Source organism: Dermacentor silvarum, chromosome 5, assembly GCF_013339745.2.
Source record: "Dermacentor silvarum isolate Dsil-2018 chromosome 5, BIME_Dsil_1.4, whole genome shotgun sequence".
Classification (NCBI taxonomy): Eukaryota; Metazoa; Arthropoda; class Arachnida; order Ixodida; family Ixodidae; genus Dermacentor; species Dermacentor silvarum.
The window spans coordinates 4,350,004-4,421,600 of NC_051158.1; the positions used below are offsets into that span (position 1 = coordinate 4,350,004).

Below are 71,597 nucleotides of genomic sequence, written 5' to 3' on the forward strand. Positions count from 1 at the left end.
TTGAGGAGGTAGAGCGACCACTCCGGAAAGGCGTTGGTACGGAGTACGAGCCCGGTCCAGGACGTAATAATTTCCTTCATAACCCGGAGCTTTCTTTCTGAGAGCCCCATTTGGGTTTTTTTTTGTAGCTTCATGCTGCAACTCGGGTGGACAGCAATGTTTCCCTGTCATTAATCTTACTGAATATGGCGGTCTTCCGCAGAATTAATTTGCCGTAATTTCTCGTATTCGGGCCAATATGGCGCAGTTAAAGAAGCTGTTCAAACTTGTTATGTTCAGCCTTTGAGTCCTTTAGAACACAATGTAGTACACATGTGCCGATAAAGAGAATAACTAGATCCAAACAGATTACGTACAACATTATGACGTCACGGCCTCGCTGGTGCATAACCTTCCAGGTGGCATCGTCACCCATCTTTTGTTTTTCGGCTTTTTTAGCATGGTAACCCTCCTTCAATGTCAATGCTGTTTTTTTTGGTGTTCTAGAAAGAGAATTTATTAATACAGCTCATGTTAATTTTTTTATTTAGTGCCCATTTAGGAACGGTAGCATACAAATGTATAAAGAAAAGGGCGGGAAACAGTCACGTGCTCTTTAATGAGCGTCTTGACTTACCCTCCTCTTTCGAGACTTGTTTATTAGTTCGTTTTGTCGAGCCATACGTAATAACAATAAAGCACGTCACGTGGCAACATGCCAACCACTCTGAAATTGCGACCACGAACAAATGAAACAAATTATGCGTATGTCTCAATGTCTCCCTTGTTTGATTCTTTTTCGCAGGAATCTGTGATCTCATCTTTCATAGATTTTATACTGGTGAGAAATCCTTTCTGTCTCTGCTAAGTAACACTGTGGTTGTGCATACAGGTACGACTGAAACGAACGTGTACCTGTTGGTTTTGTTTTAGCTGTATTCGATATCTTGGTAAAGTTCGTCAAATAACCCCAAAAAACGATTTACTCAGTTACATTCGTACTGCTCGGAGTAAACCTAATAAAACGAGTTACAGGCCTTCTCTGCTACGGAAGAAGGCACGCAATATGTATACTGGGTGTTTTAGAGACGACGTTAGAACTTTAGCCTGCGAGCTTTATGCAAAGACATGGACACACAGAACTCGGTTTTCTTGACGTGTGTTGAACTGAATTTGATTAGCTTTATTACTGGTTAAATGTCTTCAAAAGTTCAATGCAAATTCTTGAAACTTGTCAAAAAAATCGGGTGTCATGTTTACAACCTTAAAATCAGAAAGGGGGCTGACAGATGGAGTGGCCGACTGGTATAGAAGCTACATAAGTGGACCTGTCTTTGTCAAAGACGCTTGTAACTGAGCAATGACAGAGCAATCACAGTTTTGCAAACACCACCTACTAAGGCAATTACAGCGGACAAAAGTGATTCAATATACATCGCCCTGAAGTACACCACTAATTTGCACGGAGGACTTTTGCAAAGCCTTCGTAATCGTGCACCGTGGCCATCTCGCGTCAGTTATAAACTCCATATTAATTTTTTTCCTGCTTTAAGTGCTATAACAGAGGCAGTTTAGAGAACTGAGATATTTGTTTTCGATTCGTCAGCTCTGTGCTAGAATTGTTTTCAAATCTTAGCGATTTGCGGCGATGTTGAGAGAAACTGTCCGGCCACAAATCAAGCTGTTATGCTTGCTAAAGCATACAATTAAGGTTTCTCCCTTAAATGTAAAACATTATTGCAATCGGTACAGCGACTGTCTAACAAGTGCGTTTTTGCGTTTCCCTCGCATTTGAATAGAGAAATCGCAGTTCACCATGAGCTAAAGCTTCCTCTTAAGAAATAGGGGCAAACAAAATATCGATCTTTATCCGCGAGGTTGCGGAAAACTGCATTGTTGTTTTTCTTACTATGTTTTTTCAAAAAAGGCTCTGATTGCTTGCAATCGGGCTACACGCTGAGAACCGTTTACGCCTTTTGTGGTTTGTGTCGTCCCCTAACAATAATTGTCATCAATCTGGCATGCATTAACTTTCCTGAATGCTTTTGCGCCCAGTACTTCCAGGTCACGAAGGACATGTGTATATCAGCGGTTCATAGCGTTTCTTGACTGCAAAGTTGCAAGGGTAATTGCAGGAAATGCATGCGATTGATGACAATTATTGTTTGGGGACGAGATAAGCTTTAACGATGTTAATATTTTCTAGCGTTCAATTCCTGTCTTTCCAATGTTTGGCTTCAAGAAGGGGGCCGACCGATGGAGTGGCCCATAAGTTACATAAGCAAGGATAAAGCAGCTCATAAAGGATGACCAACGTTTTGATAGGTGGACCTATCTTTGTCAAAGGCGGCCTTGTCATTTTTTTCGGCGGGCTAATTTTAACGAGCTAGTGGAGTGACGTCATGTTCGGTCGTTGTCGATGGCAGCCAGCCCCCGCCAACGACCGAAAGTGACGTCACCCTACTAACCCGGTAAAACTAACCCACCGATGATGACAAGGCCGCCTTTGACAAAGATAGGTCCACCTATGGAAACGTTGACCGGCCTTTCTGAAGCACTGTAACCCTGGTTATGTGACCTTTACACCCCAATGCTCAGCTTGTCCATTTCTCTACTCGTCGCCTTGTCAAGTGCTTCAGCTTCGTATCTCCCCGGATTTCCTCTCCTCAGCAACTGCATCACTCCCGCAAGGCCTACATCTAACAGACACTACCGTGCGTTGAAAATATCCTCATTTATCCGCGCGCTAAGATTTCTAAACGCAGTTATTTTGTCCGCACTACAGAACACTGGGACGTTTTGTCACTCCATTTCATATCTTACCGCCGGCAGAATTTCCTTAGTAAATTTTGAACCACTAATGTTTTGTCATATCTTTTACTCTCCACTCCTTCACTAAGCCTTTTGGGGCTTCAATACGTTGACATAAATAAAATAAAAATTACTACGACTTACTGACGAATCCCCGATGCATGTCCTTTATCGGTGAACCGCCCCTTCTCATACACCTCTAGTTTTTGAAAACCACTGCTGTCTGCTTTCATAAACATTGTTTGAATGAATGTGATGACTTTGGAGAGAATGATAATAATAATAATAAAAAAGACTGATGAACGGGAGTCATCTAAGCAAGTTCTTCGGTCTTGCGTAAAGACATTGTGGACATCTTTTTCGTAGAAATCCAAGTTTCGTGTCTTTCAGTGCTGCCTCGCATTTAAGCCGGCTTATATAGGACGGAATTTTGACTGCCAATGTTGTGTCAGCGCGCGCACATTTTTTAGCGTCATAAAACAAGTCCTGTCATAATGTACACGATATCTAGTAACGTGGACCGATAGACACGTGTAAACAACACGGACCTCTTAGTGGAATAGCGCTTGACAGTGAACGGCTTCTTTGGTTTTCCTAATTTTCTTATCCTACCCCCTTCTTGGACCATTGAGTATGTGAAACTGGATCTGCGCCCATTCTTGTTCAATACCTCGGTGTAAGTATGTGCCAGTGTGACCCAAGGGTATAGAATACTTAAATGCGTTTACATATGTGTCGTTACGGCATTGCGCATGCGCCTCTCCTCTCCGCTGTTCCCTCGACCACCGTCATACATCGCCTTACTCTTCGCGACATCACTGCGTCGACGATAAACATAATTGTAAGCATCACATTTAGTTGCGCACCATTTAATTAAGCGCGTATCTAAAGCTCCGCTGCTCGCGGATTCCAATATGTGTGATGGATATGGATGGATGGATGGATGAAGAACTTTATTAGTGTCCTTTAGGGCGCGCGCTAGCGCGCAGCGGGCTGTTGCTCCCACGATGATGTGATGGATATGCAAAGTTTTATTTTGTCCGCATGAAACCCTCACCGGCAGTGTCTGCTGGATTACGTGCTGAGCTCAAGCGCTGCGGACGTATCTCGAGACACCCTGTGCGACCTCATCCAAGGTGCGCTCGCAATTCTGCCCAAGGCCCTGACGTCCGTTTGCAAACCGTTCCTGAACCTCATGTCATGTGAGTTCATTTTTGTGTCCGCACTTGAGTAACTCTAAAGGAATCGAAAGCTCGGCAGGTTGGTATATATTCATCATCAGAATAAAAGCACCAAACGACAAGGGGCGTAGTAAAGCAAACAAGAGCGCTACTCGCAAGCTAAAAAGCGTTGAAAGTCCCGTATTTACTAGTCTTGTTACTAGTCCTCTACCTTAAGTCCTGCAATCACTAGGCTCTACGGGAAATTTCCGCTGTGCCCCCTTAAGTCACGAATTATGATCGACTGTCGAAATGTGTCAAATTTACAGAATTTTATGCCAAGGTGTGGTAGACTCCATTAAGAGCAAGTCAAGGTGGTAGAACGACTCTTTCTGCATTTTATGATGAGTCACTGTAGTTACAGAGTGATTAAGTCTCTTATTATTGTGCACTCAGTAATGATACGTTTCTTCATAAAAAATGGCGCAGTTTCGCCCGAAAGGCGAAGCATCAATTGCGATAGCAAATTAGTAGAGAGCTAGCTATACGGAGTAAGGATAGTTGTTTTATCAGCTGTGTAAACTTGGACATGCAGCAGCACCAGCAACGCGCAGAACTGTTGTCGATGCCGTCGGCGTTTTGCCCGCGTTCGCACCGAACGCGCGCGGCGTTGGTGACTGTTGCCTGTGCCTCTGGGGGAGGCTTTTAGGTTTTCGACGAGTTCAGAACGGGACACTCGTCGAGCAGCGTCGGAAGATTTATTGCAATAGCAATAATATGTATACTCAAAAAGGATTTCTGCCGTCGTCGTCGCCGTCGCCGTGAGGTTCCGTATGACGTCAACAGTGATGAAATCGTCGCCGCGCGCCGCACGCTGTATGCGCGAGTGAAAGGGCGCGAGGGACGTGCGCTTTCACGGGGAGCGAATGCACGGCGGAGAACAAACGCGCGCTCTGCGCCGTGCTCCCTGCAGGGCCGCAGAATTAAGCTTATCTTTCCTCCTTTACAATCACCATATATACAGAACAAACGCGACATCTTCCGTCGCGCGAAGGCCGTGGGAGGACGGGAGGGAGGGAGGGAGGGGAGGCGACGTTTAGCTGCGGCACCAAGTGCCTATTTATATAAAAGCGTTGCGAGGCGAGAAGGTGGTAAAGATTTCCGATGCTGCTCGGCGAGTTTCTCGTTCTGATCTCGTCGAAAACCTCCGAGCCACCCCCAGAGGCACCGGAAACCGCCACCAACGCCGCGCGCGTTCGTTGCGAACGCGGGCAAAACGCCGACGGCCTCGACAACAGTTCTGCGCGTTGCCGGTGCTGCTGCATGTCCAAGTTTATACAGCTGATAAAACTACTATCTCTACTCCGAATAGCTCTCAACTAGTTTGCTATCGCAATAGATGCTTTGATTTTCAGGCGAAACTGCAACATTTTTACCACCTTCTCTACTCGCAACGTTTTTATATAATTACACTCTTGGTGCCGCAGCTAAACGTCGCCTCCCCCCTACTTCCCCCCCCCCCCCCCCCCCCCCCCCCCCCAATGGTCTTTCGCGCGACGGAAGAAGTCGCGTATGCTCTCTCTCTCTCTATATATATATATATGTATATATATATATATATATATATATATATATATATATATACATATATATTTATATATGATGATTGTAAAGTAGGAAAGAGACGCTTCATTCTGCAGCCTTTCAGGGAGCACGGCGCACAACGCGCGTTTGCTATCCGCCGTGCGTTCGCTTCCCGTGAAAGTGCGCGTCGCTCGCGCGCTTTCACTCGCACGTAAAGCATACGGCGGGCGGCGACGATTTCATCGCCGTTGACGTCAAACGGAACCTCACGGCGACGGCGACAGCGACGGCGACGCCGACGGCAGAAATCCGCTTTGAGTGTCCATATAATTGCTGTCGCAATAAAAGAATGGAATCACTAGTGCGAATTACTTGCACAAGTTTATTATTGCTTGCAAGCATCACTAGAAAGAGAAAAATTATTTCGCGATTGCTGCCGAAACGTTCTATGTCACACCTCCCGTCAAACACTGAAGTGCTTTCTCCAAAGCGATCTTCGGTAGCAATAGATTTCCCTCAGAAGTAAAATGAAGGTACTTGAGGTAAGCAGAACGTTCAATTTACCGTCTACTACAGAAAGCTTTAGCTAAGCGAAAGCTGTGTAATATGTCACACAGGTGGGGTCGGAGGTCGGGTCAGATTTGTGTCGCTAAACTACCTGTCGTATTGCGTGTCTGTGATATAGTGCATCTATAGACGAAGACCATTAAGTGATGTTTTGTTACCTTTCCCGTTTGCCCTTGCCCATTTTTTGCCATGTGTTTGTTCGATTATATAATTGCGTAATTTCATTGGTCCTCTTTCAATTCGCAGGTCGATAGGGCCAATGAATTCGTCACCGTTCGACCACCGGTGGCATCTCCATGCGAACGAGTCCTGCGAACAAGGTCTTTTGCGTGAGCCTTCTCCGCGGGTGACGCTGCCAACTGGACAATAGAAAAAACGCTTGATTTTATGCTATGCGCTCTTAATAATAATGTCCTCTCTGCTGAAAAAATAAATATACATTTTGCTTAACAACAAGCCATGATTCTCGCCTTCCCAGTTTAAGTGTGCAAGTGAAACGTAGAAATGCTTAGACGGCGCAGTCGAAGCGATTTCATGAAACATTATCTCGCTTAAAAAAAGTTAAATTCTAGTGAATACTGGACGTAACTATCTTATTCATGCCGTCTTAAAAAAAAGCCTCCAAAATTATAAAAAAGAAAGGTTGATGCGTCAGGCTTACTAATCTAGCACCGCATGCAAAACAAGATATAAGTGTCCTATCAATTGAATAAATTAGGAGAAGGAAGCGTTGGAAGTTGATGTATCATACTACATCCACGTGGAATGTCAAGGCACAATGAGTGCACAGCAACCGTCGTGCCATACCCGAAGGATCAAGGCGCATCCCTACCGGCATATTTATAACATACGTAATCCGTAAGGAGCAAACATTAAAGGCCTCGGAAGGAAGACGCACTAAGCTATTCGCCGTTTAAAGTCACACCAACCAGAACTTTACATAAGGCACCTTCCGCAGGGGAAACCGGAATTGCGCGTAACTCTTTCGGTACCGCGCCAATTGGGCGTGGTTAGCCCTCTATCGATAGTTTGAAACGCCGCTTTCGAGACCTTCCCCGCAGCTGACGGGCATACTGCGCTATCGGACGTGAAAGAGGAGAAACTATATTTTTGTTTTCTAAGCAGTTCGCTTTTTTCCTCACGAGGCGGTGATTTTTAAACGCGCTGCCAAGTTTTGGATCGTCAAAGCAGAACGCAAAATGTCCGGCTCCGGAAGCGGCGTGCGCGCTTCGGGAGATCGCAGATATCGCGACTCAGCTGCCTCTGCGGCTGATCTTATCGATACATCGAATAGCAGCGAGTCAGAAGACGCTGACTTTTCGTGGGACTTTGAGTCTGAAAGCGACGACGACGCCAACCAGCCCGGCACATCGGCGGCCGCAGCGCGGCACGCTCAACTGTAGTGCTTGCTAGTTAAATTTTTGTAGCGAAATACCTGTTCAATGACAAATTTTGATTTTTTTCGGAGATAGAGACTAATTGATGACAATTAGCTCTGTTTTTTCTTTTAAGCATGATTGTCTCTTTGTAATGCCCAGCTGCTATGCTCTCAACTGAGAGTGGCAGTATTGAAAATAAAATAATTTTGTATATCTCATAATTTTCGTAACATTTTTCTTAGTAGATACAAGCGTGTCTTCACAAACTTTGTTCAGTTGTGTCGCAAAATCTTGATTTTAACAATTGATATCTTTTTTATGACATACATCTCGTTAATAAAGCTTTTACGCTTGAAAAGTGAATTCATCTTGCTTTCTGTTTATGTATTACATTAAATATTGAGTTCAGTAGTTCCTTCAAAAAAAAAAAACATCTGCCATAGCATACAAAAAACACCCATTTTCCCCATGGTAGGGAAAGAGTTAAGGAGTGTTCGGGTTCAGTACGACGGAGGCTGTACGTCAGAGGTAAACAGCATAACAACAGAGGTCATACCAATCACGACTCGCGTTTTCCGCGAAGGCTACTGGACGCAATGCTGACGACACGAAAATAATCATCGACGATGGCGACACTGCCACCATCGCGATGAGCATGTTTTGAGGCCACCACAACAGTCATCGCAAGCCGCCCTGGTAGTGCAGTGCGCATGGTGCTACGCTGCTGAGCTGCAGGTCGCTGGTTAAAGCCCGGTGACGAAATGCGTTGGTGATGAAATACAAAAATGCTCATGTACTTTTATTTACTTTGCCCATTTGAGAACTACAGGTGGCCAATATTATTTCGTAGTCTCCCCCACTACGACATGGCGATATTGGCAAGTAAAATCTCAGAATTTAAATTTATCGTAACCACCGCCCCCAGCAACAAACGACCACGGAAACAATAATCCATGGAGCAAGCCTATGCTATAGTTTATCACCATCGACGACGACGACACCATCACTGCGAGCATACATGTTTTTAGTGGTTTATTTCTGATTGCGTTCTTGTGTATTGTACTTTTTTCCTCACACAATAATTTTAATTATAAGGTCCAACATCGAAAGTGTTAATTCGCCCATTAATCACTCGATTCATGAATCGAGTGGTTAATCGAGTGGCGCCACGACCACGCAGCTCAATACAACATCAGCAACATGTTTTGAGACGGCGACAACAACCATCAACAACGAGAGTAACAGCAACAAAATGGCGATGACAACAATAACATGCAGAAAGAACCGTAGCTGTAGTTCCTGATTATGTTTACCTGTCCGGCCCATCTCTTTTCAACTGTGCTTGAAAAAAGGAGAACAGGTCGTTCTTGACACACTAAAGCGACCTGAAGGAAGTGCACAAGGCAGCTTTGCTCGCAGGATCTGAGTTTAAAACACATGCACACAAGTGTTTACAAATTCAGCACTGATTTTGAAACGCTGTGTCACTGCCTAGTGGAAGAAACCTCACACAGCGGGGCAAAACAATGGCTGCCAACGTGACGTGTGCGGCTGACGTAGCAGGTACAAGGACTCGGCACGCTGGTCTTCGCTTCCCGGTTTGCTGACAAGGGCGCTCGAAGCGCCGCAAGACAGTCGCTTATTGGAATTTCACACGCACTGCTTGGTTAGCTCTCAAAGTTGTTCGAGTTCACCGCAAGGCCTAACGTAGCAGCCATGAATGTTCCGGGTGCTCTCAGCTGCCTCATTCTTGTTTCAGTACTCGCCCCCTCACGAGGTAAGTTGGTTGTTTGTTTCGGCTTGTATTGCCGACATTTCTCAACCTTTCCGAAACCTGAGCTTTTCACACTGAAATGATTAGCTTACATGCAATCGGGTGAGTCCTTCATTGGGAACTGTGCGAGTCGCGTTGTAGTCATCAAATCACCCTTTTTCGCATTGCATTTTCGTGTTGCTTTAACTTACGCTGTGTCAGCTGTTTCAGGGAATACTTGAATGCCTTAGACCAATGCTGTGGGGACACAGTTATAAAGTTTATGGGTAAACACAATTAACGCCTGCAGACGTTGGGGAATCTTGGATAAGTACTGGTTATCTCTTTAGTTACAAGCATACGCTAATGAAATATATAGATTTTTATTCTACGAATTATGTAATTGTGAAACCGATTACAGAAGTGATGTTCGGTTAGTAGGAATTTTCAGACTATATTACTACGCATCGAGCGATATCCGATATCGGTTTGAAAGGTTTGGGCGAAGTGCATTGACATTGCACCTGATGTTTTGGCACAAAACTTTGCTCAGGCTCTGCCAAACAACACTGCACTGGGTCCCGCTGCATTTGATGAACGATTTCGAGACTATTTAAGGATTCCTTCTAATCAGAGATAACTTGAGCGCTAATCGAAATTAATTTTTCAATTGGAACATTATGAATGAATTACATAACTAGCTTTAATTCATGAATTTTACGTACTGGCAGAAGCTTGAGAAAATGATTATTGCGCAAATTTTAATGCCTGCGAGTGTGAATAACATAGTCGCGGAAAACCTGACTGGAGATGTTTTCTAGAATCACCAAGCCTTCACCAAGACATCTTGTGCATTAGATCGAGATCTTGTCGAGCAACAACAGAAATAGTGTAAATATTTCTTATCTCCACATGTCGGGTTTCATTAACAGCTAATAACAGGCGCGCGACTGTAATCACGAAATGGTGAACTTGAATACTATTTCGGTTGTTCGTGGGATAATGATAATGATGCGATTGCTCCTGTGTGTCTCAGTAACCCAGCTGCGATTTTCTCTGTAGCGCAATGTGACAACGTCCTGTTGCCGAATGTTGGAGGCCTGTCACAGGTAAGGGCCGAGGCAACGTCATGACGTTCGACTAAAAACAAGAGTAACGCCGTTTGCTTTTCGTTCGCAGTGTCTCGATACGAGGTTAGGGGACTGTGGCACGAATGCTGTAAGTTTATGATCTGCTTTTTACTGCACATATCACTGGAGGATATTCAAAATTTCGCTGAAGATAACAATATTTTCTTCCTTTTTTTACAGGAAGGGTTAGGAGAAGACTTGGAGCAATTTTTCGATGTAAGTACACAATTATGATCTTGTTTCCAATTTACTTCAAACTTTCTCTCTTTCTTGTGTAGCCGATACCTTGATTTTGGTCCATCTGCGGACGCCTTGTAGCGTGAAGCGCAAGATTTAAATGTTTGCGCTTTTAGTTGGGGTCCACCAAATAATCACAGGATGATACACAGAACCTTGCTTTATTCTCTGTGTGGGGGACGTTTAGGTCATCATAATGCGTCCCAATTCATGAACCGTACATGGACACACGAAATGAGACATTTCCATAAAAGCCATATTAAATAGCCAGATATAATTATGCCAGTAGGGTATGAGATCGGTGCAGTTCATTTGTCATCTTGTAGTTGGGTTTTCGTCTTAAACAGCGCGAAACCAGACAAGGAAAGCAAAAAACAGAAGAAAAAAAAAGAAAGGGAGATCTGGGCAAGCGGTGGCTTCCAACGGTGCCGTATTGCACAGAAACTAGTTATAGCGCAATGTTGCGCCAAGACCCTAGCCGAAATTTATAAAACAGCTGTCGTTACGCTTGGTAAACAGGTATTGATAGAAGCCGGTCCCCGGCCGAAACGTATAAAATAAGTTTGCTTTGTTTTTCAACGTGGATCTCTTGAAAGAACTATTCAGTTGCTAGGAGCTTTCATTTTAAAACTATATACAGGGTGTTTCAGCGAACACTTTCAAAAATTCTTATAGGTTGCCTGGGGCAGATATCACAATTCTAGTTCATGAGTTAGTCTACTCGAAGAGGCGGACATTACTTGCACAACAAATTGAAATGCAAAATCGACTAATTGACAAAAATTCACTAATGAAGTTTTTTGAATGAATGAATGAATGAACTTTATTTTCTCGTTCAAACGAGGGGAGACTGGGACTAAAGGCACAGAGGCCTGACAAGAGGTCCCAGCCCCCACAGTTACAACAGCGGTGATAACATACATTTCTTCATTGTATTGAGTAAACAAAAAAAAAGCATTAGCACAAATGGTACCTATATGAACATTTTATGTCATACATGCATACGTACAGATGTGAAAGAAACCAAATATCAATAACTAGTGAAAGCAATATCTTCGGCGAGTAATAATGCACTAAGCTCTTTTTTGAACGAGCTTTCACAAGCGCTAAAATCTAACAGTTCTACTACCTTGTTCAATATTTCTGTCGATTTATATAAGAATGTTTGTTTTCCATAATTTGTTCTTGTTTTTGGAATGTGCCTGGTTTTCCGGCGTAGAGGGTAACGAGATATTTCATCATTGTCCGTTTTGGTGAATAATTTTTGTTTATGTATGGTGACCAGAAGCTTCTTATAGTATATTCTGTCTGCTCGAAGAAGGGAGTAGCGCTGAAATAACGGAGCTGTTTCAAGGTCTACGAAACAGCCATGGTGATTGCAGTACATACGAAGGATTCGTTTCTGTAAAAGAATTAATTTGTTGTAGTTTGTTTTTGAAGTTGTACCCCATACCAAGACTCCGTAGCAGAGTTTAGAGTAAAAAAGAGCATTGTATAACTGTTGTTTGAGCCAAAGCGGAATTAGATGTTTTATTCTATTAATGATACCGACAGATTTAGACAGGTCATTGCAAAGCATCCTTATATCTGAACCCCAGGATAAATGTTCATCAAACCATACGCCTAAGAATTTTTGTTCCTGGACATGGTTAATAGCCGTTTCATTGAAATAAATGTTAATCTCATTGGGTATGTTCTTGTTACGAGCTCTGAATAAAATGTATGTTGTCTTTGCAGTATTTAATTCTAGACTATTCTCTCTCAGCCAAACTGACAAGCGATTTAGATACGCGTTAACAATATTAGTAAGTTCGGAAGTGTCATTGGATGTAAAAAATACGTTGGTATCATCGGAATACATTGCCAAGTCGGGTGAGTCAGGTATTCGTACAATATCGTTTACATAAATTAAGAACAATAGTGGTCCCAGTTTCGAGCCCTGAAGTACACCCTGCTTTATAGGTAAAATGTCAGAGGCAACAGAATTTATCTGAACAAATTGGTTTCGATTTGTTAAATAACTTCTTATTAAATCATTAGCGACGCCACGTACCCCGTAGATTTCTAATTTATTTAATATTATTTTATGATCAATCGAGTCGAAAGCCTTCCGAAAATCTAAAAAAAGACCAAGTGTAACCTTCTGTTTTTCAATATTTTCAATTATTTTATCTTTGATATCGAGAAGGGCTTGCTCTGCTGACTTATTTTTTTGGAAACCATATTGGTACTTAGAGATTACGTTATGTTTGGTCAAGAAAGACCACAACCTGTCAACCACGACACTTTCAAAAAGTTTTGAAAATATATTTAAGACCGATATTGGCCGGTAATTTGAGACTTGATCTTTCGCCCCACCTTTATGGATTGGTGTTATTCGAGCGGTTTTTAGCGCATCAGGGAAAATTCCTGAAGATATTGACAAATTGACAATATAAGCTAGAACGACACTTATTTCGCCTGATGGCCCATATTGCAAGCTTAAGTTTAAGTTTTAAACTAATTACCTGATGGCCCATATTGCAATTTACAAATTGTAGCCGTGGAGTTCGCAAGGCGGATCCACTTGGAACGAATTCTCGGTATGACACCAGTTTCGAGATATTAATTCCCGAACTTTGAGGAGAAATGCATTGGCGTTCCAGTTAGGTTCTTAACAAAACGTCGCTTTATGCATTGAAGCACAAAATTAACTGGAACGCCAATGCATTTCTTCGCAAAGTTCGGGAATTAATATCTCGAAACTGGTGTCATCCCGAGAATTCGTTCCAAGTGGATCGGCCTTGCGAACTCCACGGCTACAATTTGTAAATTGCAATATGGGCCATCAGGTAATTAGTTAAAACGTAATTAGTGAATTTTTGTCAATTAGTCGATTTTGCATTTCAATTTTTTGTGCAAGTAATGTCCGCCTCTTCGAGGAGACCAGCTCATTAACTAGAATTGGGCTATCTGCCACAGACAGCCTTAAATAAATTTTGAAAGTGTTCGCTGAAACACCCTGTATATGCAGGGTATTCTTTTAGTGGCACCAAAGCTTCAAAAATCGACTGTGGCAGACAGCAAAATTCTAACCCTTGACATAACTTACTCAATAAGGCAGCCAATTATTGTACGAGAAATCGAACTGTTTAATTGAATAATGAACAAAATTGCGCAAATAACGTTGAAATTGTTTAATTTATGGGGCATATTTCAGTCTATGAATTGTAGCTAGTGAGTATTCAAGGCCTATCGACGGCGACATAGCGATGATGTGTTTCGCTGCAGGGAACGCATCTCGATAGGTTCGATCACGTTGTAACAGTGAAAAATTTTGCTTTGTTTTTTGAGTTTCACGAAGAGAAGCAAAGATGCGATATGAGGTGATGCATGCAGGACTGCTGGCTCATGACAATGGCCAAAAATATTTAGTCTTGCATGACGTTGAAGGTCAAACTGCTGACTTAATTTTGCAGTGCATGTTTGACGAGTTGCCACGCATCACTGATCCTGCCGCAGCGCTCTTTAATCTTGTGGACCTCTACCAAGCGGTGCTCTCCGAGCTTGAACTGCGTGAGTTACACTTCATTTCCGTCGCCATGTCTCGCCACCATTGATGAAAATAAGCAACCTGAATCAAAGTCGGAAGCACCTCGGACGCTAAAAATTACTTTTGCTTACTACTTTCATCAGCGCCCGGTCGCAAGATACGCATTTGGTGCCACAGCTAAACGTCGCTTCCCCTCCCTCCCGTCCCCCCACGGCCTTTCGCGCGACGGCAGAAGTGGCGTTTGCTCTCCGCCGTGCGTTCGCTCCCCGTGAAAGCGCGCGAGGGACGCGCGCTTTCACTCGCACATACAGCATACGGCCAATGAGAGTTTTTTGCTGCATCCGGACATGACTATCGAACACTGAGCCCTTAACAGCTTCGTTGTAAAATCTTTTACGGTAACAAAATTACTTGGACCGGAACCACATGTCTCACAAGCCCAGAAAGTGAAGCGTGCATTAGCGCAGTTCCTGAAGGTGAGACGTCCCATTGAGTGACTTATATCGACATGCACGTGCAGATAAAGTGACAGCCTCAGTATTTTCCTGCTTCTCTCTCTTCCCGCCTTAATCCCCTTCTTCCCTACAATACCACCATCCCCTACAATACCAAACCGCCCGTGTGCCTGGTTGACCTCTTCTATTTTCCTTCCCTTTTCTGCCTCTCGTTCATGGCCGGTCTGGCATGCTTGTTTAGGTTAGATTTCCTTGTTTCTTCACCTCACGCCCCTGATTATGAGCACGGGTGGTTCTCCAGCAGCCACTGTTGTTGTATAATAATACCAACACGACTACTTTGTCGAGCTGTTTCAGCAAACCAACGTTGCCACTAAACAGTTGCTTGTTTTCGCGTAACCACACGCTACGTTACATAACTTGAGTGGTCGGTCTAGCTGTCGAACAAATATTTGCCTCAGAATAACTTTAATATTTTCCCATTTTATTGTTAATAACGCTGAGGAATTACTTCACTTGTGGCGTGCACCTTTATTCTACAAAATCCAAACAACAGAGACATTCACAGGAAGATGGAGGCTTGAAGGGATGAACAGTTGTGGAACAAGTGATGTTTCCGGAGACCACGCCTGGACAAGTGGACTTGTATTCGCCAGGATCTCGCGAAGGAAAGTCCCCTTGTCGAAACATTGTCTTTGGAGACATTCCTTGTTCGACAGCTGTTGATCACATTAACCTATGAAATCGCACATTGCGCTCTTTGCCTCCGCGCCCTGATTAGCAAGGATCTCTGCCGTTGCTACGGTAACGATGCGGGTAACCGCGTGGACACGCTTTCCGATGCTCAAGTTCGCATCAACAGTCATCACAGTTAAATGAAATGAACGCTTGCTTCCATTGAGTTTACTAATAACTCTGGCGTGCAGTCGTAAAGCTACGATGGCAATGATTATTAGCACATGGATCTGTCCAGTCTTCGTGCTGGTGGCTTCAGTTGTTCTTGTGACCTTATTTGTTACGCTTTATCTGCCTTTATAGGTGATGTCTAAGCTGTGGCGGACATGAAATGTTTCCTGCTCCACAGTCACTTCCGGCGTATGCAGACAGCAAAAACATAGCCTTTGAGATCCGTTTATGTTTCCCGGAAACAACCGACGCTGGTGCATAAATTTGGAAGGCATCTATTGTCCCAATTTTCCGAGCAATCATAACTTTCTAAATGTATTCACATCGCGCATGCAGATGAATTTGGAATTGTAACACTTCTATCGCAATATTTTGTTGAATATGATGAACTTGAGTGGTCGAAAAGTCATATGAAGCCAGTAGGACGCAGATCAGACGTATCCATGTACTAGCGATCATTCCCATGGTGTACTGGCGCTCCCAAATAAATAAATAAATAAATAAATAAATAAATAAATAAATAATAAATAAATAAATAAATAAATAATAAATAAATAAATAAATAAATAAATAAATAAATAATACCATGGTGGCTGCTGCACAGTGTTTTGAGATCCCTGTAGATATTTTTATTTATTTATATGAATACATGAATACATTCAATGCCCGAAAGGTGTTACAGAAGGAAGCGGTAAAGTACATGTCATAAGCAGTTAGTACATAGAAAATCTTCAATGGCAGATTCAAACGTGGAAGCCTTGAGAATGGTGACGACGAGGTGGGCAAGCCGGTAAATTCATTGGCTGTATTCGGACACTAATGCGAGCCAGTAATGCCAGATTTCCCTGCTACTAAACTTTGACAGGAAATTCTCAGATTCCTTCTCTCCATCTCCGCAGCGGTCAACGTGAGTTCCGTGGCGACGCTCCTGTGCTACCGTCTCAACTTCTCCCTGGAGGCCTGCGCACAGCCGGCGGTGTCGGGAGACGCACGCTGCGGTTCTCTGCTGAGCGTGTTCTTTCCTGCGTCGTTCGCAGTGCGCCAGGCAAGACCAGCTTTGCATATGTTCATGTTGAGGAAGAAGATTTTGCTCCGGTTTGAAAGCCATGCCCATTTCAAATGCATGCGAAGCGACACAAAACCAACTTATAATTTCATTGAATAAACTTCTAAATAATTCTAAGTTGTAAGTGGCATAAATTAGATGGAAAGTTGCAGATTTAAATGAAGCTAGACGTTAAATATGAACGACAGCCACATAATCTCTATTTAGTTTGTCAAAGGTTCAGAAACACGGACGCGAATCACAACACCAAGAAAAAATATGGAGCGAGAAGCAGATCGAGATAAAATTTTTTGAAAACGCCGTTACTTCTGGATAGAAACCAGTTGCTACAGTGTTTAGAGCGTACGGATTTAGCTCATTGCATTTAGTTTTAAAGTAGGTAGTCAACAAGCGAATGGAACTTCTCGCAAATTGATTTAGCCGAACAAACAAATACAACCAGCCTGCACGGTGACATAGCGGGTTTATTCTTGCTGGACACTGTCAGTAAGCAGAAAATCGCAGCATCTAGGCACCAGCACATTTATTTCTTCTTAGTGTCACGGCGCGATGCTTAGCAGTGATATATGACATGCAAGAGTGAAACTAACACACAAAATACGAATGTTTTACCCATAACGACCCTGTTCAGCCTTACATCCTAACAAAATGTTCGAGTGGTCATATAGTAGTGCTGGTTTAAACCATCGACTTTATCTGTAATTCGGTGTTAAAGTGGTGACAGTATTCAGAGATGGCTGTGTAGCATTGTGTTGGAGGTAAATTTTAAGACTCATCAGGCAAGAGAGAAAATTGTTCTTGGTGGCATCCAGTCTCACCCAGCTTGAAAGGGCAGGCCCGCATCATCATCATAGTCATAAGACATCTTCCATTTTCTACCGCCAGGGTGTACCCTTGCCCTTTCTTCGCAGCCACAATATGAAAACTCCTCGCCAGTGACCTGCCAATTCGTGGGCAACCAGATTCTCTTGTACATATTAGCTCTGGGCGCAAACGAGGAGCCACATAGACGGCAACAATGCAATGCGCTGAGGGATAATAAGTACGAACCGCGCAAGCGTACACTTACTGCACTGTAAATTCGATTGTCCCTGCGGATGTAAATGTGGCTGCCATACTACCGTCATCCGAATTTCATTGAACCGCAAATCACGATGCACTGTAAATGAATGTGTGAAAGTTACGTAATTTATATTTCGAGGTACTGCAAACTCCACTGAAAGTGAATGCGGTCCTTCGTGCCCTTTTAAGCGAGTACTCGTAATTCAAGAGTAATTAAATGTATAGTTAGTGTACTGCCAATGACGTAGCACTCTTTCTTAAAATTATTTTGCACATGCGCAACTTAATTATTGGACGCAGGCATCGCTAGGAATTAAAAAAAATATGCCTGCGCTTTTGTCGATGAAACGCGGTATGTTGAACGTATTGAACGTCCCGTCAAATATGGTAGTGCATTCATTAAAGTGGTCGCGCGCAGCAATACTCTCCAGTCTGAAGAGAAATGGATTTACGCAATGTGAGCAGAGGGTTCAATTTATTGGTAGCAGAATGTCCATGGCTGTTCCCGTGAGACCCTCTGGACAGAACTGCCGAGAACAAGTTGCGTACACAAATGGATTTATTGTGAAAGTTGAGCTGCTTAGGTTGCAGACACAGCGACACTGACAGAAAACGGAATGTCTGTGTCCGTTTCGTGTTTATACGTCACTGCGTCTGTGTGTGCTCACCTAAGCAGCAAAGCTTATACCAGAATGTCATGCCATGATAACTGGCTCCCATCGACATCCTTCTGAACGTTACAGAAATGGGTACGCCTTGATTGAAGGTGGTATGGTGACGTTCGTATAATCGATTAGGTGGAATATACGATTACCCAATATAAAGGTGGCTGGTAGGGCAAACCTTGGTTACAGCAGCTATCGTGAAAACAACTGCACACAATTCTGTACGTCTTGTCTGGGGTATGTGGTCATGCTCGTAGAGTCTATTAGGAAAAAGATTTTGTTGACAGAAGTTTTTCTAATAGACCAACGAAACATGACGTTTTATGGAAGACCTACTCCGCCAACATCTTTATTACGCACGGAGCGGGAAAATGACGTTTGAAATGGACCGGGTGCATTTTGACAGTATCCTTCTCCTTGTTTTTTGCTGCCGAGTTCTGTGTATGATAGACATTTTTCTCCATCGCACATGCATTTTTATGGGCCTTAACTGAACGCACTTGCATTTACGAAAGCTTTTTTCGTTAACATGTTCATGTTGATGGACATTGCATGATTTTTCAGTGCGTCGACAGATCTTCTCTGATCTGCTTCGAAGGTGAACAACCCAAGGTAAATGCTCTTGTTTTTAGTTTGCTATACACTGAAATCCCACATAAAGCAAGCCTGGCTGCCCCACAAGAAAGACACCAAATTTGCATATGTTCTAAATATTATCTCATAATTAAATAACTGCTGTTGAACAATGTTGGACGAATTCATTGCTAGGTGACCACTCTCTGACCTGCACCAAGGCGGGCATAGATATTGGACCACTTTAATCTAAAATATGTTATTTATGCTCTTTATTTCTCACATATCAGCCTTGCTTTGATTCTACTAGGCTCTTTACAAGAAAGCATACATGTTTCCTTTGTTGTTGATTACAAGGAAACAGACGTAACTAGAATACGATCATGTACATTCTAGAGAAATACAATGTTTCAGCTGCCTTCACTAATTTCAAGCGAGCGAGCAGAAATGCAAGGAACATGGTCAGCCGAGTTTTCAGTACAGAAGTGTTCTACGAGAGAGTTTCTAAATCCACGATATTGTGAATTCAGCCATTTTCACTTTCTCGAGTCATTGAGACAGCGCGCAGCTGCCCTGTGATCCATTTAGATTACTCGAGATGGTGAATGTAGTGTGAGAGCTGAATTCGACAATGCCCAGAGTTGCACGTCATTTCGTTATTATCAGTTGCTGATTTGTCTGCTGGTATTGTTTATTATTTTGCTGTTAAAATGCCTCTTTTAAGAGAATTTCTTAAGGGAACATCATCCCCACGGAGCCAACTCCAATTGTCATATTGAATTAGGGGTGAAAAGCAGAAATACTCTCGTTTGTTATAAACCGCTGATGCGATTATCAGAAATAAACTTGATTCATTTAAGAGAAAAACCTGAATATACCAACTGTAGGACCAAAAATTTGATTATAGACCTGGTATGTTTCATAAAAATTGACAAAGCTTGACGACTAAAGAAAAAAGAACTGAAACACAAATTTCACAAATAGGTATCTCAATACCAAAAAGAGGTGAACTGTTCTGTAAACTCAATCTGGCAGAAAATGTGAAGCCGTAAAATGGGACATAAGTTTACATCTTACGAAAAACTGTTACGATATTTACAAGGGTATTGGAAAAGTCATTCTTCCATATGAGTGACATATTACACAGTTGCGTACAATATATTATTTTGGACGCTTTAGATACCTCCACAGCTGCGGATTACAGAGTTGTGATATCACTTTGCATTGGTCAGCTACAGAGTTGTGCACTTCCTGTTGATGATCTTTAATGTTTTTAGAATTCCAAGAATGTTTAATAGAACGTTGACAGAACTGGACTGGACTGGGAAAACTTTATGTTTGACAGAAACAAGAATGTTTAATAGAACGTTGACAGAACTGGACTGGACTGGGAAAACTTTATTTTTGACAGAACTATAATAAACATTTATTTTTATAGTCAGCAAAGTTAAATTGTTTTATTTAAATGTTACAAAACCCATCACGTTCGGCGTAGTAGACACTGATAAATACATGTAAAACTCAGAAATACGTTATGACACAACCACTGCACAAAGTTGAATGAAGTTTTGTTGCATTTGAGAGACAAAGTGAAATTTTAATGACAGCAGGCAGCACAATTTTGCTTCAAAGCATGGAATCTTCTACTAAAGTTTCCGAAAGTTGGTTAGTTATAAAGCATAAAGTTTACAAACTTGTAGCCCAGCACCAATAAGAGATATCACATTTTTGTAAACTATATCCGTTAGAGCATCTAAAGCGGACAAATGTGATAGATGAATTTACTGCTTACGTAAAATTTTTACAATGACTACGAGGGTTTTGGAAATGTTTTAGTGGCAACCTAGTGGTATACTTGGGAGCGGTATATAATATGTCTATTTTTTTCCACTTTAGATTTACTGTTAGGTGCAGTTTCCAGAAATGAGATATCGTTTTTTTAATGTTAAGTTATACGGTTCTAAACTTGACAGTCTACGTATTTAAAATTTTGTACTTTTGAAGAATATTTCCTAAAAATGGGACAGTGTGAATAAAAGTCTTGTTCCTAAGTTTATTAGGTTGTGTCTTTTTCTTTTATATGCAACAAATCTCATAGCAATTGTTGCCGTGGTAGCTGAGAAAAAAAACACCGCATGTCCACGGGGTGAATGATGATGAGTGGGCGAAGCTCCGGAGGGAATAATCGGTAAACCGTGAATCTTCCGTGTAATTCGCCCAGTCTCGCCGCACTAAATCGAACGATTGACTTCCACCAATGACACGCGCCATATGTGACGTCATTCCTATTTTATAACAGCGCCCTTCATTATAATTGCACCATCTCCCGCTTAAGGGGACACTAGCACAAACGCGTTAGAAACGTGCAGTACTCTCTAGTAAGGGGGAGAGGCCTCAGCGTCTTACGCAGCCGTTTACACATGCCGGAACGAGCACCGCGTTTGCCGACGCCATCACATGACTGCTGAGAGAGTATAACCCCCGTATTCATAAACGCTCCTCGACTTGAACTTGACTTGCCACCGCCTTCAACGCGTTTCGAACGCGCTGCCCAAGGCGGTGGCAAGTCAAGTTCAAGTCGAGGAGCGCTTATGAATACGGGGGTAAGGCGGAGAGGCCACAGCGTCTTACACCAGCTTCTTACACGGGCCGTAACGCGCTAGCACAAACGCGTTAGAAACGCGCAGTCTTTCGTTAATGTTGGGTATTTATTGCCATCGTGGTGCGTGTGTCTATGTGCGCTTCGTGGCGTAGTGGTTAGCGCCGCGCGTTCGGAAGCGAGGGGTCCCTGGTTCGATTCCGCGCTACGGACACAACTTTCGGAATTTTTTTTTCTCATAAAAGAAGACGTGGCTACCTACTACTACTACATACTACAGAGGAGGGACAGACCCACACCCTAAGGAGCTTCGCCCCTAAAATTAATTCTCAGTTACCCTGTATTTAGATATATGAGTGTCAGACGCAAAGCTTCCTCCTAAGCGTTGCTACTCTAGTTATTGCATTATGTTTAATCAAGTCCGTGCTATTTCTCTGTTTTTGCAGGTGGGGACGATAAAGGCGCTCTTCGATATGCTGACGGTATGTAAACGTTGCTCTTGATATGCGTCACTTTCAAAGCATGCCTAAGACAATTAAGTCAGATAAGTGCATCTGGTTCGCTTTTCTTTCTTGCAGTACAAGTTTACTTTCCAAGCAAACATCCTGGGATCCAGTTATCGATTACCCAGTGAACAGAAACGTTTATACTTTACGTTACATGCTTCATACTGCCAGAATACTAACTTTACCAAAGCTAGGGCATATGCCTTCTGGGGCTCCGCAAAAAGCTTTGAGCTCTAACGCAGGCCGTGTAATCTCGGGCCTTCGACACCTTGCCAAATTTGCAGGCTTAATATCACCAGGTGTCATCAGCAGTTGCTTGCGAGCTACTTCTATAAACTTTACTTCGATTGACGTTACCTTTGGACATGACTGAATATATCCAAGACATCAGAAGCAACGGGGCTGTGGATACTGTTTAAAATGAAAGCTCGGCTGTTAACTTCAAATGTCACAATGTGCACCGTTATATAAAGTTTACCAAGCAAAGGGGCTACCTACTACCGGCAATGAGCAAGACATGAAAACGGGGGGCTTCTCCCCGTCATGATTTTTAGTAAGCAACCTTCAGCAAAACCTTTTTATAATCAGTTACGCACTCACACCGGGACTGGTTTTGAGACCCGTAGCAAATACCTAAACAGTCTATCGGCAGTGTAATATCTGTTATAAGACACTTTACGAGACCACTACTAACGATTTACGCCTCAGCGGAGCTTCGAATCTGACGGTCATATTCTCATAAGGAACATCCACAATGTAGAAGTACTTACAATAACTAAAGGGCACGGAGAAGAAAGCAGCTTCCAAAACAAGACTCGAAACCGGCGATAGTTGGTGTTCCATGTTACTGGGAATTAAAGCGCACATTGGCCATTTCCTGTCTTTGTGCCGGTGCGCGCTGTAATTCACAGTCCAAAAGAAGGGTTGAATAGAACCATGCATATTATTTCTTCACACATTCATTTATTTCTGAACATGCGGTGCTTGGTGTTTCACAAGACGACGTCTTCATTCTTCCGGCATAATGAAGACGGGCTGTAGTGTCCCATGGCGAAGGTCCAGATTTCCTGTTGTGCGCAGCACCTCCACCAATTGTAAAGGTGGTTTATTCGGGTCGTAGAGCAACAGCGAGAAACGCAGCACCAGCAGGTAGGGCGTAGCCAGAGAGCGAACTGGGTACGAGCCACACGATGGCAACGAGGCTGTTCGGCGTGCCGATCTTCTTCCTCACAACGGGAACATGGAGATCTGAAGTAATCGACAGTGGAAGAACGAGGGAAGCCTGTAGTTGGGAACCAATGTTTCGAAAACAAGATATTTATTTGTTGTGATGACTTGTCCACATCATCGTTCTCAATGCAGTAACAAATTGGTGTTCGTCAGGACTCCAGTTTGACTCTTACTATGCTCATATGTTCATATGACTATGTTCATATACTATTCATTTATTTATTTGTGTATTTATTTAATCATTTATTATAGCTCAAAGACCTCACAGTGGGACCTCAGATGTGGGGTATTGCCCCACATGTGATGTAATGGGAGGTCAGACGGCGATGCAGTGTTTAAACAGAGAGTGGTCAGTCATGAGGGCAACGCTGTTTCTGTTATCATTTTCTTTGCAAAAGATGCACATAACCACCGTAGAGGATTGACCTAGAGTTCGGCGGTTTGCACAAAAGGCTTGGGCTGTGAGTGCGGCTGCTAATCACTTCTTTGTCTTTGTATTGTTTCTCTCTAATCGTGACAGTGATACCTTTTTCTTGGTTCTTCTGCAAAACTCTGAAGCGAGTCCTCAACCCTCGCAGTGCGTCTTCGAAGGTGCCCCTGAAAACGTCAGATCTCGACTGGCCCGCTCCCTGGCCTGTCCACTGGTCCAACTGCTAAGGCTCGCCCTGAAGCAGTTCGCCGAGGTGATTACGTGGCCCATCTTCGCCGAGCAGGTCCGGGACTCGGTAGAACAGCTGGCCACGCTGCTGCTCCACTTGGCCAACTGCCAGAACGGTGAGTAAAGGAATTTTCTAGCATGAAAGCTTCTTTCGTCCTGCCAATTTATCCGTTCCTAATTATTCCGTTCCGCTAAATAAAATTTGGGACTTTCTACGGACTCGTACTGCGAATCACGACCACTTTCAATGATGTAGGAACGCAAAGACACTCGGGAAATTAGATTTCAGCGAAAATATAAATAATAGCAAGTCTTACATTTCCTCTCCCTTACAGTCTTATAGTCCGCCCTCTCCCCACACATTTCCCTCCATGGCGTCGCCATGTTATAGGCCTGGCGTAGCGGTGATAACAATGTCGAAGCACCACCCACAACGCATTTCGTTACCAGTAGTCCGCAAACAAGCGTTTTGAGCAGCCTGCCAATACGACAACGCTTCACTCTAAAATTACTATAGCGAAATCGGTCGCTGCGATCGCTCAACCGGCGTAGATATCACGTAGGTTTTTACGATTTCACTGAGCTTCATTGGAAAGACGCAGGGCGGTTTCTTTATTATTGCGGTTGTCGTATCGCGCGATAAGTGTCCCACAGATAATTTGCACTTGTTTTTTCTAAGCTAAGGAATTTCCTTTAGGGGCGATAGGTTACAATCTGGACGCATTTTGCAGATTACATTTTCAGGATACCTGCTTTCTTACTCCTATTTTTCAAACAACGTCTCTGAATTATGCTAGAAGTTAAGTTCGCTTGGGTTCTTCAAGGTTTCTAAATCGCTAGGTCCTATAGAAATATGTGCCGGTAAACCGCAAGCGCTTCGTTAAGTCAAAGTTATTGCAATATCGAGTGTTCTTAAAGGGCCCTTCACCAGGTTTGCGCATTGCAAACTCAGGCGCTGGCGATCGTGTCAGCTAAGTAATAAATCATTGCAGGGCGCAATAAGAGTGGAAATTTCAAATGAAAGCATGGGATCCCACCCTATTTGAGAAGCCCCGCTTACTGCCGCAGAAACGAGGTCGCACGCACAAGGACCTCAACGTCAGACGAACTGCGTGCAACGTCACCGATTATGGCACGTGACTACGATTACTCAACCGCTGCAGAAGGCGAAAAACTGCTCCTAAGCTGCGAGCAACAAAAAAAAAGGAAGCGATGAAAAACAAGGAAACGGGGTTTGTTACGTGAACATGACGCGGCCCTTTACTCCGGTGTGGAAGAAGGCAGGGCATAAATCCGAAGCCACCCAGCTAACACGAGGACTGTACACTCTGCTATATGATGCCACGCTACTATAGGGCCGATTGCCACAGAATCTAATGGGAATACTGCCGAGTGATGCACGATGATTTTGACATCACCGTTTTCGTCACGCCGGGCTTTGCAATGGAAATTGCGGCCCATGCAAGTAGCATGACGTCATGAAGCAGGGTGCACAAGCCTTGTGATACCTAGATGGCGTTGAGGAATCTCGCTTGCGGGAGCTAGTCGAGGCAAAAGGAGAGAGTGCCAATGTAAAAAGTGAAGATCGCCTCCGGGCAGAATGTCGACGTGACAATGCAATTCCTCCTACGTATATCGTCTAATACTGAACTAATTTTATTATTCCTTGTGACCCAAACCTGTCCACGCACCATTTTACTACTTATGGTGTGTCGATGGTCGATAGTGCGTGATAGTCGATAGATGATGGTGAGGGGCCCTTTAAGTTGAACTAAAGTGATCGCTTGCCGCGCTGACTTAGCCGATATTTTTGTTGGCGTGCGCAGGCACTACCTTCAGATTTCGCTCTGGTAATCTAATTGCAAAATAGTACGTCAAATATTTTCTTCTGAATGGTCAATCATTCTCTATTTGTTATAGGCGGCGCGCGTGCTTCATCACCGTAGATCCTCAAACTACCGCACAAGCTACAGACATCGCCAACCAATAAGAAACGCCACGACCTACTGCGTTGCGATGACGAAACCCTTTCAGTCTACTTGTCATGTGACCGTTCTCAACCTCTCGACATAGCACCTGCCAGCCACCGATACCATGCCACCTATACAGTGTGAACGATGTTTAGTATCTAATGTAATACAACCGAATAAAAGATAACATAAATATAATAAATAAAGTCCAATAAAATCTAATAAACAACAAGAAACGTGTTGTCCCTTCTGAGCTCAACTTATTTTAATTAGAAAACCTGTCGAATTTTACTTCTGCCCGTAAGGCAGTAAACGTTCAATATATCCCATATTACGTTAGTGAAAACCCACGTCCACTGTCCTTTCTGTTAGGCAGGTTTTCGTGTATAAGTTATCGGCAAATAACTGAAATAAAGCTGGCTCGCGCATGCTTTTATCTTCAATTTTCATACAGATAGTAAAGGGGTAGGTCAACAAGGCACGCAGTGCTTGCTACCCATATTCATATTTGAAAAAAGAAAACTTGTTTTTTCTAAATAAATTAGGCAATAATGCACTTGGATCAACCCAGTTGTCCTGATGCAAGAACACATCAATGAGTGTCTGGTGTACGTACACAAAAATTAATGTTGAACAATAATGTTGACACTCAATACGAGGATTCTCTAAGAGACCACTGCCCCTTTGTTTATGATATAGCCACTGTGACGACTTTAATTAACGAGAAGAGCACGTGACCGACGCATTCCTTCCTCTCTTCTTTTTCATAGATATGGCTACCGTAACAAGTGGGAGTGGAAGCAGTATCGCTACTACATTACCAAATTCATCTACAACGGCAAACTCTGCCACAGCAACAGTGATTACCTCCCCCAACTCTCCGTATACCACTCCGGCTTCAAGCAGCACATCTAGAAACACGGAACTACTTACATCAAGCTCCGGTGAAGCAAATGCCATAAGCTCTAACATTACGACTCCGACGGGCGACCGTACGGGAACAATGATTTCGTCTGCTTCTGGATCAACTACCACTTCTCCCAGCCAAAGTCCACTCTTAACGGCATTGAGCAGCACGCCAACAACTTCGTCAACGGTGCTAACGTTTTCTGAAACCACAAACTCGGAGACAGCGTCTGCGACAGCTACAAGTCTGGAGGAAGGCTTGTCAACAACAAACATAGGAACACCTGCAACAAGTGCAGGAACTATGAATTTTTCCACGATCTCTGAAAGAACAAGCACCAACCCACCTAACGATGTTGCGGCCACGACTGCTTCCACACAGACGACGAGAGGATCATCTTCAGTCTACACAGACCAAGAGACGGTTTCGACAAACTCGAGCGAGTCGAACTTGGGAGTGATGACGGTGACTGCGCAGATGAGCACACTTTCTCCGGGTTCAAGCTCTGGCACGAACACTCTCTCTCCTACGACTTACGTCACTACAAACACCCCTGCAACGGTGTCCAGCGATCCAAACACAAGTACAACCTCTTCCACAGCGTTCTCAATTGAGCCTACCGCATCTTCTGAGCCGACGACAGGTAGTTCATCGCCAACGTTACCATCCCCTTTAATAACTTCATCATCAATGACATCAGCCGACGTCATCGCAAACGTTGTCGCCAACACCAACAGCCATCTGTCACGTCATCATCGTCACAGGCATCCAGGCCGACTTCAACGCAGGGTCCAAGCTCTGCCCCTGCAGAAGACGACGAGGCAGGCACCCCAGCTAGTGTTCCTACGTCCACAACTGCCCCCACGCAAACAGGAAATAACGCTTCAATTACATTTTCAACTATCATAAGCACATCTACGTCGCCTAGTCCTTCATCCGTTAGTGGTGACACCACATCGATACAGCCGACAGATATGGACCCACCATTTACGGTGACGCGCTCTCGAACAACAGAAGTCAGTGGTGACGCATCGAACACGACCACAACTGAAAGGCTTTTTACTACGCAGATGACCATTTTCACAAGCCTGACGATTGCAGACGTGAATGCTACATCTGATGCTACGACGCAGACTGGAACGGCCGTCACGCAAGCCAGCACATCAAGCATCCCTGCTTCTGTAACGACAGTTTCTCCACACTACATGACAACGACAGGTGAAACAACCCTGCCTCAAAATAGCAATACACCAATAAGGCTGACTACAATTTTCACGACGTCAAATGTCCCCACTGGTTTCACAGTCAGCGTTCCTTCCGGCAGCAGCAGCATTACTGGGACGTCTCCGAGTGACGGCCAAACTATCAGTCGTACGACACCGGCGAGCAATTCAAGCCCTGACGCCACTTCAGGGGGAACAAGCTTCTGGCCGTCGTTGCCCTCTCCCTCAAATACATTTAATCCCGAAACTTCTAGCACTGTTTCCGACCAAAGTTCAGCCAACAACTCGACACCTGTTACGACGTCGACTGCTCGTAGTACCACCATGGCGTCTGTTATGACATTATCATCCGCGACATCCACAGCAAGTCTTTCCACGAGTGCCTCGACGTTACAAAGTAGCAACGAAACGTCGGTAACCCACGTCTATTCTCTCAACGGCAGTGACATCTGTCAGCCCGACTACAGGCTCATCGGCATCATGTGTCAACATTACGCTGCCAAACATCTTCGGTCTCGACACGGTAAGCCGAGTTCTGTTATGCAGTTACCAGACATGGGTCATGCACGGTGGTTGACTTGCAGCTTTGCTACCCTTTTCCAGTGCCTTGGACGCACTCTTGACGCTTGCACTACTGACAACGTGAGTTGCGGTATGCCTCTTCTTGGTATGAGTCGCATGTTGCATATCGGTTTGCGAGCGTTTTTGGAACTTCGTGGGGATCATGCTGTATGCAGTTTCTTTCATTTTATTCCCTAGGATGTCTACGAGATCGCTGGAAGCGTGGTTACGGTAAGTGCCGTGATTTTACTAGCAGGAATAAACAAACATGTAAACGGGACGTACGAATCAAAGAAGCTTTAAAAATGGATTTTCCTTCAGTTTTGGAGGAGTTACATTAATGCCCTCGATGAGCTTAGAAGCGTGATCTTTCCCGCACGTTTCGCAAAGGAAAACCTCTAGAGATTACACAAGACAATATTTCTAACGCAAGAAAAGGCGTAATGTAAGAAGTAGCATCTGAAGCCTGTCACCTGAATATTCTGGTGCTGTTTGATTGTGATATACTTTTTTATTTGACAGAGATAAAATACTGCGTTGGTAACATGCTTGCGGAAACTGCACTGCGTTCTAGGTCTTATGTCTTTAGATTATCCCACGCGTTATTTTATCCAAGAAGTTCTCAAAACGCAAAATCTAAATAAAATGAAATCACTTTATTTCAACCTTACAATAACAAAAGTACAGATGTTAAGGGCGGTGGTCTAAAAGCTACAAAACGACTTGACGAGGCCCACAGTTCCTTCGGCTCGCTGCATTTGGGCAGGGACATAAGCGCAGAAGAAACATATGGGTAACTTTACAAACAAAACAAAACAAAGACAATAACAGCAAATAGGAGCTCGTAGTAATAAGAACGGTCACGTGGCACGTCAAATGCAGCACGAAATAAAAAAAGAAAAGAAGAAGTGTAAATTATGTTTTCTTCATTAAGAAGCTATTAAAAAGTGCATTGGAGAAATATAAACCCAAAATCCCCAACTGCACAACAAGCTGGACTCAGACACACATGCGAAACAATATTAGTTTACGTGCTGCGAATTTAGGGAAACAACGTAGAAGAATACCCGAATTACAAAACACTGCTTACGTGATGTGGTCGTCCGTCACATCGTTTAGCGTGAAAAAGGTGCTTGCTGTGTGCAGTGGTCTGTTGTTAACAGGTTAGGTCAAATAATGTTTTCTAACCTCACCTGTCAGGGCAGTAAATGAAGTTTTGATTTGAGTTAGCAGGCTATGTGCTGACCATGTGCGAGTGATACCGAGCCGCCGTTCTTGTTTCAGTGCACAATCCGGGTACTCAGCACATCCTTGAGCCTGCAATGTGTACTTGCTGCAGTTAAGGACATCATCGTGGCAGCGTTCACCAGATTTAGTTCAGAAGGTAATGTTTGCAACAATTTTTTTTTGTGCGCTAGAAGTAGCCTCACAACAGTGATAGCGTTTGCGTAAGCTAAGAACACCCCATCGGAAAACCGTCTAACCTACACGGCTCTCTTGAACAAGCATTTTCGTGCGCTAGAGTTTTCGTTCCCAAGATCGGGTATCAGGTAATGTCAATGTTAGAAATAATCATTAGCGATTGAGGCTGGCGAAACGCGAGCAGGACTTACGAACATAACTACTTTTGAATTCGGGTCACGATCGACTGCCATTTCCACTTACAAACAGTTGCAGCGCAGGAAAGCTTATGTGAATATACATGTCCAGAGGCCGAATTCACAGCAGTCAGTTGGTTCGTAAATGTTGTTTGCCACTGTGCAGTCGCCTACGCTAATACGTAATCATGATTTACTGACACTTACCCTCTAACAGGTCTAGCGTAAGAACGTTTTCTGTAAATACGGGCTGATACGTTATCGCGCGCACAAATGGGCCACTCCACGCTCGTCGTCACTCACAAATACATGATTTCTTTAACTCAGAGATCTAAGTAATATCTAAAGATAAAAGTTAGCATGCCGTATACCTTCTGGATGAAAGAATCTCCAAATAAGCACAATGCAGTATAGGAACTATGAACACATTTATCACAGCAATTTTTAAATAAAGAAGCACTGAAGTGAAAAGTTGGGAATCTCGAACAGCAAAAATCTAATTCTTTCTCGAATTCGTACTTTTTTAATAATTTCAGATACTCATCATTATAATCGTATACTAGTTATATTGCAGGAAAAGTTTTGCTCCAATTAGACGCTCCAGTATATCTTACAAGATTGCGGCATCTATTCTTGTTAAGGGGTTACACATTCGCAGACAACACGGTTTGTTCCTGTTGATTTTTCTGTTTATGTAATCTTTGTTAAAGTATTAAAACCCAATGTATTAAAAAGTTCTCATAACAAGCGCTAGAATACAAAATGCTTCCGTATATGCAGGGATTCAATTGCAATTGGTTCTTTGATTGAGGGGGGAAGGAGCGAGGTTATCATTTCGTGTAAACTTGTATTGCTAGAACGTCTATTTCAGTTGGCCGTTGAAAACATTTTCTGAGGCTTGAAGTGTCCAGGATAAATTAGTACTTTCACATGTGTGCCTTGTACAAATGCCTATCTTGCAGGAGACGACAGCCTCGTGAGTGTGCTGAGTCCATTCACATGCAATAGTATGGCTTTAGACGGGCTCTCCTGCAGCGGGAACTTGAGGCTGACATTTCCAAGAAGGTTTGCAAAGGTATGTCAGCAGAAAACAAGCGACTGAAAATGTGGCATTATTTTGCGATTCACAGGCATCATCAGCGCTATAAATTATCGCTATGTGCGCACGCGACTTTCGCACGATTGAGTAATCGCGTTTTTCTTCTACATATAATACAAAGTAAGGCGCCTGGATAGTAGGTGTTGCAAAGATATGAATGATAATAGTATAACATGTTTCGGTTGCATGCGGTTTTAGCAAGCGTACCCCTATGCTGACAAAACTCAAAGACGCTTTACATCAAAACGAATGGTTTTTCTGCGTGTGTACTACTAAACTGACTTTCTTTCCTCCGCAGTGCATGAACGGAAGCACTGAAGTCTGCAGAGGACAGGAACCTATTCAGGTGAGCAATTGTGCTACGATTCCTTTCGACAGGTTATTATGAAAGACGAAAAAAAAACTTTAAAAGCGAATTTAAAAAATCTAGAAAATTAAAAGTAGAGATTGGACTACTGAAGAGGATGATTTGCAGGGCCGGTTGGCATTCCATGCTTGAGGACAGCAGAAAAAAAAACAAGAAAAAAGAAGGGGGATCCACACTGTCACAAGATAGGTCTAAGAGAGTGCTGTTTCACTGTCAGCAGGAGATTTTTTTTAAATCACATAAGTACATCTACAGAAAAAATTCGGCAAGTTGGTTGGATTTATGGTTGAGGGAAACGCGTGGGACGAAGCTGGATAAAGCTAGACAACGAATACGGCGTCCGCAATATCAACTCAATGTTTATTGCTGAAAAAAGATAAATATAAGTACGCTGAGCGCGTCCCAAGATTCCCAGTCAAATAATCAGGGGCAAAAAGCTGCAATAAAATCAATGGGTGATGACAACTCAACTGACAACAATCGAAACAATGTATCGAAAATGCGGACGTAGCCAAATGGAAGGCACATAATGTGATAAACACATAATGCCACAAACAGATAGTCTATCTCGCAACTCTGCAGATGGACACAACTAGAAATACCTGTGTACCTCGCGTGTCGTCTCGTGTTGGTATCTGCAAATCAGTTTAGCAGCAGGAAACACCTAAAAGCAGCCGTAAAATTTACAATGCAGGAATAAAATGGCGGTAGCCCTTCAGAAAAAAATATAAAAACATGATTGTATCTTTTGGCATATTTCGCGTTTAGCTTCTGTAGATTGAAGCTTCTGGTACTTCCCTATATTCAGAAGTTATGTTATGCAGCTAAAGTTGCTCTAAAAATAACGAACCGTATTTTTGTATTGTAGTGAAGGAAAGTGAATTGCCATTTGGATGTTTCGATATTGTATGAGAACATGCCGGAGTGCACCGTGTATGAGACCAGCGTTGTCTCAATGTTAGGACATGTTATCCCATGCTGGCGCCTGCATAAGCCCCGATCCATGTGCTACTTGGGTAGATTTGGCGGTAGCGAGCAGCCTCGGCAAATTATGGTGATTATAATTATTCAACAGGGGCATATTCACTTATATCGAACGCCGTCTTGGCATCTCGATAGTTGGAGAGACATTAAACTGTTATACCACAGTGCAGTCCCGAGTTCTAACAGCATTATTGTTCGGCCAGCGAGGGCTTGACAGCAGGATCTAATTTAGTATGTGTATCTATGAACATGATATTTATATGAATCTATAAATGAAATTATTAAATCAATAAGGGTAGGTACTGATGCCTCCAGCTCTTTGTGTGTGACATCAAAAGATGAGTAATGATGTTTCTTTGCAGGAATTTCTGGTATCTTCTTTGATGAACCAAGTCAAGGTAAGCAGCTTGTTAAGAGAACCACATGTGCAATACGAAGTACCGTATCTTCCATTTAGATAGACAGAGAAAGACAGACTGATAATTTATTTACAGACAGGCAGTGTGTCGGCCTAAGACAGCACACTCAAGCCTGCTTCTCTGCCCTAGAGGAGGGGAAGACGTAGGGTAATTAAGAGTGTGATGCTAGAATGCGATGACCGAAGAGAAGGGTTCATATTCAAATACTTAAGGGAGTGAAACTTCTAAATGCGGGATTCCTGTAGCTTGCCGAAGTCTTTGCTGACAATGATGCACATCTAGTGCGGAACGAATTGCGAAGAACCCAAGGGATCTGTGGTGTCCGGCTATCGAGAACCAGTTCGACTCATGGTGGAGGCGGTAGGATTGCGGTGGGAGCGGTTAGGGAACACACTAATTGCCCAAATTTTGGGTGGTAGAAGTACCAGAAGGTCTGATTTTCAAAGGTGAAAATTAATGCTGAGCTTCCCACTACAGTGTTTCCCAGCAAGGGAGGGTCCTTGGGATTCAATACTCCCAACTATTTTTTGGCGCGAAGCTTTCTCGGCGCACTCCCTAACACATGCACTGTGTCACTTTTCCATTCTTGGCGATTCGTTCAGAATGGGTATGCGCCACTGTGACACAAGAGTTATAACACCGTTTATTCTAGCTAGGTATGTGTCATACTTGAATTTCAATTGAACGTTTATTTTTCATCTGTTGAACATGAAGGATGTCTGGAGTAAGAGCTGCACTCGAGCAGCTTGACCTGCTCCCTACCTAAATACTACCTACAGGGCTGCAAAGCAGTGACATCTTGTTTTGAAAAAAAAAAAACACAAAACAAAAACGGCATAAATGAAATACACCTATTGTTACAATAATACTCGAACAGCCCGATTAATAGACGCAAATTTCATCATCATCATCGTTATCATCATCATCATCGTCATCCTATCTTTATGCTCACTGCAGGACGAAGGCCTCTTCTTGCGATCTCCATTTACCCCTGTCTTGCGCTATCTGATTCTAATTTTGCGCCTGCAAATTTCCTAACTTCATCACCCCACCTAGTTTTCTGCCATCCTCGACTGCGCTTCCCTTCTCTTGGTATCCATTCTGTAACTCGAATGGTCCACCGGTTATCCATCCTACGTAATACATGGCCTGCCCAGCTCCCTTTTTTCTGTTAATGTCAACTAGAATATCAGCTATCCACGTTTGCTCTCTGATCCACACCGCTCTCTTGGTTTCTCTTAACGTTAGCACTAATATTTTTTCGTGCCATCGCTTTTGTGCGGTCCTTAACTTGTTCTAGTGCTTCTTTGTTAACCTCCAAGTTTCTGCCCCATAAGTTATCACCGGCAGACTGCAATAATTGTACACTTTTCTTTTCAACGACAGTGGTAAGCTCCCAGGCAGGATTTGGAAGTGCCTGTCGTATGCACTCCAATCTAGTTTTTTCTGCTGTAAAATTTAAACACAAATATTTAGCAGGTTACAATAGCTATCGACAAAACATCATGGAATTACAATAATGCCGAAACTCCGAACAATAATAAAAGTAAATACAAGCGTGTACATGCGAGACGCCTAATTGGACTACAGTGATATGATTTGGCAAATCACACCTATATGGCACAAATGAACATTAAAATTATTTAATAAAATTCAGAGCCATTTACCTCTCTAGAAAATTAGGGTAAGCGAAACTCGTGGCAATACGACGCTGTCGCAGCCGTTCCGCTTCGTTTGCCCTAAACTGAGGGTGGGCTGCTCTTCGCTGACATTTCGCCTGGGCTTCGGAAGCCCTCACGCTAGAATTGGCACGTTGACGACGAGCCCTTTACCGAGCGAGCTCGCGGCGCCGTTGCTCAAACGCAGCCTGTTCCTCGGCGGAATGCGCCACGCGCGGTCTTCCCAACCGGTCGCCGAAACTGATATGAGGCGAGGAAAGCCCGGCGGAGCGCGCACCAGTCCCCTTTACTTCCCTTTCCCTCCCCGCGACACACCAAATGACCCTGATTGGTCGGATTTCTTTCTTTCTTCCTTTCTTTCTTGCGCCTGGCTCATTGATTGTCCCTGGCTCATGGCCCACACGTAATTTTACTATTGTTAATTGTGACGCAACGAGCATGCCATGTTAATAATGTCATGACATATCAGACATGTTTGTCATACATTCGTACCCTTCCATGCCAATTTTGGTATATGCCAAGTGAACTAGACGCTAGTTTTCGACAGGTAGGATTTTAGCATTACACCACCACCGCCAACACTTGTGAGGCAATACAAGCTTCGCTTGAGAAACATTGTTGTGATGTTTGTGCATCGTCATGTCATTGGCATGATTCCCTCAACGAGCGCCATACATCTCGCTTGTCCACATGACATCACCACGTATACACACCTCACACCATGCATCCGCCTTGCGTGTTGTTTGAATTTAGGCTTAATTTGTGAACGGTGCAGTGCAGTGCATGAATGTGCAAATTTTATGAGACTAATGTTGACACCTTTTGCGGTGCATAAACCTAAATAACCGTAGCATGAGGCAACACGTTACGCGTCGTGGTTGCTTAGTGGTTATGGTGTTAGGCTACTAAGCACGAGGTCGCGGGACCGAATTCCGGCCACTGGCCGCGTTTCCATGGGGCGAAATGCAAAAACATCATGTACTTAGATTTAGGTGCACGGTAAAGAATCCCACGTAGTCCAAATTATTCCGGAGTCCTTAACTACGGCGTCATAACCCATAGTGTTTTTTTAGACTGCATGTTGCAGACGATGAAATTAAACACAATTGTGCGCATTGCCTTTTTTGCACAGCATTTCATTACGCGCTTCAATAAAGTTTCGCTTCACTTGCATTCGAACCTGAGCATCAGATTTGCATAATCTTTTTTTTTTCCCGGTGGCGTATATGGAAAATCTAGAAGGCACAGTGCCTAGCAACCGTGGTTGAAAGAGATTGGCGGAAACGCCGCCGGAGACGTTCTGATGTCACACCGTAGCAACGCGTCGCCATGCTCGCCCCGCGACGGATTGCGTTCCCAAACGTTAGGTTAGGTTAGGCGTTAGGCGGCGCGGCGTACGTGCTATCACAGCGGTTGCTAAGGGCGTGGCGGCGTCCATCGTCGCCGGCGGCGTTTCCGCCAATCGCTTTCAACCGCGTTTGTTAAGCGCTGTGGCTTCCAGATTTTCAATATACACTTCTTGGTATTTTCTATTAGCGCATTTCATCTGGAAAGCACCGCAATTGGGGAAATTTACTGCATGGCATCGATCAGGTATTTTTTTTACCACTTGCAGTGCATTTTGTTCACGATTATGGGTGACGCCCCTTCGAGCGTCCTCTCGAAAATCCTCTGCGAGGTGTCGTCCGTTCTGGCCGAGAAGGTCCGCCAACTGCCATACTTCGGATTCTTGCGTAACTTGCTCAAGCCGGTTCTGAAACTTCTCAGGAGGATCGTCGGATGTGAGTGCCACTCTGTGGGGGGGGGGGGGGGGGGGGGGGGGCGAGTGAAAGAAAAACAGATTTGTTCTTTAAGAATTGTTTCATTGGCCAGTTGGTACACAGTTTCTGAGTACGAGATAATTGCAGCGCGAACGAACGGGACAAGAAAGGAACAGGAAAGCGATGTAGACCGCACCTGTCTAGGTCACTTTCGCGTTCCTTTCTTGTCCAGTCCATTCGCGCTTGTAATATCTCGTAATGAATCTTCATTAATCTTGAATTTCGAACAGAGCAACACAGGACAAGGACAAAAGTAAAGGATGCACACAGCGCTGACTTCCAAAAGAAGGCCACAAATTATAACTGATGAGTAAATCATATCACCGACGGGAATCGCATTAAGAATACACGCACTGTCGTGAAAAGTCTGCAGAATCTGCGAACTAAAACACTGTGTGGGCCTTGATTTTCGACCTGGGCCCAGCACCTGTAGAAGCTCAACCGCCCGAGTTTGACCCGGTAGCTCAAAGGGAAACTCGGGTCTGGCCGAAGCCCGAACAAAAAAAATGCGCCTATCTGACCCTGCCCGGTGCGACCGCTAATCAGGCCTACCCGAGTCCCGAACGTGCCGTCGAGAGCAATGTGTTTGAAATAACCTTAATTGAGGCTTTGTTGGCGCATGCTTCAATAACAAGTACTTTAACCTTCAGTGATTTATTTTAGAAGAGGCCCCAGAGGGGAGAGAGATGACCAGACATAGAGGGTACGAGGAGCGTTTATTCAGCTGCGCCCTACTGTATTTAATTTTCTGCAAATACGATGGTGGGAATCGTTAAAAGCGTTTTGTAGCAGATATTGCAACAGGAAACATTATTTGTAGCCCCTGTCCTCACTTCATTAGCAGGTTGTCGTAGCAAGATACACCGAGGATGAAAGGCAAACTAATTGGCTTTGTTGCAGATGCAGTTGAACTTGGACACAAGGAACCGATATTTAACGAAGCTTTTTGTTTCTCAAGTTTTTCTCTATGGGATCTCATGCATCCCTCCTCCCCTCCCTCCCCAATTGTGATCTCAAATTGTGATATTTGTGATCTCAAATAGTTTTTGCCATCTTCTTGATTTAGCGAAGTAGTCGTGCGCCGCGTGCATTTGTGAAATTTCCAGCTATTCTTGCCGTTCGTTTCGAAGAAGTTATGCGAAACCAGCTCTACTAAGCTACTCGATGCCTACCGATTGGGTGCTTATGGTTCCGGGTAAGGGGACACCCCCTGCCACGGACGCCGCGTAACTGTCTCGTTCAAGCCAGATCTCTGGCTAAGAGAATATATTGCAGCACACGCCTCATTTAATGACGCTATATTCTTGCGTATTGCAACACTACTATACGGTGGTCCCATGAAGCTCTCGCAGCATGTAGTCGAATAAGCCTATTGCATGCGCTAACGTGGGCACGCGCGGAAGCGAGCTCCGAGTGTCCATCCAGTGCCCCATGACAACTGGGAGGCGCGATAGAGCCGTGGGAAAAAATATTCTTCTAGTGAATCTAAAAGGCTCCGCGCACACTTTTCGCTTCTGTGGATGGCGCCAGCGTTCACGAAAGTTCCCCGCTTTTGAACCCTCGCATCCCTCTTGCGGAGATAAACAATAAATATAATTTTTATATTACATTTATCAGTGCAATTATAAAATAATATTTGGAATATAAAATAATACGATAAATGCAAATAATAATACAGAAAAACAGCGAGATAGATGCTTTACTAGGATATTTTCGCTGTGAGAATAAAAATGTTAACTGGAGCGAGTGGCTGATCCACTTTCCTCTCTCCCTGCATGTCTACTCAAATCAAGCAGCAACAAGCCAAACAAATCTGGTATTCCAGATAAAACTTCTCCAAGGGATCTGTCCCACATAAAAACAACGCTTGTTTCTGATAAAATATCTGGAACATATATGTATGCGCAAACTGTGTGGAACCAGATTAAAGGTGCACCAAAGAACAAGCCAGACTCGACTCGTTCCTGCCGCCTCAAGCCCGAACCGAAGCCCAGAGCTTCAGGCCCGGGCCTGGCTCGAGCCCGGCCCAAGCCTGCCGTCAAGGCTACTTGACCGGGCCGGGAAAGGTTCGGGTTTTCGGATAGGCCCGAGCCCGTGCAGTGTTCTACTATGAACAACCTCTATCAAGTGTATCTGCGTGTCGAACTTTAATAGGAGCAAGTGCCAAAGTCTGGCGCTTGCCTCAGTGAATGAAAGTAAACTAGGACTAAGCTGAACGTTAATACCATATTTTTTGCAAAAAGAGATTTGGAAATGAATTATCCTGGCATATTGTCCTGGGAACCTTATGATAATCCTGAGGAGAGCACTCAATGCAAACAGATTAAGAAGCCCTGAAAATGAGAACGTCGACTAAACTCTGATGTCGGTCCTATACTGGCTCTGCTTCTTGTTCTTCCAGGGAAGATGTGCGTGCAGCAGCCAAGATGCAGTGTACATAACTGAGTAAATTAAATTAATTCAAAGCCCAGCAAAGTCCCTAAACAACAAACAGCCCCATTGCCTCCACACAGAATGAGGAGGTTCATTCCGGTGCAGACACTGAGGACATGGGAATTCGCGTTGGCATGTGTACAAGATTTACGCTAGAGGCATTCGCCGCAGCATTCCGGGAATACCCCTGTTGAATATGGCAGAACATCTCGTTACAAGTGTTCTCAATGTCACGTCAACATCACATTGTCTTAACATGCTAAACTATGCATAAAGTTTCTTGATTGCGCATTCATCTTCGCGTGTGACATTGCTTCTCGATTAAGACGTCATCACACGTGCGACAACGGACGACGCCACTGGTAATAAATGTATTAAGACGAGCCAACATACACCACATTCTTTGAGAAAGTCATTGGACAGATGACACTTCATCGTTGTCCTCTCTGCGTTGTATTAGAATGCCTAACTGGAGTGCGATGACTTGATATATAGTTCTGAACCCTCACGCTTTGTCGCTATAATGACGTCACATGTCGGAACAAGGGAACTTTTCCTGATTGATTAAATGCGTTATAAGAGCACACGCTTCTGAAGCAAGAAGCCAACTATAAGCTATTACTTTCCGACGTTTTAGCAAACGGTATAACTATGCTAAAGTCCTCCATTCTTGAAACTTAGAAGTTGTCTTGTCACACTTGATAGGAAACAATATCCACATAACGGAAACAAAGTTATTTTTGTCACTTTATATCATGTGTGTTCCCTACGCTGTCATCTATCCTGGCGGATTTGGGAAGTGTTTCATTAATATATTTGTTTGTTTCGTTGCAGGCGAGTGAAAACAACCGCATGTATTACACTACTGCCATTTCTTCACCTTGCATTGTACAGAGAAAAGATCACTTGCTGCACCAAGTGATTTCTTTGTCTGGATCTCATTAGGCAACATTAAAATTGGCTGTATCACGATTTGATTGTTATAATTGTTTTTCTGATTTGTGCTTCCAACCGGTTACACGAAACCACCAGATGCAATTGTGCACTCAAGTCTGTTACCTCGCGTAAAGAAAGGCATAGTTTTGCAGCAGTTTGTATTCTGTTCTATTCTATCTTATATATCCAAAGGCGACTATAGTTCAAAATGTAAATATTGTGACACAGATCCAGCCGAAAAGCATCAAATTCTATGGGGTTGCCGGAATAATCCTCCCCCAAGAAATTTCCTGCGGCAAGCTCCCTCGAAGGAGGCGTGGGACTCCGTACTAAAATCTACTAACCCTCAAACGTAAGCCGGGATGGCGGACTGGGTTGCGAAGCTCGCGGCCAGCTGGACGTCACCCTAGCCCTCTCCGCCTGATCTCGGCTCCCACGTCCCCTTCCTCTCGTCTTCAATAAAGTTTATCGCTTCCTTCCTCCAACCCCACAGCAGTCGGATAGTAAGCAATATGATGCCAAAATTGAAAATGCAACAGCATCACCACCAACAACAAGAGGTGCAATTGCTCTTTCCGTGAAATCTGTTAGTGTGGCAGAAGCATATAATCACAGTGGACGCCACTAAATCCTCAAGATCAACTTTATGATTGCGAAGCGCATAACTTCACCTTTGTCCGCTGCAGCCTCCGAAATACACGCCCGGACCCCGCCACCCCATTAGCTTGAGAGGCGCCCAAAACTACGGTCAAGTCATCAACGTCGCATATTGTGCGAAAGCTAAGTGTTAGTAAGTCCAGTTTCTTTTTGCAAATTGCTGAACGGAGAAGAGTTGGATGCGTAACGGTGGGCAATGTATATTTTTCTTCTATATATGGCCATATGGCTAAGGTGAACCGGTGGATCAGGATGTGGCTCGATGACGCTGACGGTGTAACAAAAAAGACAACTGTGCAAACACGGCCAATCTCTTGACGCTTTTTAACTAGTATAGCAGTACGTTTTACATGTCAACTCCCCCCCCCTTCGCCCTCTTCGCGGAAAGGTCAAGTTGTCAGTGCCGTGCATCAAACACACTTTCCAAGTATGCCAAGACTGTTTAGCTTATGCTATTTTTCGTGGTCTAGCAACTCTGGAAGCCAGTAAAAAGCCTCTCTTCGCGCCAACTATTAGTAAAGCATAGCGCTAACTAACATTCGGCAGAGGATGACCTCCGGTGTTTTCGTGCGCGCTTCCAAGGAGCTGTCATAGCGCTACTGGGTAAGTATGCTCTCCATAGTTACCGCTGTAAAAACCATTATCTGCGGCTCGGCAATTTTGTCCCGGGTTGAATTCAATTCAGAAATTTTGAAGTTGTTGAGAAACGTTAATTATTTTCCGATCCGCCTTGAGTCACAAGGTGTTTGCTACCACAGCTAGCAGATACCTGTTTTTACAGGCGACACAAGCGTAAGAAATATTTTGAAAATATAGCGTAAAAAATTCGCGAAAGTTTACTTCCTCAAGAAACGTTTGTTAATAATCTCCCGCATTAACTAACAATGTGTCCGCAATCGCTATAGGCTAGAACTCGTTCTTACTATTGCTTTTTCCTGGGCTACTTGATGCATATCCTTTCTGAAGACTATAATGGAGGCGAATTGAGGACGAAGACACAGGTAGAAGCACAAAGACAAGGCAAATGTTCACTTCCAATTATTTTATAGTGAAGACTGACGCTTTCTTTTATAAGGTATAAACAAAAGAAAACATAACTGTATTTATGTAAAGCCATCTAAAATGATATCTGTGGATTAGCAGCTAAGCGGCGCACCTAGCTTTTCATCGCCAAAATGGCGCGTGCCAATTATCTCTTTAGATGGTTAATGTTCAAGGCAAGACTGCAGGTAAAACCGCACGTGAAATTAGAAAAGCGTTCCATATCACTCAGAAAAGTCAGGATTATGTGAGAGACAAAATTTTTACTCCGCTTTATCTTATTGAAATAATGTTTTTATTGGTGGACAAAGTACAAACGCATAGATGCGAATTTTCAAAATAACATAGTAGTTGGAAGCGAGCATTTGTCTTGTGTAGGTATTAAATGCCATTCATTTCTTGGCGAACATTTGCCACTTTGATAGTATCTATCTATCTATCTATCTATCTATCTATCTATCTATCTATCTATCTATCTATCTATCTATCTATCTATCTATCTATCTATCTATCTATCTATCTATCTATCTATCTATCTATCTATCTATCTATCTATCTATCTATCTATCTATCTATCTATCTATCTATCTATCTATCTATCTATCTATCTATCTATCTATCTATCTATCTATCTATCTAGCTATCTATCTACTATCTATCTATCTATCTTATCTATCTATCTATCTATCTATTATCTATCTATCTATCTATCTATCTATCTATCTATCTATCTATCTATCTATCTATCTATCTATCTATCTATCTAGTAGCCTACGTCTTGGTGCCCTCATGGTCGTATCGTTAACTGGGTATTTACCAAAATTGGCATACTATGACAAGCGTGTATGACGAACGTAAATGATAGGTCATGACATGAATGTCATGACCTATCATTCATGACATGAATGTCATGACATGCGTATATACGTGTCATGTAGGTCATATAAGACATCCGCCTAAAATGACAATGAACCAGCGAAAAAAAACATTAACACTAAGAAAGCACTGAAATGGTTTCGGACGTGGGATCTAAGTGAAGGCAACACTAAAGTATGATGTACAAGTCATAGTCATCGGCTACTGCGAACAGACCTACCGTCAGAGCTTAATAGCGAATACTGGGCCAGCCTCAAGGTCACGAAGCTTTTGTTGCATGAAATCATTTTATAATGGGCCGGCTTCCTTCGCCAACAGGCATTGAGAGTGGATTGTGTCCACAGAAATTCGAGGCCGAGAACCAGGTCATGAGGGCAGTGGTCGAGCATGGTAACTGCAACACTGATCTGGTGGACGGTTACCACAACCAATCAGTCTGGTTCTGGTAACGAAGAGGGGCTGCAGTGCTCGTTGCATTGGTCCTCGATAAACAGAATGGAAGCAAAAGTCTCCGTTGTGTGCTTTCTATATCTGAAGCTACATCTAGTGGCTCTGACGGGAAGAGTCCGGGAGCTAGCAATTTGATACCTAAGAGCTGACTTTACGTACAGTCAGCGTCAAAAATATACAGGGTAAGGCTGCAGAAAAAATAATGGGCCCATATTCACAAAGAAGTACTTACGATACAAATGTTTTTTTGGACCACACGCCAGCAATCATAATTTTCGACATATTAACGTAGGAAGATCGCCCGTGGCAATCAGGGCTTATGAACGAAACGCTCCGTGATTTAGACCACTGAATACCTGAGTATTTATGTGCATGCTGCCAGTAATGTCGTACAACAATTTGTTGATCGAACATGCGACTGCCTCTCGATTTGAATTCATGTCTGCGCGCTAGGCTTCGTAAATGTACGGCTCTTTCACGCTATTCCCTGGCTCGTAAGCTTACGACACCGAGAGTGCATGACACTTTAGAATTCGAACGAGCGTGAACTGATTCCACAAACCTTTACAACCCTTTGCGTTCGTAAGAGTTATTCGCCATTGGCTAACCGTAGTCTCCAATAACATGTCCCATGCTACAACGGACTGTGGCATACTTTGCCTAATAGATCTAGCCTAGGAGGTATTTTGTGAATACGGGCGCACAGATATCGTCTCTTGGGCTTCGCATCAACGCCATTGCTTAATGCTAACCCTCACGATCTGCCATGACGTAAAATGGTCTTACATTGTAATGTTCCCGAGACTGTATTCACAAAACTTCTTTTACGTAAGAGCGTTTCGTCATAGGCCGGCGTTTGGTCGCCGGCCGCTGATGGTAACGATTGTCGTGTTAAAAGGAACGTTTGGGTGAGGTGCTCCTATCTTAATATATGAGAACGGAGACATCGTTTAGATGGGGATCAACTGCGCTGAATTTGATGAGGCTTCTTGCATCGAAAAGCAAATTGTAGTCTACATACTACAAGCAGTAGATTTGTTGATATTTTGCCTACTAAGCAAACTAAAACCGCTACAAGGTTTTGCTTTCTAGCTTCGTGCTGCAGTCGGGTGGATTACAATTTTCCCTTTCATGAACCTTTCTCGAACTTGTGGGCTTCCGCAGAATTGATTTGTCATATTTTGGACATCAATTTCGTACAAGAACTGTTGAAAGTCGCTAAATTGAAGAAAACTGAACCAGCGAGGTTACAGCTGTGTAACTAAGCAATAGCGAACAACACCACGAGTGATATCAAAGCTGGTGGGACGTTACACTGATGTTTGCGAATGTCACTTCCTGCTTACGAGGGACGGCCCGCGTGCGGTACGAGACTTATGAGAATGATCTCACAACCTAGGGCTTACGCAAAAAGAAGCTTACTGACAAGTTCAGATAGCCTGTTGATCGTCAGCGGTCTGAGAAACGAAAACTCGCATCCTGTGCTCGGACATCGGAGGAGCCACACGTGTCTTACATTCAGGATGGCTTTGTGCAAGATAACAGGGTCGATAGCAGTCGATAAGAAGTCGATAACTGAATGGACAGTACCGGAAAGGTTGCACACGTTCTGAAGGGATTCGCGGACGATGTATTCGACCTCTTGGTTTTACAGATCTGCGTTATGGTCGATGCTATGGTGAAGCAATGGCGGGGCTTCGGGCAAGTGAAAATCTCCCATTGAACTTCGATTTATCAGGTTTCTCAACACTACCGCAACATTGTCATGTGATGACCAAATGGAATGGTATTTGGAAGCGAAAAAAAAAAAAAACACCGACACGAGAAGAAACGATGATGAAGGTAAGCGCTAACTATCAACAACGAAATTTATTTGCTGGACCGGTCGTACTTATACACAAAAACCACGTGCACATCGATATCAACACTGAAGATAAGTACATGACGGCATAAAAGCAATCTAAAGCTGTTGCATCAAGAAAACACTAAGAACCTGAATCATGAACTGCAAAAGCGGTCAGCTATCATGGCATATGCAAATAATCTAACTCTCTCGCCGACAATGATAGTGACGTTTCGCTGATACATTGGTCAGCGGCCAAGAGGATATCTTCAGTTTCTATTATCAATCTTACATTCTCGCGTTTATCCCTGTATATAATGGTGGTGGGATGACCAAATCCCGCCAAATCAGCAAATAGTAACGGAGAACTTGAAACGTATTGTTAGCGACAATCTGAAAGCAATAAAGAATTTTATGGTGCGGTATTCGGGTAAACGCAGGCGGACTGGGCGGAGGCGTAAACCTGAGCGGCTTGCATAGTGCCCTGCCACCTCGTGGCGCAGAGCTCAGTCAAACAAACACAACTACTATTGCAGTAACCAAGTGTATTTCACTTTGCTGCTGGTGTAAATTTTCGGAAGCAACACGATTGCCCGCTGCCGAAAATTTACACCAGCACCGAAGTATATAATACACTTTATTACTGCTATATTATTTTTGTGTTTGTGTGACCGAGCTCTGCGCCACCAGGAGGCTGCACCATGCAGGCCGCTCACTTTTACGCCTCCACCCCTCCGCTAAAATGCCCAGTCCACCTGCGTTTACCGGAATACCGGACAAGCTAAAGCTCTCTAATGCCCCAGCGGCTGTTCTTTTGGACGTTCGGGTGGCCAACCTATCAGCCATGTTCCTAACCCAAGGTGTCGTCCGACAGGCGCTCGAGGACTTGTGCATGCCGTCTGTTTGCAACGAGCACCGATGGTGATAAATGAGTCCTCAGTAATGGCCAACAGTGATTGTGTTAGCAAGCCCTCATTTGCCCTGTCTGACAAAGATTTGGCCTATCGCGCATGCGCAGAGAGCCCGGCCCTATATTATACATTGCCTCCTGATAACTGAACGATGGATGGTTATGCTTGCTTTTAGTTTTTGTTCTTTCTCGCTATAGCTCTGTTAGCTACTTCGCAAAGTGACAGCTCGATTACGATCATGTGTTCGAATATGCATATATATACCTGCCCTTTCACTCAGTTGGAAGGCAGCATTTGCGTTCATTTAATTCTTCTTTCTGTCCTCCGTCAGCCGTTGCGCTGTATTTGTAAAGAGGAAAATTAGTTTTTGATGTATGGTATACTGAGGAGGGTTTGTAGGGCGTATAGACACCATATCAGTAAATATGGTCCTGCTGCAAGTGTGAATTTCGATGGTAAAGCTGTATGAAGGGCAATATTAATACCGCTTAATGCAGAACGTGGCCTAGCAGGGTGGCGCGGTGGTGTGATGGAAGCCGGGTAAGCGTTTGATGTACATCCTTAAAGCGCCGACGCTTATGTATGTCGTGAATGTGATCACGCGCGATGAGCACAGTCACAGCTGAAGATGCACACCTCGTAAAGTCAAGACAGTCTCAGAGCTTGAGCTTGTACCGACTGGACGGCATGAATGTTGGTTTTACAGTTCTCGCCCAGCACAGAGAAGCGGTGGCGTAGGAAACCCAGGAGAAGTACGTTGTAGGGTTAAAGCATTGCTGTAGAGATGAGGCACACCCTGGCAGTTACAATGGTGCGGTATTGCAGCGTCCCCTGTACGCACTAAGACCGATCTGTCCTTCAAGTTTCCTTATATCTACCGGTAGACAGTGGCCTCCTGATCCAACATCCCCCAAGATTTCGAAGACTGCTTCATGTGTTACATTATGTAATCAACTTTAACATCCAAGGGGACGTTTTCAATGTTGTGCACATAGAACAAGGTCATTAACGTTCTGTATAGAGGACCACCCAAGCCGAAAACCAGCCATAGCGTCAGTGCATAGTCTCTAGGGCTCCAGGTACCACTCTAGGTGAGTGAGCATGATGTTCTCCATCGCCTTTCCTAGGCAACTAGCCAGTTCCGAGGGGCGCAAGACACCATGTCCAGGGAAGACACGCCGAGTTTGAGCAGGAGGACAAGCTGACCCTCTCAGGTTTACTATGCTATTAATAGTATCTTGCTCTTGCGGCGAAAACAACGGCATTTTCCACTCTTACAAAGCCGAAAACAGTGGGTACGGAAACTTCAAGCATCGCGGGTTTGTGCGACAATGGCGGAGCTATGCAGCGCTCTCCGTTTGTCGTTGAAAGCTGACGCGACGCGGGCTACGCAGCCGTGTATTGCATTCAGCTGTCGTCGCGATCGACAACGAAGGGCAAAGCATGTAGCTACAAGGCATGGGCGCCGTGGCCACTTGCCAAAGTAAACAGCGTTGATGTGGCGGACATGACAGCTTCTGTGGAAGCCTGTGCCATAAACAACTCACTAAAACGCACGCGTGGAAAAAAGCTGTTAAAGGGAACCCGGGTGACGAACACCAGCCGGTCAGAAAGACTTGCGCAAGCTTTTCCCAAAGGCTAGCCTAGTGTGGAACTTTTCATCGTCTGCCCCTTTATAGGTATTGAAGGAAGAAACCGATGCCCTTGCAGAACTGTTGCTATGAAGATGATGTCAAAGCCAGCTGCAATTTGGAGCTTCGCGCTGTTCGTATTGTTCACCCCGACGAATGTAAAAGGTGAGAACTGAAGTGCTCGAATGCTTGTCAAGATTGAAATCTGCGTGGTTCAGTACAAGAAAAAAAAATGTCAGGGACAAGAAATTAGGCGCGAAATTCCTATAAGCAATGAGGTAGACAAGTTTGCTTATATTGTATTCCGCTGTTATGCTTTGACACGTGGAGAGATTCAATTTAAGTTCATTGTGCCATGAATGGCACATAGGTAAACTATATCTTACAATCAAACTTTCTCACTACTCTGTTCGAGACGCATTCGAGGCAACCTACGAATGAATCTGTTTGTTCAAGCGAAATTTGTGGACTTCTATGCCGGTAAAATATTGTAATGGCACCCGAAGAACTACCTAGAAAACCGAACACAAGTTAGAGTTCCACGAAGCACTCACTCAAGTGGCTGCCTTATCACCGCTTATTTAAGGCCTAGATTGGACTCGTTGTGGCGAAGGACATCCGCGTCCTTATAAACGCAGAGTGCTAATATTTTTTCTTTGAATTCCAGGACATCGTTCAGTTATGTTTGACCCTGAACTTTGATATAGCCAAGAGTGTTTTCATAAAAGAGTGGCAGCATACGTTCTGCTGGCGCTGAGATGCTGCTACGATGGCAGTGGACACTTAGCTGTCACTATGTGAACCCTGGCACCACGTTGCTGTGAACCTTCATCACAGATTGCACGTAATTGTCATTACATTCTACTCCCCTTAATTATGTACTTAATTAGATACTAGGGGCGACAAGGTACGGTCGAAGAATCAAAAGGTCGAATTAACAAAGGGCAGCAAAATGAACGGATTCAAATATTTTATATTGCTTCAACTATGTCGTCATCGACAGAATACTTCAACACGGTAATAGAATACCCATACACGTCATCGTTGGACAGTAGCCCATAGACCTAAACACTATGGTCGCTGCTGACAAATTGCTGACAAAAGAGGGACATCACCGAGGGCATTGCGCAAGTTATCATTACTGCAGGACAAATAGCTACCGTCAATGCATTGTCGCCTAGGGAACCATTAGCGCAGACTGCTAAAATTATTTTTTCAAGCTTTTAATAACTACTGCAGTGGATAAGGTAGCGGGGTGAGGGGTCGAATTATCCAAGCAAAAAAGCTTTCGCGTTCGAACTAAACGAGTTTTATTTCCATAGCACTGTATGGCTTCTCGCCGGGACTTTCCAGTGTGTTCAAATTACGCGAAAAGTCGAATGAACCAAGCTAGAATTCACGACATTTTTTGTCAGCACGGAATGAACGAACCGTTGACACGGGACAGACAGTGGGACCATCGTTACTAGACATTCATCGTCAATCGTTTGAGTGTATATGCTCTGCTCATTTAACGCTCGAGCAGTTACTATATAGCTGAAAGGGCCAAACTTTTGCCTAGTTGCGTCATTTTAACACAAAGCAGCAATTTAGATCAAGCACCAATTCAAACAAAAATATAGTTTGATTACACTGTATTTTTCTTGGCATGTAATTTGGACATGTAGGCTTGGCTCCCGCCACAGCAAGTCGTGTTCTTCACTCTGATTTGTATTTTCCTTGTTATTTATTCATTTAAAATACCATAACACGTAATTCCCTGTGTGCCTGCTTGATTTATTTGGTTTCATTGTTTGTTGGTTTCATGTAGTTGTTACCCTTTCTTTTAGTGTGGCATGAACATTTTCAGGTCAGTGCACCGACACCCAACTGCCGAATGTACTTGCATTGGGAACGGTGAGTAGACGACCCCCCAAATAGTCCTGCATACTCTAGAACGAATGACAAGGGCGAAACTCACTTGCAGTACATGTTATCTCAATAATTTACGTATCGTATTACTTGGTGCGCTCCAATATTTACCTGCAGTAAGCCTATGATTTAAGACTGGTGAAAATGGAACTTAGGGGAACCTGTTAATTAACTCTAATATAGTGTTTGCCTGAGCTTGTTGGCTGCGCATGGCTAGGAAAGGTTTCCGGCCGAAAGCACTGACATGAACGGAAACGAATCCTCCTGTCAGTGTTTTCACTAGAAGCCCTTTTTTGCAATGATATTTAGCCCTCTCCAACTATTGAATTTTGCTAAACACTGGTGGAAATGGTTTTAAATATGTTAGTTTTGAGGGAAAGAATTTCTTAGGACCTCCAACTTTGGTTGGTGTGATATGTGAATCAGGTTGGTGGGATGGTGCGAATCAGGTGTGATACAAACAAGGTAAAAGACTTGGCGGCTCCCGTATTACGAGCTCAAAGTGCTTCGTTTCATACATGAAGTGACCTTAATGTAATGGTCATATTACTTTGCAAAAGAGAGCGTCCCAAACATGACGTAATATTGATTGCCAGTGTCACAGAACTCGCAGTGAATAACATTCTTTAATTTCACTTTTGCTTTCATTTTGTTTTTCAAGTGTCTCGGCCTGACTCCCGACTACTGCTCGGACCGACCTGTGAGTTTTTACTCCTACACCGCCACCTGTAAAGTGCGCTTTCAGCTAGAACCTGTCCCGCCTGTTCGCGTTGACTACTTTGGCCAGACACAAGCTCTTCAGAGCTCATTGACACTCGGAGAAAGGAGCTGGGGCGATGTTCAAAAGATCATCGCAGGTACAATAGAAGGAGTATGACCTTGAATCTTTACAGGAAGTGAGTAAGCAACTAGTACATAACTTATCGTGGAAACCACTGAAGAGTGGTTGGTAAAACCGTAAATTCTGTAACTAATTACAAAACTTGCTATGATTTTTGGTAGACTAAGCGCACACCACGGCGACCGGCACGAAGTGTTCACACGCTTTAACGTTATTCACTAAAATATCTGCGGACAAATGCACAAATCGTTTCGTTCGTTAGGGCTGTTTTCCACTGGCCAGCTGTCTTCCCTAATGCCCAACGTTATGAATGACTAGCTTTTGTTGTTATGAAAATTTCTAACGCGAGAGCTTTTTGTGAATATGGGCGCTCGGCCTTAACCACCTAATTGGCACAATGCCTGTGCACTCTGTTTTGTGACGTCATGCTACTAGGCCCGAAATTTCCGTGGCCAAGCCCGGTGTGACGAAAGCTGAAACGTCACGATCGCCGCGTATATCTCGGGGGCATTCCCATTACATTCGATGGCAGTCGGGCCAGTTAGCACTACGTCATGGATCAAAGTGCGCAGGCCTTGTCCTATCTAGGAGGTGTTGCTTGGGCACGCCATTCACACAAAAAAAAAAACCTTTCTTGCAATATAACTGTCGCTAAGAGCATGTGCCAGTGAATCATGATATTTGACATGTAATTAGGGAACGCCGTCGGCAAATGGCAAGCAGTATTTACGAACGAAAAGATTTCTGAATTCGGCCCCTGCAAGCTCAACTGATTGACTTTCGGAAGAATGCAGCATTAACTAAACATTGCATTTAGACATTTTTGCGCGCCATCAGTGATTTTCTCTTAGCTGACGCTGTTCTTTCATAATGCTAACCCAATTTCGTAGATTTGTTGTGAAGACTGCAGCATTGGCTAAAGCATACATTTACAAATTCTTGCTGGCATTCAGAGAGCTTCTCTCAGCTGACGCTGTTCTTTCATTATGTTAACCGAATTTCGAAGATTTGTAGTTTTCTTTATTGCATTCGAAGAAAATGGCCGGTGTGCCGTTTTTGACTTGTGTGACCTCTAACATCCAACATTTCAATTTCAGGAAAATGCGACGGTAGAAGTTATAAGAATTTTTACGGTAAGTAATCACATTAATAAAGTGCCGGAAAATGCTGATATCCGTATTCTTGATCTTCGTGTTGCTCCCGCATTGCAGAAAAAATGAAAGCCTTCATTTTAGGAGGCAGTATTAAATCGTGGTCCTTGCTTTGTTAATTACTTGTACGCGAAAGATATTTTTCCTACTACGTCACAACCAAACCAATTTAATGAATTTTGATTAGTATAGTAGAAAAATTCCAATTATAACAAACACAGAGATTCTTTCTTATTAGTCCTCATCGTCTCGCAGGAATTTCCTTGAATTTAGAACGTTAAGAAACGCTTATGATATATTACAATTTGGTGTTAAGTATATCAAATTTCTATTTCACTGTTCCTAAGGATCAGCTGAAAAATACATTCCACGTAAGCTGTAAGCCAGTCTCCCCTACTTCAGTCGTTATAAGAGAATATAGAACCTGCAGGGCCAGGTTTGACAATGTTCTTAGGCTATATGGGTACTCATAAGAACTATGCGCGTTAATCGTGATGTTTTAGATATATTATGTACAAAGTAAAGCAAAAAAACCAAAAAAAAACAAGGCCAGTGACGAATACCCACTCATGTTATCTATTTTTTAACACTTTTTTTGCAGTGTGTATTTAGAATGATGCCACAAGTCACAGGACCGATTCAAGCTCTCTTCTACCTAAGAGCATTAATCGCTGGAGTGCTTTCCAGGGCGCAATCAGGTTAGCTTCAATAAACTTTTGTGTAATCAAGACTCAGAAAAAAATTACGGTTTTGGGGCGGTGTTCTTCATTTATACTATTTTTTTGTACACCAGTGCGTCATGCCAACTATACTGAGACGAAACGCTTAATGACCAGGAGAAAATGTCTGGCGTTCAGAAAATTCTGATCCCCCAAACAATCAAGCACTACTTATCATGTAAAACAAGCCAAACAGTGTGCGACATTTTCGGACTTGCATAGCCCTCAACGCTAAAGATTATTTATGCAGGCTTAGGCCAATATGAGAATATTATCAAAAAAGAAATCACTCATGAACGTGAAATGCAACTAAGCAGTGAGCGATATAGTGCGACAAACGATGTACATACGGCCCACTGTGAGTGGGAACACTTTTTTAGTATCCAGACAAGCATGAATTTAACGTAAAATCAACTTCATGGGAATGAAGTGCTTGATTTTACACGCTTGGTAGACCCATATTGGTGAAAACAGTTGCCGGCGCTTTCTTGTCAAAACTGATCTATTATCCATACCGAAATACTAATCTCGTGTTTCTTTTGATAGTGAACCATGTAGTCGAATGAGCACGACGTCTGAGAGAAAGCAGTGCCACTTTAAAACTACTGCGCGATGTTTTGAACACGACTAGAGGCTTTACCATAAATAAATAAAAAACTTGTACGTTGATACCGAGGGGCTGCATAAAAACTTGAGGGGAGTTATGTACATGATGGTTCTGTCACTTCCCGAAAAAAAAAGGGGAAACAAGAAAACTAGGCGTAGATCGGGGCGGGGCATGGGAGGAATGGGGGGGGGGGGGGGTCCTGTTTTCTTGCTCTTGCCGCAATATTTCACGAGGAAATAGTTGAATAATAAGGCCTATTCAAGAATTGAAAATTGTGACCAAACTTCGTGCCTTTTTTCAGATGCCAACCCATTCGCAGTAGCCAACATGCTGTGCAACCCATTCGGGCTACCCATGTTTAGTTGCAGCAATGGCCTTCCTGGCACAATCACTTGCGGGCCACCCATAAACATCAGTCTGCCATCTTCCTTTGGGATCAGTGACGTAAGTTGGATGCTCTAGTTGCAAACCTAATGCTTCACCTAAAAAGAAAATCAAACTTCGGCATTTTCTGAAGCCGATTGAACGCACCCACACCAACTTTGCTTCAAATACTTGGCAGACATCAACTCCCACTTTTAACTGAGGCGAGCTTCATTTGCTACATGTTAAGTGAATTTCTTTGTTTTGCTAGAAATCAAATACCTTAGAAGACGCCTGCAACTGTGCGCCCGTGAACAATCTCTCCGTCTGCCTCATCATTCTTTCTTTAAGCCCCCACCGTCTTTTCCTCGTGCAGTGTAGCTAAATAGACGTCCTTCTTGTTAACCTCCCTTCCTTTTTTGTTTTTTATTATCTACACAGAACTAGAGTCCCTTTTTTCATATTGATATAGTTCATGGTACCGCGGAAACAAAGCCCGAAATGCAAATGTTGTGGAGTCTTGCATCGCTTCGTTGTTCGAGATATTTTTCGATGCCATAGATTGCGAGATTGACGCCGAGTAGCTGGGCAATAGGCTCAGTGGGTGGACAGCGAACTTCATTTTCGGGCCATAAATGGGGGAGGGGGGGGGGCACAAGAAGCACGTTGTGCTAGCGCTGCCACCGAAGAGCCCACACACGGTGTAGTTGGCAGGTTTCCCAATCTACAGTCTAGGAGCCAATGGTTGAATGCTTGCGTAGTCACAAGTCATAAACGAATTTCTTTGCGCTGGGATTTGGTTATAGATAGCAATATCTGTTTGGCGAGAGTGCTAGACGTCGGTGGCTACAGTACAAATGTGCCTCTGTTCTGGAAATTTCATCACGGCTCGCATTCCGACATACTGCGTCCTGTGAGCGTTGCCAAGGCAGAGCTCTGCAATCGCACTAGTTGTGGAATTCGTTACGGTCCCCTTGTCTAAGAATCTGGGCAGACGCAGTGATTAGCAGAAGACGTGAGGTGTCTGCATACCGACTGTCTCATCACCTATGCACAACAAAGATAACTATACAATGGCACTTTCGCAATGTTACATTTAAGAAACAATCACAAAATTAAGAATATTCTTGAGGCGGATATGTCACATTGATAACACTGTTGCAAGCAATAGGCGATAAAGCATCGAAGCCATGTTCTATCTTGCCGTTCGCTGGTGGTGTGTACATCAATGTCTTCCAGGTTCAATGATTTTTTAACATGAAGAATGAACCTTAAGGTCTGATAAAAAAAGCAGCACGAACATTAAAAACGAGCTTGGCGGCATCAGTTACCACCTCGTTTCAAACGGGATGCCCATAACGCCGATTAGTTCATCTAGTCCAAGGGAGTGTTAATCGGATCATGGTCGGATTTCGAAGCCGAGTTCTGTAAATGGTACGATTGAAGAACTCTAGTTCCAAGGTCGATCAGGTCTTTCCCGATTAGACAAAACGTGGTAGAAATTGACCAGTTACAAAATACTCCAACAGGTCCCAATGCAAGACTCAGGAGTGTATGGAAATTGCTGTATACACTTTGTGGGAGCTTAGTTAGGACATGTGCAAAGAATCCCCCACAAGCATACCATATTAAAAGACGTCACCCACGCGTTCGATCTCGTTCTTCTTGCAAAGATGAAAGAAACCGTTCTGCTAAGACAACAGGGTGCAGGATTACGAACACTTCTGGTCACTATCGTACAGAATGGTTGGGTGCCACAAGCTATTCGCAAAAAAAGTATGTTTCCTTGCTAGAAAATAATATATCTCTACTGGATACTGGGCTAGTTGGTTCATAATTGTTATAGTGCAAAAAAAAAAAAAAGACACGAAGCGATACGATGAAACGATGAGAAAGGAAATGACGCTTATTTCAGCCTTGTATGTTTTTCTCGAGCACTATTTGCTGTGGCCTGTACAAACAACGGCGCGAGCCGCCCTAAGGCACTGCTGCGTTACTTGAAAGACACCGGACTCAGTGACAAATTGTGACTCTGCATTGTGTTACGTATACGATGGAACGTTCACACTATGCAACATGAGAACGCCTTCGCAGACTGCGTGACAGTGCCCGCAGAAACAGTTCTGTTTTGTGTGCGTGTGTGATTTTCTTTTCTTGCCTTCATTTTTGTCATTCTTTATTTTTACTTAATTTTTTTTCTCTCTCTCTCCTTTCGCATCCCCTTACCCCTCCCCCGGTACAGGGTAGCCAACCGGAGATAACCTCTGGTTAACCTCCCTGTCTTTCCTTTACCTTTTTTTTTCTCTCTCTCTCTCTCTTTGCTGTCTTGTCGTTTCTTCGAATTGTTTTGCGCATACTGCACCATAACAGCAAGGTAATATGAGCAATGTAATAGAACACAATTGTTCGTTACTAACGACAAGCGTTCCGTTTTCAGTGCATCAATTCATCGCGCTTGGTCTGCTTGGAAGGCGAAACACTCAGAGTAAGTAAAAGCGGAGACCTTACCCATCGCTTAAGAGCATGGTGACGCCGGCAACCAGTACGACACTCTGTTAACCTCTGTCAAGTATCGGAGACAACATATTAACCAAATCTATTCGGTGAAAATTTGGAAGGCGAAGGCGACAAAAAAGATACAGGGCCATCGATATTATGTTATGCATTATGGCACAAACGATCAACATAAAAATGCCAGTGAAAGAAAACTTTGCAGTAAAAAACAAAGAAAATGTCCTGGCGCCGAAACCGAGTGGTGAATTACGGTTTAAACGTGGCAGGCTGGTGTATCATTCGAGGTAACCAGTAGGTTTTAATACTCAACTCAAAGCTTTTGATGAAAGCTCAACTCAGCAGAACTTTCTGACAAGCGATCCTTTAAAACATTTTCGTACCCATACTTTTTCATTTTGACGAATAATCTGTCATCGCTGTGAAGGCTCTCTATAGGATAGGGCACCTGTAGATACAGCACAAGCAACTTAATGGAGGACCATTCACACAATAGTGTTGTCTGGCCGCATGTTAAAATGTCCACCTTCAGTTTTTGTTTTGTTTTTCAGAATGACACTATGAACGAGCTCCTCGACTTCCTTGTGGTAAGTTTCTGTCTGCCGCCAAGCAAGAATGAAAAATCTTTTATCGCTTTCCTGGTAGAGCATCGCAATTTGTCAGGGTTGCTGTTACAAACAAAACACTCTTATTGTCATCAAGATTTTCGCGAGACTCACATCTGGATTGTGGTAGCACAGTAGCAGACAGTAATGCCTGTGTTCGTCGGTTGAGCTTAGTGTAGCTTTCAGGATTCTGTCAATCTGCTGCGTAGATTTGTACAATTGAACGTATAGATGGCGATATTTATTTGACGGGAAAGCATGAAGTATATTTTCGAACATTCGTGATGATTCATATTAGGATTGCAAATTGGAGAAGTTGGTACCAATCCACCTTGAACACCAGCACTTTTGACAAAATGGGTAGTAGGAAAATGAGGAAGAGTAAGCAGGGAGGTCAACCGGACGCGCGTCCGGTTGACTATCTTACACAGTGGAAAGGGGATAAGGCATGAAAAAAAAGAGTGCTAACGCGTGTTGTTGTCCATCAGGCCTACAATCAGTCACTGCTGCCAGTCAGCTTCATAAACCGTAGAAATGCTCATGTCACTTTTTACAGGGTTTGGAGGCGTAGCTAGGAGGGGGGGGGGGGGGGGCTCAAAGGGGTTCTTTTGTTTCTTAGTCGCACGCTGCTCGCAAATCATCGTCACCATTAACGGGTTCGCATAAGGTTGCCAGTTTGTCGGGCGCTGAGAACACAACTTCGATGCCGATACGTCCTCCTGATTTCTTGAGATTGTGCGACACAGCGTGGATATAATTAATCACAGCTGTCGGGGCGTGTGGTTCCCTAGGTCTTTGTTTAAGAGTCCTCAAAATGTCGAATAGGATATGTTCAGCAATACTCCTCAAGGTTACTGAATGCTTCTCCTCAATGCTCATCAGGAAATTCCAGCAGACTTCAGGCAGCGAATTTGTGATTAGAAGCTTGGTTGTACTTAATGCATTCACGACCTGGCTAGGCCATTCTTCAGGGAAGCAGAGGCAATAACGCTTTTCACTAGCTTAGAATGGGCTGTGATAGTTACCGACCGGTCTTGTCTCATTCGGTGCTTTATACTCGCTGCGTTTCTTTTTTTTTGACGTTGACTATCTTCGTGCTTCCCACCTTTCCCCTGCGTATATTTCTATTTTTAACAAAACCACCAGTTAATAGTGAGCAACCGTGTTGTCGTCTTTGCTTAGTGCTGTCTGCCCGCGCTGTTTGCTCAATATGCCTCTACCATTCTTATTTGTGTTCGTGCTTCATTACTGAGCCACGCAACGTTATCACCGGTATCAGCGGGACGCGAATGGAGCGTGATAAGAAATAGGATAAAGTGAATGGAATCCTAGCTTACAATACGGCTGCCTAGAACTTGATCAATCAGCGAACACACGTTAAAAATAAGACAAAGTAAATGGTAATCCTTACATTACGGCTGCCTACAACTCGGTTAATCAGCGAACACATGTTGAAGAATAGGATAAAGTGAATGGTATCTACATCACGGCTGCCCAGAATTCGGTCAATCAGCGCACAAATGTCAAGATCGACCCTCCAACTACGGAAACGGACTAAATTGTTCTCGGCCATTTTCGTGGTGGAATTATTACCTTTTCTTGGGGCGGGGGTGGGGCTGCACTTAAGACTGCCGTGTCGCTGACCCTCTAAAATCATTCAGTGATGCTTGATGCTCTTCCCAAACTTATGACAGCTGTCTCTGACCCGTCTCTCAAAAACCGAAACTGCTTGTCGCCTTTCACCGTGCTGCAGTGTCTCCTGAGACGGTCTCCCGGTGACGGCGGAACTCTTGCGGGCCGGCTGGCCTGCACACTCGCCCAGTTGGTGCAGCTGTCGGCGCAGCAGTTCACCACCGCATTTCCTCTTCCGCTGCTGGCGACAGGAATTCAGATGTCGGCCAACCGACTGAGCACGGAGCTGGCGTTGCGCGCCCGCTGCTTCTGAGACCACTGACGGCAAACAGAGCCTGCTATGCTTACCACAGTTATGCGACGTTGTACGACATAGCACTGCGCGAGCTCGAGGTGACAGGTTCGATTCCGGTTGTGGAGGCCACGTTCTGACGGGTTCACGTTAGTACCGAATTGACCGTTGGGGGATCGCAGTTCAGTACCAAGCTTTGGGTTGACGTTAAAGAGCCCCGTGTGGCCAAAAGTCTCCTAGGAGCTCCACTAAGAATAGTGGAGGTCCACTCTTCTTAGTGGAGGTCTCGAGACGTCCACCAAGGCGTCCTTCATAGCACACTGTGCATGTTCGGGACGGCAAACCGCACAATTAAATTTTGAATTATACTTACAACAGCATTAAGAAACTCAGAGCATAAAAGAACGCGTTTCTGTGGTAGTTTGTTCACATTTACACGCTTAAAATAGAACGAACACATATTTAGAAGTCGTATATACTGTACCTCACGCTTAATAAGACTGACATAGTTGAAATCGAGCAAATATGAAGGTAGGTCAAGAATATAGGGTATCTAAAGGTGGTTTCGATATCTCAAATATGGCGTCATCGACATTGTTGTGACGTGTGACACGGAACAACATTGCTTCATGTCGTGTGGCAATAAGAAAAAAAAAAGTAACAAGAATGTTATGTTGTGCACATTTTTTCAGGCGGCGGTTTTGTGTCGCAGCTGCATCAATTGCAGAAACAGTGAGAACCAATAAGTAACGATTTCATGATGCAGTCGCCGGCAGGGCAGCGATACCAAAGTGGTTAGTATGAACAAGTAACAAAAATTTTTAAATGCGTTGTACGTGCCAAAACCGCCAAAACCATGATATGATTATGAGGCATGCCGTATTGGCGGGCTCCGGATTAATTTTCACCAACTGGGGTTCTTTAACGTGTACCCAAAGCACGGTAAACGGGCGTTTTCCCATTTCGACCCCATCGAAATACGGCATCCATGGCCGGGGTTTGGTCCCGCGCCCTAGGGCATAGTAACGTTATGCTGAAGCCACTATACACCACCACGGCGGATGTACGCATAAACAAGTAGCGCAGTAAACTATTTACGACGCGCTGACACAATTCAGTATATTTTCTATGGTTCAGACAATGTGGAACTTCCCTCATAGCAAAAAAAAAAGACAAGTAAGAAATATTATGACAGCATTGCATTAAATAGGAGCTCACTTTACACTATCAAGGAAACATGCACAGAATAGGTGATAACTCGCAAGCAATCTTGATTCGCAGCTGAAGAAGCGGAAACATTTTTACAGCCATTTGGACAACCTATCTATGCAGGTTTATCATCGCTATATTTTTTCCGGGAACCTTGGTTCGGTCCTGCGCAACCTAGCATAGGCGGCGTTAATAAAGTCCTTCGCATTCGGGTGACATAAAACGCTGCCATTAATTACCATGCAACCATGTCTTCAACGTTACCCGGAGCTCAGATACTAGGACGCATAGGCCCCAGGTGCAGTGACAACAGTTTGCTGGCAAATTCCCCACAGCTTATTAGTGACAAATTGGCTGCGTTCCAGTCGGCCACGTTTCGCAGCAGTGAACAGAGGTTCCTGAAAGAAAGATAAACAGCTTCTAATTAATGTGTGCAGCTAGACCGTCGGTTGAGTAATGACGTTACACATCCTTCCGCTTATGCGGGATGCAATCTGTGTCGCGCAACCACAGCTATCGCGGGCGCCGAAACGTGAATAAAATAAAGATGCAAGCACGATAGACACGTGGACATTTATAGAGGTTAGGTGCGACAATGTTCAGTGCATATCAGTCACAAATGATCTGCTAAAGTGTTTCATTTTTTCGTTCATTTCAGCTTATCTTTCGATAAATACCAGAGCCGAAGATTTTGTATAACTATGTTCTTTTGGTGAATTTTTATTGTATGTACGCAGAAACTTGACATTTAAGTTTTAACACGAAAGTGTTTTATGCCGGGGTCCACCAAGACTTCACTGACGTATTTCCGTCACGGAAATACGTCATAGAACATAATACAAAGAAAGAAACCAGAAGAAAAAGTTCCACAAACATGCAAAATTTGGAAATCGAACCCACGACCTCTCGGTCCGCGACGATAGATCGCCGAGCGTTTAACCCATTGCGCCACAAACGCATTTGCAGAGAGCTACACAGACGCGCCTTATATATCTAACACTCCTCCGTGTACCCGCGCTCTTGCTCGGGGCGGTGCCGCCGCCTACGAGCAGAAAAGAGAAGTACTGCATTAGACAGTTTTAGCAGAGCGTTCACGGCCCACTCCGCTCAGACCGTCGTGTCCTAACGATTCGCGCAGAGCCGCTCAGCGGAACGCAAGCGGGAACGCTAATGCGCGTGCGCACAACGCTTATATCGGCAGCGGAACGAAGAACGCTGCCCACGGTCCGCTACGAAGCTATTTGAGCGGAGCGTTAGGCTGCGTCTACTGGTTGATTTGTCGTTTTACAGCCACGCTGAGCGCGCGTGGCTGGCGTCTCTGGGAGACGCGCTTGTCAAACAAGCCAAATCAACGCAGTTCCTGCAGCCAACGGTGTGCGTGAAATGTTAGCGGAGCGGAGCGTAAGCAACGCTCTGCTAAAACTGTCTATTATGACACTAACGCGCACCGACAGTGAACGCTTCGGTGGTCTCAGCACTACGACGCCTCGATGCCAGCATTCGAAGGGACGCTGGCATCAAGAAGCACTACCAACGCCACCTAGGTGGCGTTCACCGTACTCAGCACAGCGGAGCGTGGCCTCCGCAATTAGCTCTGAAAATGTTTCTGAAGTTGATCGCGGAGGCTGCAATTACGACGCGCTGTACGCGCTGATTTGACTCGGTGACGATTCAGTTACGTGCTTTGTCTTGCGCGTTGTATTAGTGTGTCAGTTACGTGCTTCGTCTTTCGCGTTGTGCTAGCGTGTGCAGCGTAGTGCAGCTTCCATATGCACGACGGTTGCTCATGGTCATCGACGTTGGTAGTCGTGATGGAGGAGACGTGCCACCAGGCGTCAGCGTGGGTGCATCAACGCCTAAGGGCGCTTTAGCCACAAAACACCAATAGACATTATATATCAATGTGCAATAAACATTACACTACTTCTGTGAAGACACGTTTCACTTTCGTGTTCTATACCGATTCCTATATAAGAGGGATCAACCCATTTTTTATCATACTTGGATGGTCAACGAGTTCTTAGCCGGCTCACCATTTCCTACAGAAACATCAGAGCGGCCGGACAGAACTGGGCTCAGTTAGATCAGCAGTCTGACACTCTGTCTGACATTGTCCTTGACACTAAGTCAGAACTGTCTGAGACATTGAATAAAGAATGATGGCACGCAGCCATGAGTTGTACGGCATGATGCTACTTAAAAACCCTTGGTGACTTCCCTTCAAATGGTTTGCATGATTGGACCATGGCAGTCTTAGTGTCAGTATCTGTGTCAAACTGATTTTGTTGAATTATCTTTCTGGCATTTTAGCTTTCATCTGTACAGAATGCTATCAGGCAAACTTATAGTTTTAAAGCTGATTTGCATTTTTGTAGTCGCTTGTTTCGTATGCAAATAATAAAGCGTTTCATGTCCTTATTCTGTGTGTGTTCTCTGTTTATTATCAGAAAGTTATGAAGCTACGACCCATGTGTATGACAATCTCAGTGACGGTGTGCAGATAACCCTGTGGGCGCGACCTGCAAAGCTGCGGAAGCAAAATTTATGCGCAAAATACAAAAATACTCCTGAACGTGACTAAGCCAGTGGCTTAATCACGTTCTCATTGCACCGACGCTCTTTTGCAATGTAAATGGCCAGTCACTGGAAGTCATTCCAGGAACGAATGGCACTGATGCATCTAGTTGAACGCGAAATATGCTGGCGCAATTTGCAAGTCAAAGCGTGCATGCTGCAGAAAGGTAAACCAGTTGAGTTTTCAGGAATGACTGAAAAAAAATGGGTTGATCCCTCTTATATAGGAATCGGTATAGAACACGAAAGTGAAACGTGTCTTCACAGAAGTAGTGTAATGTTTATTGCACATTGATATATAATGTCTATTGGTGTTTTTTGGCTAAAGCGCCCTTAGGCGTTGATGCACCCACGCTGACGCCTGGTGGCACGTCTCCTCCATCACGACTACCAACGTCGATGACCATGAGCAACCGTCGTGCATATGGAAGCTGCACTACGCTGCACACGCTAGCACAACGCGAAAGACGAAGCACGTAACTGACACACTAATACAACGCGCAAGACAAAGCACGTAACTGAATCGTCACCGAGTCAAATCAGCGCGTACAGCGCGTCGTAATTGCAGCCTCCGCGATCAACTTCAGAAACATTTTCAGAGCTAATTGCGGAGGCCACGCTCCGCTGTGCTGAGTACGGTGAACGCCACCTAGGTGGCGTTGGTAGTGCTTCTTGATGCCAGCGTCCCTTCGAATGCTGGCATCGAGGCGTCGTAGTGCTGAGACCACCGAAGCGTTCACTGTCGGTGCGCGTTAGTGTCATAATAGACAGTTTTAGCAGAGCGTTGCTTACGCTCCGCTCCGCTAACATTTCACGCACACCGTTGGCTGCAGGAACTGCGTTGATTTGGCTTGTTTGACAAGCGCGTCTCCCAGAGACGCCAGCCACGCGCGCTCAGCGTGGCTGTAAAACGACAAATCAACCAGTAGACGCAGCCTAACGCTCCGCTCAAATAGCTTCGTAGCGGACCGTGGGCAGCGTTCTTCGTTCCGCTGCCGATATAAGCGTTGTGCGCACGCGCATTAGCGTTCCCGCTTGCGTTCCGCTGAGCGGCTCTGCGCGAATCGTTAGGACACGACGGTCTGAGCGGAGCGGGCCGTGAACGCTCTGCTAAAACTGTCTAATGCAGTACTTCTCTTTTCTGCTCGTAGGCGGCGGCACCGCCCCGAGCAAGAGCGCGGGTACACGGAGGAGTGTTAGATATATAAGGCGCGTCTGTGTAGCTCTCTGCAAATGCGTTTGTGGCGCAATGGGTTAAACGCTCGGCGATCTATCGTCGCGGACCGAGAGGTCGTGGGTTCGATTTCCAAATTTTGCATGTTTGTGGAACTTTTTCTTCTGGTTTCTTTCTTTGTATTATGTTCTATGACGTATTTCCGTGACGGAAATACGTCAGTGAAGTCTTGGTGGACCCCGGCATAAAACACTTTCGTGTTAAAAATGAATGTATTCATTATTTAGTGAAAAAAACTTTCTTCACGCTTTGAGGCATTTGCTTGCTTAATTCATTGGCCCTTATGATTATTGGTTTATTCATTCGCAGAACGAGGCCACCAGGAGTGAATTTCCAGTTGTGAGCGTACTTCAAACTCCGCAACAATTATGAAGCGTTATCTCAGCGCAGTCACAGGTGGCATTTTTTGTTTGTGTTTTGGCCATAATAAAATTCACCTGTTAAACAACGCTCATCCTGTGCCCTTCTCATATCAGCGCAGTAACAGCTGGCATTTTTTGTTTGTGTTTTGGCCATAATAAAATTCACCTGTTAAACAACACTCATCCTGTGCCCTTCTCTTCACGTTGCTCTCGATTTGGAGTATGCATTCATTCAACTAGGCCAACTTTCTACCTCACTACGAAAGAAGCACCCTCAATCTGAAATGTGGTGATGTGGCTGTCTTCTCCGCTCGAAAGCCCAAAAGGACGCCCACACGGAAATACGGATTCTGGATCCGACTGAGCTGGGGCGGCCATACCACATGGGCTTCTGAGGGACGTTTACGCAATTTTAGCAGTATTGAGTTATAATCTCTACCGGTATTGCCGCCAGCGCCCTACAACGTTGATGTCTAAAAATGGAGAATTTCGAAATGAATTATTAGGAAATCTCGACCAGATTAAAAAACAAAAACATTTGTCGGCCCTTCCGCTCAGTGAAGATGGTTAACTAGCGAAGCTTAAACGCGCGGCCCCGGTGTTTATCACTGGGTTAATCCCGATAGGTTCATTAAAGTATTTCTCAATTATGAGGTTACACACACGTTCGGTTGCGACGGAGAGAATGACGTCACTGACGGTATGCCCGCCTTCCGCCGTTGTCGCTTGAGTTCGATGCCTCGAGTTTGCTCGGCGGCGTGGTTAGCAGCATTCGCCCGCCCATTGCCGCTTGCGATTCTTCGAAATTAAATTGCTTCAAAATTAAATCTGTCCGTTACGTAAGACAATGAACGGCTCATACGCCCTTAAGCAATGGCTCATACCCCCGTAAACGCGGCCTTCCCATTACGACGACAGAAGTGAAATTCTACGCTGGAACGGTGAGTGGCAACGGACAAGCTGTGGAAGACGACGACGAACGCGGTAGCAGTGGCACGAGCGCGTGCCGAGCACGAGTATGAGTGCAACCCGAGGGGCGCCAACGAGCCAGCTGCGGAAGAAGAAAACGACGCTCGAATCAATGTTGATGACGATAGTTTTCCGCGCCCAGGCGATTTCGCCTATAAACACATAAGGCTTCGCTTACTGACTTAGTGTTTAGTATGCATCGCATGGAAACTTTAGCATGGATAAATAAAGAGAACATAAGAGCTGAAAGGCACGGAGGTTAACCCGAGGCACTGTTCAGTTTGAAATTCTGCACTTGTGGAAACGGGTAGTAAAGGTGAGCGGAAAATTTAAGATACGTAAAGAAAAAAAGAAATTTGTTCGCACGTACACAATCAAGGTGCTCCACAGCGATTAGTCTTTCATGCGGTGCCGATCTTGTGAGTAACAGAGCGCTGCTTTTGAAGCAACTCGGGCTAACACCGGCTGGGACCAAGACCTAATTATCTACTTTCCGTAAAAGCGCGATTATGTCAGTAGTAAACTATTCCGTTCATCTCAGAAGGAATTCATAGCTTGTTTAGACAGCACGAAGGCGACAAAACACGAAGCGTACTTTTTATAAGGAACTTAACGCACATTGATTGATATATACAGGTATGTAACTGACGTTTTATACGACGGCGGTGCTTTTCTGAGGACAACGGCGCTCCTTCTCCAAATTCTACGAGACGACGTAGTCCTCCAAGCCATTAAGTCTTATCGCAAGCACAATGTACGCACGTTGGAATGAATTCACAAATATTTTCTTTCATAAGTGCTGTTTGCCATTGGCTCTAATAACAGTACTAGTTTGTCCACAAACGTATGAAGTGCCGGACCCCAGATGCCGTGGCTGGCAGTAGCAATGCTGCTAGCGACACCTTGTGAGCCTTTGTCTGTTAATAGCGTGTCCGAAGCGTCTTTGTGTTGCGTGACTGTTCTAGTCGAAAAAAAATCTTAAGAAGGGCTGCAAGTTAACAATTATGCCGCCACCGATGCTTTATACCAGCAGTTACTTTGAATGTGGCAGGTCACTGCACTAATAGCTTTGCGTCCTCTTTGATTTAACGTTTCGCCACGAAATGGCACTATCAGCATTTCTGCTCCCGTCCACATCTCCGGTAACTGTCCCTAAACAGGGTAATGTGTTTAAGGGCCAAGCTAAAGCTCTCTATTATGTGACATGAATTAGGAGCGCAAGAAAACACACACCTACTACACATGCACAAACCAGGCCTTCTGGAAGTCCTTTTAACGCTCTAATATGTTTGATATCACAAATGCTTGACACTCGCGCTTACGACCAGTTCTGGCGCTAAAACTTTTGTGAATACGGGCCTTCTCTTCTCAGAGTCAGAACGAAGTGCCCTGATTAATAAACTTCTACACAGATTTCACAATTAGCAGCCTGACAGAGCAATCATCCAAACACTATCAAAAAGTTTATAGCAGGACGTGCACCACTTAATATATTTCCTTGGTTGCATATGTGATTAGTATACTGGCGCAACAAAGGCACCTCATTGCTATCTGCTAAGGACGATAGAGGGGCCGCAGGAAGATAGAGATATGAAGTTATCAACAGTGGGAGAGAAAACGAAAATTCTTCCTTGGCTTCGTATTCAGGCTGAGGCTTTTAGATAAGGCTCTATGCTGAGGTTGTTTGTCCGCTGCTGATTACAATCTGCTAAAGCCGTTTATTATTGTAACAACATTTACACCCACTCTCTAGGCAAATTTTCGCCGTCGCCATGGATCACCGTGATGTTCTGCATATATTTATGTATATGTTAACTATCCAGCCACCGAAGTTGCTCAAACCAGGTCTTATGTTCTTGACTGTTTTATTTCTCAAGATCTGTTTGAATTGTTGCTCGTAAAGAAAAATCTTAAGGCTTTCATTCACAGTGCATGCCGTTTATCTTGAATTTTCTAATACTATTCAACAATACGAAAGAATATCAGTGCTCACAATCTCAAAGTGATGAAATGTCACGGGCCCCACTCTTTATGGGCAGCACAGATAGCGGCGCCTTCGCAACGCCAATGCATGTCTTGCACGGCATGAAGCTTTTAAGGGTGCCATAAATTTGGGCGCATCTGCGTATGCCACATCGGCGTATAGCTCACACCCAAGTATAGCTAGAACACAATCCGACGAGTTAAAGCCTAACGTTAAACCTTGCTATTGCTGGCAGTGCCTTCGCCCTTCGGGCAATACTGCCAATACTGCCGGGCAAATGGCAATTTGGGAAGTACGTCAATCGTCCTTGAAGAGTCTTACGAATCGAAGTCATCGGTTCGATAGGCGTGTCCCATGCTTACCGTAACCTTTGAATAGGTTGTAGGCGATCATTTGTGTCTTTCGTTTTTATTCGCTTCCACCACGAAAGAATGACAGTAGCTTGAGCAGCATGTTATGTAAACAAGAATGGCCGCGCAAACGGTGTCATCCGCCATCCTGTTCGTGCTGACTTGTTTAACTACGCTGGAAAGTTTGCGTAACGATTTCGTCACGTTGTTTTAAGCGCAAGGCATCCCCCTAGAGTGAAACTGGAAAAGGTGTACGGAAGGGAGTGCCTGGTTTTACTCGTTCACTAGTCACGGCCGCCCTAAAAGCGCGGCGTGTGGATTCCGGAAGCGAGCGTTTGGCAGGAGCGTTCACTTTTAAAAGCGCCACCAACAATACGCATCTGTCAGTTCCAACACAACAAAAATTTTTCGACGCAAACAGTGCCTATTGTCAACAACAAAACTTTTCAAGGTACAAGGTTCACGAGGGGAGGCCGTGCATTCTGTGCCGATAATACGGTGCAGCTATTTGGACCCAGTAACTGCCTTAAGCAAGTTGATAGCGCGATTTTCTGTACAGAGTTTTATTATTCAACGAGTTTTCCGTTATTCGACACAGAAAAGGATGCCTAATTAGTTGGGAACCTGCGTTGTCTGTGAAGGAATATACATCGTAGAGAGTCACACAAAGAAAGAATCGTTCCGATGGCCACCGAATTCAGGGATAGCTAATCTTGTGGCAACAACAACAAGCACAACGGTGAAAACGCGATCATGGCACCAAGGAACGACGACGGAACGACGGCTTGCCCGTGGCAGTGTTGGAATACAATCTCGGCATGGGCAGAAATGTCTTCTTTCCTGACGATTTCTGTGGCAGAGAACATGATAAGGATAAGTAGCGACGTGTAAGTCAGACACCAGAAAAATCGAATAAAGGTATCTTTACGGGTATCGCTGTGATGAGGAATGCTTGAGCAGATATGTGCCTTCACGTTTCAGATAGTCACGAATCCAAGACGGTTTTCACGAACAAAAACAGTCGTGATTGGCTGATGACTCCTTGGCTGTCGCATTGTTTCCGTTATGATCGGCCAGAACATACCAGCGGCGCCACGCAATGATAATAGCAAGCAACCAGTCAGTAGGAGATCTTTTATGAAGGTGCACGTATTAGTGCAATCTAAAGCGAGCTTCAGCGTTCGTAATGTTGCACCCAATTAGCGGGACGCGCTTTGCGGGTCGAGCCTCGTGCGGCAGGTGTCAAGGGTTCGCTACACTCTACGTTTCGCGGCTTCACGGCAGCCAACGGAAGACACGTCGGAGCCAATCAGGAGCACACGTGTTTGGGAGAAAACACCTCGGCGTTATTTTCCGACAATCGGCTGCATGCAAGAAGGCGCACCAGTGAAGTGGCTTCTGTTGCGCCCCGTTGACAGCTTCCGTCAAGCTCTGAGCCAACCATTAGACGTTCTTGGTTTCGAAAACAAGACTTCCGAGGAGTTTAAATGGGGAGCTCCCAGCAATGGGATACAAACCTGCCGAGTTTCTCCGGGCTTAGTTGCTCTGACTTGTTCTGGTAGACTTCGACTTCGTTGGCTTGACTTTCAACGAAATACGCATATGAGTTGTTTTGCATTACGCTTTCCTTTACTGTGATTGCGCATTTCATCCAACGCAAGGGGGAGATTTAGATTAGGGAATTGCGTGTAAACTCATCGATAATTTTGATATCAGCAAGATGGCTCCAGCAATGTCGTACGCGCTTCTCGTGTTTGGAGTGGCCCTTCTGCCTGCAGGGAATGGTAAGCTCTCACTTGTCACTTTTTATCACTTTGCTTGCATTCCGCCATGTCTTTTACCTGATTCGCTCAGATTGTCAATTTGCGTTTAGGTGAAGTAAGCCTAAGAGACGTGCCATATCTAGATATCATTGTTTGTCTTAATGGCCCTTCAAGGGTATGGCACTCGAAAAACAAAACGCTGATAATAAAAGAATCGAAGTGGCCAGGCTACTAAGTTATTATTTTTCGTTATACTTTATTTTCAATATGCACTGAAACAATGTCACTGAAACTATAGTTGTGAACACTGACGCGATCAGGGGCCAAATTCAAAAAGATTTTTGTCCGTAAGCGCGTATTATTCGCTAATAATACGCCCGTCATCCCGATTGGTGGGCATTTTCCTTACAATGATATAAGTACTTTTTTTAGTGAATACAGGCCATGGTTCTGACTGTTGCTGCAGTCTTTTAGTAGACCACACGAACGTTACTTTTGTGAGAACGGGCAATTCCTTGAATTGTGGGTTTCTAAGCTCCACCACAATATATGTGACATAGGTGGCAGTGTAGTGGAGAGCTTCAGATTAAATACGACAACCACTGATTCATCAGTCTGTGGCGTAATATCAGTGCGCACGAGCATTTTCGCGTATCCAACGACTCAATTAGAATAAATGATCTGGTGACAATACACGAGTCCGCGAGCATATGCTATGTAACGCGACACAACATGGACGACACTGCTCGAAGAAGGAGTTCAAAGTTGGAAGCGCACAAATCATGCTTATTTTATTGTTGTCATTGTTTTAGTGCCCGGAACCATCGCATGACCTTTCCTCTATTTCTGCGCAGGGCAATGCATCAACGTTACACTTCCCAATATCCTCAACTTGGGAGAGGTGAGTCGTAAGCAATGTCGATAGAAAATTCTCTTCGAGTTTCGAAGTTTCTTAGCTTTTAAATTTGATTTTGGGTTTTTGTGAAATTGTTCCAAAAAATTTCATTTCGTTTCATATCGAGACATAAAATAATGTAAATATTGCTAATTTTGTCGTAGTTTACTCTTCACAACCCATTCTAAAATTAAAACTAAATTTACAAATTAGCCAGATGCAGTTCAATAAATAATGGTTAAGTACAAATGAATCAGTTCGCGTCACTTTGAAAAGAATTTTCGGCAGTCCCACTTGGTCTCACATCGTATTTGCACAGCAAAGACAGCTCACTTACGTTTAGGTGCCCCAATATTGAGATAAAAGAAATCAAGCCAAAATTATTTGTGATTATTCACTGTCTGGAAGAGAATAAGCGAAAATGTGTCCCACCATTTGTTAGTTCAGAATAGGTAACATAACATAGGTACATAACATAGGGACATAGCTCCTCTCGAACGAAAAAATGGAGTGGCCCCTTGTATATAAACTGGCGTTATTTTTACTTCCAGTGCCTTGGAACTACGCTGAGAGCTTGTCCTGATACATCGGTAAGTTTTGCACGCCACGATAAAGATGTGTGTTTGTGTGTACGCTTTGCTTAAAACGGCAGGTCTATTGACTCCTTGCCTCGCGCGGAGTGTTTCATTTCTTTTCTGGACCGCCTGCATAAAAGTCTAATGATATGAAAATTAAGTTTGAGCGCTTTATATAAAGTACCTGAACAATCAAAGCCTGTTGATATGCAAAAGCTTCAGAAAAGGCTTGAATGGAGGATTATTAATGCCGGTTGTCGATCTTCCGGCAGTTCATCGCGCGCTGCTATAAAATACCTGATCGACGCCGCAATTACACAGGACACATCAGTCACTAAGTGGGCCGTCCTGCATTCGTGTCGCGGCACCCCTATACATTTCAGTGCCTGTTAATTAAATGTCACAAACCTTCTGACACACTAGCTCGAATATATCTTCGTTAATCGATGCTTTGACATATGTATTTTTTAGGTACGCGGCAAAAGGATGAAGTGATTAACTTTCGAACACCTCTGTCCTTTTCAGCCGGGCCTAATACCAGACCTCACCCGTGTGCTTGGGGTAAGTCAACAGTAAGAAATGCATAATCTTGCGCAAACGCGGTTGCCTTCAATGAAAGCGAAGGTGTCTACAGTCTCTAAGAGCAAGCTAATAAAATGGTCACTCAGTCATTCTCTGTACCTCATTGTCAAATATTTAACGCTATCATGAAGAAACACCGTTCCAGATGAAATAAAATTACGACTATTTGTTCACCTTTATTTGTGACCAACGAGAGTGCACTTGCGCAATAAGTCAATTAAGTGTAATTTGAGCAAGCGTTGATTTAGTATAAATAACAAACATATGAGTAACTTGTTTGCTGTACTAGACACAACCGAGAACTCACTCTAGCGTATCGAAACGCTAGTCTTAATATGGTTCTATATAAGTTTTATCAAATAAGTAGAACATCTTTGAAAATGTGCTTTTTCTTAGTTGGTGATCTATATGAAACAAGTTGAAGAGCGTACTATAGTTAAGTCACATACTTTAGGTAAATTAAGTTGCGTTATGTTAACCGTGCATAAATGCGAATTTTGAGGTGTCAAAGCAAGCGTAGCATAAATGACACGTTACGCATTGCAGGGATAAAATGACACTGAAGAGGGAACTTGAGCTTAATGAGCAAATTCTGTTTCTGCAATAACATAGCGGCCCCTCATAATCTTGAACGGTGGCTTAGTAAGAAATGACAGAGACATGCCGACGGAGTCCTAAAGTTCCCGCAGTAGCTCATCGTGACGTCTTGATGTTTGACAGCAAACACTTGGCTTTATGTAACCGATTATTTGTAAAGGGGGCCCATCGCTATGTACAAAAAACAACAACAAAAAACATGGACTCAATTTTGCAAGTTTTGCTAATGTTGCCTGCCGTCTTCCGTGGAAACCATCTGATTGTTTTCTGCTGGAAATCATCTTGTACCGGTGCATCGAACGAGCTCAGGTAGAAATCATTCTCAAATTTAAATACACTTGTATCCCGTTATTCCATACGTGTCACTCCAGTGGGAAGGATAGTGCCATCGTAGCATGGCAAACTGCCTATTTCCTGGCCGCTGACGTCGGTGCAATCACTCTTTGTCTGACCACCGCTCCCATGTTTATTCCTACACAGTGCGTGCTCCAGATTCTGCCTCAGATTGGAAGCCCTGTCTCTGTGCTCTTCAACGTCATCGGACTCCTCGAAGCTGTTCTCTCTAGACTGGGCCTTCGTGAGTGCTGCTTGATTATAGATGTCATCATTTCTTT

The 71,597-nt window shown here is 44.0% G+C and overlaps 4 protein-coding genes and 1 long non-coding RNA gene across 5 annotated transcripts in view; all 5 read left to right on the plus strand.

The window, feature by feature from the left end:
- Positions 1-9,122: 9,122 nt before the first annotated feature.
- LOC119452715 (uncharacterized) lies at positions 9,123-27,343 on the plus strand. The gene is made up of 11 exons (XM_049667142.1): positions 9,123-9,257; positions 10,296-10,342; positions 10,413-10,451; positions 10,544-10,579; positions 14,059-14,155; positions 16,393-16,538; positions 18,851-18,898; positions 21,905-21,940; positions 23,773-23,968; positions 26,593-27,194; positions 27,299-27,343. The coding sequence occupies exons 1-11, from the start codon at positions 9,197-9,199 to the stop codon at positions 27,341-27,343; spliced, it is 1,353 nt and encodes a 450-aa protein (XP_049523099.1). The 5' UTR covers positions 9,123-9,196.
- A 129-nt stretch (positions 27,344-27,472) lies between these two features.
- On the plus strand, positions 27,473-29,898 carry LOC125945303 (uncharacterized). The gene is made up of 4 exons (XR_007466800.1): positions 27,473-28,475; positions 28,556-28,604; positions 28,712-28,744; positions 29,798-29,898. It is a non-coding gene; the product is annotated as an uncharacterized LOC125945303 (long non-coding RNA).
- A 1,180-nt stretch (positions 29,899-31,078) lies between these two features.
- On the plus strand, positions 31,079-39,837 carry LOC119452818 (uncharacterized). Its single transcript, XM_037714774.2, has 5 exons — positions 31,079-31,186; positions 31,509-31,556; positions 32,924-32,959; positions 36,275-36,440; positions 39,747-39,837. Exons 1-5 carry the CDS (start codon positions 31,121-31,123, stop codon positions 39,752-39,754), a joined length of 324 nt encoding a protein of 107 aa, XP_037570702.1. The 5' UTR covers positions 31,079-31,120; the 3' UTR covers positions 39,755-39,837.
- Positions 39,838-47,173: 7,336 nt separating this feature from the next.
- Positions 47,174-59,655, plus strand: LOC119452819 (uncharacterized). Its single transcript, XM_037714775.2, has 9 exons — positions 47,174-47,422; positions 49,107-49,153; positions 49,830-49,868; positions 51,107-51,142; positions 51,762-51,858; positions 52,788-52,930; positions 55,287-55,334; positions 55,912-55,947; positions 57,719-59,655. Exons 1-9 carry the CDS (start codon positions 47,347-47,349, stop codon positions 57,908-57,910), a joined length of 714 nt encoding a protein of 237 aa, XP_037570703.1. The 5' UTR covers positions 47,174-47,346; the 3' UTR covers positions 57,911-59,655.
- Positions 59,656-68,057: 8,402 nt separating this feature from the next.
- The window catches only part of LOC119452820 (uncharacterized), a 7,532-nt gene continuing 3,992 nt past the window's right edge, over positions 68,058-71,597 (plus strand). The window contains exons 1-5 of the mRNA XM_049667297.1: positions 68,058-68,355; positions 69,189-69,235; positions 69,781-69,819; positions 70,330-70,365; positions 71,464-71,560. Of these exons, the coding sequence (XP_049523254.1) occupies positions 68,292-68,355; positions 69,189-69,235; positions 69,781-69,819; positions 70,330-70,365; positions 71,464-71,560 (283 nt within the window). The 5' untranslated portion in view covers positions 68,058-68,291. The remainder of the gene's footprint in view (positions 68,356-69,188; positions 69,236-69,780; positions 69,820-70,329; positions 70,366-71,463; positions 71,561-71,597) is intronic.

Excerpts from the sequence above, each read along its gene's own strand:
- LOC119452715 (XM_049667142.1), top strand. The coding sequence starts at position 9,197 with ATGAATGTTCCGGGTGCTCTCAGCTGCCTCATTCTTGTTTCAGTACTC. Across the intron at positions 10,452-10,543 it reads GGGACTGTGGCACGAATGCT|GAAGGGTTAGGAGAAGACTT; the intron begins GTAAGTTTATGA and ends CTTTTTTTACAG. Across the intron at positions 27,195-27,298 it reads CGAACTTGGGAGTGATGACG|CGATCCAAACACAAGTACAA; the intron begins GTGACTGCGCAG and ends AACGGTGTCCAG.
- LOC119452818 (XM_037714774.2), top strand. The coding sequence starts at position 31,121 with ATGGCTTTAGACGGGCTCTCCTGCAGCGGGAACTTGAGGCTGACATTT. Across the intron at positions 31,187-31,508 it reads TTCCAAGAAGGTTTGCAAAG|TGCATGAACGGAAGCACTGA; the intron begins GTATGTCAGCAG and ends TTTCCTCCGCAG. Across the intron at positions 31,557-32,923 it reads GAGGACAGGAACCTATTCAG|GAATTTCTGGTATCTTCTTT; the intron begins GTGAGCAATTGT and ends GTTTCTTTGCAG.
- LOC119452819 (XM_037714775.2), top strand. The coding sequence starts at position 47,347 with ATGAAGATGATGTCAAAGCCAGCTGCAATTTGGAGCTTCGCGCTGTTC. Across the intron at positions 55,335-55,911 it reads TGGAAGGCGAAACACTCAGA|AATGACACTATGAACGAGCT; the intron begins GTAAGTAAAAGC and ends TTTGTTTTTCAG. Across the intron at positions 55,948-57,718 it reads AGCTCCTCGACTTCCTTGTG|TGTCTCCTGAGACGGTCTCC; the intron begins GTAAGTTTCTGT and ends ACCGTGCTGCAG.